The sequence below is a fragment of the Arabidopsis lyrata genome (genome assembly GCF_000004255.2).
Source record: "Arabidopsis lyrata subsp. lyrata unplaced genomic scaffold ARALYscaffold_3, whole genome shotgun sequence".
NCBI classification, from domain to species: domain Eukaryota; kingdom Viridiplantae; phylum Streptophyta; class Magnoliopsida; order Brassicales; family Brassicaceae; genus Arabidopsis; species Arabidopsis lyrata.
The window spans coordinates 11,244,545-11,309,204 of NW_003302553.1; the positions used below are offsets into that span (position 1 = coordinate 11,244,545).

The following is a 64,660-nucleotide window of genomic DNA, read 5'->3' on the forward strand; positions in this document are numbered from 1 at the left end:
GATAGGCCCAGTTCGCTTCCGGTCTAGAACCACATTTGTTGGTTCGGATTTCGTCCAAATTCGGCGAAGCTTGCTCACTGGATACTTCTCCGGAGTCTCCCTGCCTGTGTCTTTGGCAGTTCCTGGTTGTTCTCAACTTAGAACCACGTTTGTTGGTTCGAATTTCAACGGCTCTTCAAGTTGGTGCTTTGTCACCCATGTCTTGACAGCCAATTCTAGGATTGTTATGTCTGCCCTAGTTGCAGATTCAATCTCGTGCAGCATAGCACTTTGTGTGTTTCATGTTGTCCAAGGCGTCTTCTCTCTTATTCTCTCTAGTGTTATCAAGGTTCAAGGACTCCACGATGACGTTTATTGCTTAAGTGATAGGATTGCTTTGATCTATCCTTCTTTCTGCTTTTGTCGTCATTGACTAGTTATTGTGGTGCAAGTCTACACTTGAATTCTTTATCTTTTTCATATAATACTTTGGTTAAATTTTGATAGATTATGTTTGTCATGAAACGTTTGAAAGATTATGAATATTCCATATTCTTTAGATGATGAAATAAGTTTACAAAACATGAAGAACACCAAGAACAAAAGAGAGAGTTTAGTAAACATGTATATCACAATGTTTTAAATCCTGGAAATAAAGAACAAAAGACCTATAAGTACGAGATTACATAAATCAAAGTCACTCATTCGATGGACTCGTCCATGAGACTAGGGATCTTGAAACCTACACCACAAAGATCAAGATTAGACGGTTTGGCTGACTCTCTCACTTCATCAAATAGCTCTGCTGCAAGTTTAACACGTATGGCCATCAATCATAGACCATATCTCATGAAAGTTATCCACTTTCAACTGATTTGTGAGGAATAGATGTACTTTCTTGGCAGCCCATGTGTACTCTAGTTCAGCTAGCTTGATAAACACACCTAGTGATGATTTCTCCAATTCATCCCAGACATCAATACCTAATCCTTCTATGATTTGACCAATCTTGGACAGATAACAATTGTGGTTCATGCTTCTATGTTGCAAAGGTGATTTTCCTTCTGCATATAGACGAGGAGGATATTTGAAGACATTACTCGAAGACGCCATTCCTGAAGATTATCAAAATAATAAATCAGCATATAAGAGGATTAATACAATCACATAACAGAAATACTAAAACTAGGAGGAAACAAGTATACAATCGTCAAAAATTGAGATATAAGTTTCAATAATCATATGTGACTTAAAGTGTATGAAATTAATTCATACTGAGTTCTTGTAATCTGCTCCCTAGTAGCACCGAAATGACAGTTGAGTCTTGTTTTATGAAAATTTATGCAATGCAGCAAAAGAACAATGAGAAATCAACAAAAGTAGCTATTCAATCTGTAAAAAAGGTGAATCACTTATATAAACTACACATTACCAGAAGGTACAGGAAGTAATGCAAGGGCTGTTGAACCCACAAGAGAGATGCCACGAAGAAATAAGAAACGGAAACATTAAACTAACCAATTGCAATTGCAGTTCAATCAAAATATGAAAAAGTTAGGGTCCAATTCAATTCAATTCAATCAAAAACTTTTTTTTTTGAGGAAGAGAAGTCTAAAAGGACCAAGCTATATTAGACAACACATTCTTGTGTGCCAGGAACTCAAATTTGCTCATAATTCTTGTGTGCTAGTTATATCTAATAAACACATTCCAAGTTACACAACTTCAATTGTTACTTAAAAGTCATTTGAATGTCAACAACCCTGAAGTTACTTAATCTCATATATAATCAAAGGAAATAGTGAAAACACTTCAACTAAGAACTGAACAAGTAACAAACAAAAACTTCAGAACATACAAATCACACAAAATCACTAAGACTTCTGTTCGTAACATGCAACACAATCCAATTTCAAAGCTTAAGACTTTATTGAACTCGAGAATCGATAAAAACCATACCTTTAAGCAGCGGAGAATCGGACCTAAGATTTATTTCCCTTGTTGCTTGAACTTGAACCTACAAGAGAGATGCCACGAAGAAATAAGAAACGGATCGTGTTCTCCTAAGAAAATATGAAAAGTTAGGGTTTTAGAGAATCAATCAAAATTGCAATTCACACAAATAATTTCAATAGTGAAAAATTAAACTAACCAATTGTCAATTGAGCATAAAGACGTTGTCGATGGAGGAATAACGGTAAAGGTGATGGCCAATAGCTCTGATTACACCGGAAAATCAAATGAACAGATGATTATAGGACGAGACCTCGCAAAGCAGAAACACAGAGACACAAGCGGCGATGGCAAATGAAGATTAGGGTTTAGGGGAAACGCCGGAGACTTCGGGAAGACCTGGAAGTAGCCGAAGACGCCGGAGAACCAGAGAAATTGGCGGCGGATTCCCCAGAGAAAGAGCACCGTCGTTCGTCTATAGCCGCTCTTCTCTAATCTTCGGAGTTTGCGGCTGTTTTCTTCGAATCAGCGGTGGAACTCAATTTGCAGCGGATTCAAGCCTTCGACGGAGCTCCGATTTCAATTCAAGTCTTCGTCGGAGTGAGTAGCGTTTGCAAAGGCTGAGAAAAAAAAAGAAAGAGAAAATCGTAAATACATATTAGGGTTAGGGAAGTGTTTTTTTGTTTTTTTTTTGTGTTTTGTAATTAAAATTGAAAAGTTTTATCTGATTGTTTGAATTTTTTTTTCTTGAGACTATTACAATTAAATTGGGGTTTTGGTCATTTAACACAAAATTTGTGTTAGTCTAGTAAACTGAAAAATCAGAGTGTTAATCTAGTTATTAATCTCCAAATTTGAGTCAATCTGGGTAATTTTCAGTAAAAAAAAAATAGATTTGATATTTTATTAGTCCCACATTGGAAATTGGTAAAAATTTCTTGGACAATATATAAACTGAGTGTGTGGTAATCCTCCTTCTTTAAACTAGATTTTGGATGTGAGTTAATTAGCTAAAACTACTAAACAAGTTTGAAAAAAGCTAAATTACACTACAAGAAATATGGGCATTCTTAACATACTGAAAACGCTGTTATATCGTTTACATAGCGCTTTCGTAAACACTGTTTTTGCCGGAGCTATCTTAGAGTGATCACGTACAATAGCGCTTTTTTGATATGCTATTGAATGTGTACGTATTATAGCGCATTTATGTTGTTATTATGTGATATATTGTGGCACATGTTTTTCGCTATTTTAATTATTTAGTAGCAATGATTTCTTGTAAGGAAACAATTTATAGTAACATGTAGTTTTAGCTAATATTTAATCTATGGTTACAGAAATTAGTCATAATATTATATTTACCAGTAGCACAATATATTTATAATAATTTTGTTTTATGTAGCTATGGTATTTGGCTAATCTCAATATATGATTTATTTCTTAGATCGCTTCATAACGCTATATATTTTTCTGAAATTTGGTGCTCATAATAATATATGATATGCATTTGCAATACAAACTGAACATTTTTATAGAAATATGTTATCAGACCATTACAACAACTGTCTTACAATAAACCACATAGCAATACCATCTGTTAAATTACCAAGTCTCAAGTCTAAAGACTGAACAATGCAACACAAAAGAAATTAAACTAAAGAACATGATGCTTCTTACACATTATACCAGCACCACTTTGTCAACTGGCCAAGCTATAGTCGAACCTAACGCATCTTCCATACACTCAACCGCAGAAGAAGGCCTCCAAACCGCTGCATCATCCACCTTGACTATATCTACCCAGACGCGGACTCCGTTATTGCCCAGAGGAACAAAGTGAACTTTCAGGTCAGGATCATTTGAAGACCAACGTCCTTCAGCAACAACCCTGTTCAATCCTGTTATATTCATCAACATGCACTTCTGATTTTCCTTGCCAACTACTACTGCAGGCATGCTTTTCTGCTAAGTGAAAACAAAATTAAATATGACATATCTAAGAAGCAAATAAAACCATAACTTATTTAGCACAAAAATATTTAAGAGGGTTATAATTACCTGAGACTTCAGAGTAGGGGACTGTGAGGAGGATTGTGACTGAACCTGTGTTTTCTTAATAGGAGCTGAAGGGGTTGATGCAAATTGTTGAAGAGAAGAGAATGAACCTGCGGGTGTGTCAATGTTTACTCCATAGAAGATAACTCTGTGGACAGGCCAAGCCACAAAAGACTTTAAACAATCATCCAGTGTTGACAGTTGTGGAGTGGGTCTCCAAAGAAATGTTTCAGGTTCTACCACTTCATCAATGAAAATTTTAACAGCTCCTGGTCCAATGGGAAGTCCATTAACCAATGCCTCCCTGTCTTTACTTTGCCAACGACCTTCTGCAACAACTTCTTCATCATTTTTACCCCAGTATAGTAGCTTGCATAGGTTGGTAGAATTTGCACTTGGACTCTGCAGTTAACACATGCAAAGAAAAAATATGATTATGTACACTATCATCTGATATCTATAAACTGATGTACTAAGAACCACTAACCTTAGGTACACTATCATCTGGTAACACATCATCATAGACAACACAATAGTTCTGGGACCATGCAATCACTGTTCCAACTGCTTCTCCAATAGTAAATATCTTCTGTGTGGGTCTCCACAGCCATGCATCTGATTTAATAGCAGTTTCAACCAATACCTTATAAGCTCCAGGTCCTAAAGGTGTGTCGTCGATGAAGTCACCACGGTCAGAAGACAGGATAAGTCCCTCAGCAACTTTGTCATCAGTACCAGACCAATCATGCAACACACACTTAGGTTTAGATCTATTTTTCACACTCTACAAAATGAATTAAATATAAGTCAATAGTTATATACTTATATCCATCATATTTAAGCTATTTGGTAAATTCATGTACCATAAATACTTACTGTTGGAGCAGAGTTTTCACCTATTTCAGGTTCAGTTTGTCTCTGTGAAACACAAACAAAAACCACATATATAATAAGCATACTAAAAACTCAATAAATATTTGTATTACTACTAACACTTAGCTTCAATAATTCTTACCTGGTAATTCATTTTAGCAAGTGCTTCTTGCAAGTCTTGAACCTGTTTCTGTAGTTGGGATTGGTTTTGTTACATATCAGCCATATGCTTGCATATCAGCCATATGCTCTCAGTCTGCCTGGATTATCAGGTCCTAATACCTGAGAAAGTAGATCGTCTTTTGGATTGATGATGTGGATGAGGGATCTCCAGATGCAGCAAGCTCATTTGCCTTCCTATGAGTATATAGCAGATTTATATATGTAAAAACAAGATCAAACATGAATGAAAACAGAAATCATTCCAAAACAACTTCAGAACTTACAATTTTCTCAGCTGCATTAGTATTGACTGTTGTACCATCCTTTTTGGTTCGAGACTTCACCCAAACTTTCAGTCTTGTGACTTCTGATGGTTCTGAGCATTCTTTTTTCTATGTAAGAAGATAAGATAAAATTAAAAGAACATTATACTTCAATACATTGACTCATATTGAAGATATAAAATACTTACCAATTCTTTTGCAAGCCTAACCATTCCTTTACGACTGCAAGTGTGAGGAATTTGATTACGTCTTCTCTCCTTGCATTCATCACTCACAGCCTAAAGATGAAGTTAGTAAAGATAAGATATATCTAAATAATTTTAGTGTTAATGAGCTACCTGAAATTCAGGACTAGTTTTTAGCTTGACAAACTTTCGCCATTCCCCAATAGGAACATTCTTTGGTCGTAGCTTCATCATATCTGCGTTGTTGTTTGCTTTAATCACATTCTGTACCATCCTTGATTTGTAAGATCTCCACAGGCAACCCATATGTTTGATAACAGCAGCCTTTTCATACTCTCCATCAAGTTCAAATCTTGCCTACAAAAGAAGCTAGTTAACAGATCAAACATAAATATTTACATGTTAGAGATGAAGAGTAGGTGATCACCTGAATAGACTTCCACAAAACAGTTTTACGCTCTTCCCCAATCTTCCTTCAGTCTTCAATTATAATAGGAACATGTTCTCTTACTAAAGAACCTATGTATGAGGATAACTTAACTGACCCTGGTCCACAGGGTTCTGCTAGGTCAGTAAAATCAACTCTTATTCTTGAGTTTGGATCCTTGGCGATGTCTTTCATCTTTGTTGGTCCTCTGCGTCTCTTTGGCTGCTGCTGAACTGGAATTGCAGCCTCTTCAGATTGGTGATGTCCTTCTGTTTCTTGTTCTGCATCAGCTGTAGGTACCTCACCATCTTCTTCCACTCCAATATCAGTCTCAGAAGTTGGATGCTTCTCATTATCTGCTAAGACATCACCCTCATCTCCATTATCTTCCTCATGTGATTGTTGAGTCTCAGCTTCCATCATCTCCAAATCTGGTTCAATAATACCCAAATACTCTGGCTCCACATCTTCTAAAGGGGTTTTCCTCTTTCTTGAAACCTTTTTCCTTGGAGCCATCTTAGTTCACCTGAAAAGCTCAAAAGAACACAAATAATGAAAAAAGAATTCATTAGTTGATGAGATTATCATGTAAACACCAATTGAAAATTCCAAATATGAAAAAGAATCAGTTCCCAACAAAACAAAACTCAAGAGAATTCTCTGCAACTAATACTACACAATAAATCCTGTAGATGCTGATCACACATATATCCCTTCACAATCACTCTGGGCATTCTGAGACTCATCATTTAAGTCTTCAGTATTCATATCAATAATCGAAGGTAATGGTCCAACATCTGTATCTTCTTCAGTTTCCTCATTGTATCTTCTAGAAGGACCTTTCATCACAACAAACCAATTAGATGAATCATTTTCCCTAGAATAAAATACTTGCTTTGCTTGAGACGCTAATATGAATGGATCCCTTGCAAAAGATGTCTGACTCTGATTCAAGTTAACTAGTCTGAATCTATCTTCCATCTTCACTCCATTACCTCTAACTGCCCATTGACATCTGAAGATGGGAACATAGAAGACATTGTAATCTACCAGAATAATGTCAGTGACTCTCCCATAGTATGAAACCCAATCAACAACTTGAGAAGTGTCCTTAGCACTAGAACGACACATGGCTGTGGCCTCATAAAACACTCCACTATTCTGACTTAGCCTATCAACAGAGTTTGTGTGAAACCTCAGGCCATTCACTATGTAACCAGTGTAAGACCTTGCAATGCTTCTAGGACCATATGCCAACCACTTTAATGTATCTTCATGCACATCCGAGTCCATAGGTATCTAATATGCAGCAGACAACAAGTTAAACTCTTTATATACGACACCAAAACATAAAAATGTAAGTATATATAAATACTTGCCTGTTTTTTTAACCATTCTGCAAAATTTTGAGTATGCATACTCCACAAAACAGTAGCATCACGTTTGCATCTGGCATTAGTGTCTTGTAGATACTGTAGATGCATGCTAGAATAGAAAACAGGAATACAGTAAGAATGGTTAAAGTAAATAGAAATTAAAGTAAATATAAAGTTGACTGACCAACTTACTCCACATAAGGATCAACCATTGCTGTATTTTGAATTACAGCAAGATGGGCTATCTTCTTCTCCATTTCAGTAAAAGTGAATGAAGTTGCTGCAGATATAGGACGACCCTCTAGGATTGAGCTACTCTCATACTCTGTATTTCTGTCAGCTTTCTCTTCTACATTTGTAGTCTTCCTCAAAAAAGCATTGCAAAACTCCATGCATTCTTCTGCTAGATAAGATTCAGCTATGCACCCCTCTGGTCTTGCTGGATTTCTGACATAATCTTTCAAGACTTTCATGTACCTAACAGAAATAAACACTAAATCTGAGTACCACATGAAACAAATAAACACAAAATATGGAAACCAAATTGAAATTTTTTTTTTAACAGAGAAACCTGACCTCTCAAATGGATACATCCATCTGAAATGGACTGGTCCACCCAATCTGGCTTCTCTACCAAGATGGACACACAAGTGCACCATTATATCAAAAAAGCTAGGAGGAAAGAACCTCTCAAACATACACAGAGTCTCAACAACTTCTTTTTCCAATACAGTAATCTGCTCCATATCAATAACCCTTTGACAGAGAAGGTTAAAAAATGAGCATAAGCGTAGGATAGCAACCCTTGGACCTTTTGGTAGTAAACCTCTAACTGCAACTGGGAGAAGCTGTTGCATCAAGAAATGGTAATCATGTGATTTGAGTCCAATTACTTTGCAATCATCTAATGATATGCAACTAGATATGTTAGAATAATAGCCATCCGGACCTCTGAAGTCATAAAGCCGCTTACAGAAAACTTTCTTCTCTTGCTTTGACAAGGACCAAGGAGCAGGTGGAAGGTAGATTCTTTTACCTCTTTTTGTAGGGTGCAAATCCTTTCTAATGCCTAGTAGTTGGAGATCTTTGCGAGTCTTTAAACCATCCTTTGATTTACCACAGTGCAACAGGGTAGCAATAATGCTTGCACAGACGTTTCTCTCCACATGCATCACATCTAAATTGTGTCTTACTGGCAGGTCCTACAAAATACATTACATAGTAAGTTAATATAAGTTAATCGTAAATATTTATACTTTAAGGGACATTAGAAACATACCTCCCAATAAGGCAACTTGAATAAGATTAACCTTTTCTTCCATCTTGATAATTCCTCCTCATCTGTTTCTACTTCTTCTTCTTCATCTGACTCACTATCAACTTCTTCCTCTTCATCTGACTCTACAGTAGCAGGCCTAGCTCTCTTCTTCCCAGATTCTCTCCTATTACCAAAATCATTTTTGAAATTTTTAAGTAGTACATATATATTATGACCAGTTAATATCCTACCTCTGATTCCATGTTCAGCTTTCCCATCAAACCATGTCTCTTGCCCCTATAACTGTGAGTTGGTGCAAGACCTTTGCGATGACACATATAGACATGTTTCCTATAGTTACTCAACCACATACTATCAGTGTTCTTCCCACATAAAGGAAAACCCATCTTACCTTTTACTTTGCATCCAACAAGATTCCCATAGGCAGGAAAATCACTGATAGTCCAAAGGAGCATTGCTTTAAGTGTGAAAGTACTCTTGCTGAAGGAATCATATGTCAACTCTCCTGTACACCACAAATGGATTAGATCATCTATAAGAGGCTCTAAGTAAATATCAATGTTATTACCAGGTTGCTGTGGGCCAGGAATCAACAAAGTAAGCATAATGTTTTCCTTCTTCATGCACAGATCTGGAGCCATATTATAATTAACTAAGCAGACAGGCCAACAACTATACTTACTGTTCTTCATGTTGAAAGGATTGAATCCATCAGTAGAAAGACCCAGACGGATGTTTCTTTGTTCAGCAGCAAAAGCAGGATATTTGGCATTAACTTGATCCCATGTCACAGAATCCACAGGATGTCGCAGTTTTCCATCATTACTCTTATTATGAAAATGCCACCTTAGGTCCTTGGCAAGTTTCTCGGACCTGAACATTCTCTTCAAGCGTGGGATAATAGAAAAGTACCTTAGAACTTTCTGTGAGACACCTTTCTTTAATCTGACCAGTGTGCTGGTTTATCTTCCATCTTGAAGCCTTGCATTTAGGACATGCGTCAAGCTTCTTGAATTTCTTCCTGAAAAGGCAACAGTCATTAATACAAGCATAAATCTTCTCATATCACATATCAAATGATTTCAGAAACTTCTTCATATCATACATTGATGTATGGAGAACATTGCCTTCTGGTAGCATATTTGAGAAAGTCTCCAGTAGATCATTGAAACTTTTGTCTGACCACCCATTCTTTGTCTTTATTCTATACAGTGAAACAATGGCTGAAAGCTTGCTATGGTTTGCAGAACTAGGATATAAAGGAGTTTCAGCATCTGCTAGCTTTGCAAGGAACTCATATTCTTCCTTGTCCTCAGCCTCACCATCAACATCATCCAATAACTGACCCCTATTAGCCAATTCTTCATCTAAGTAATCAGCAGCTCTGTATATCCCTAAAATCTCTTCATTCCACTGATTACTATTTCTGTCTACAGCATCCCCTGAAATCATTTCTCCATGATGATACCAATCCCTCCTTGTCTTGTAAGCCTCATCCATACCCTTTCTTACTAGATGATCAACTACTACACTGCCTAAATGACGATCTACATTGCGACAGTCAGTACATGGGCATATTATCATATCAGTTCCTCCTAAAGCAGCAGTGACCACATGAACAAAGTTCAAAGCACCAATCTCATAAGCAGGATCAGTTCTTGAGTACATGCCAAAAGAAAGAAAGCAACAAATTCAGATAAACATAACCAGTTAAACAGAAATTTATTTCTGTAAATAAACTTACTTGCATAGATGAACCCATGTCTTGTCCAACATTGTATCTGCTACCCTTATTGAGAACCGTTCATATTGTAATTCAAAACAGCATGATTCAGGCAGCAACACAGTACATGTGCAATACGCAAAAGATTCACATTAACAATACAGTTTTGTTTAACTAATTAATCATAAGACTGAAAAAGCTCTTAACTGTTCAAATCTTCTGAAAGAGAGTGTTGATTTTGCGAAGTCCACACCCAAACCTGAAAAAAATATCTCAAATTACTGACTTTTCATAGAACCCTAAATCGATATATGTTTTTTGGAAATTCAGAAGAACCATAAGTCTTAAATCGAATCAGAATTCAGTATCATCAAGTTAAGACCATCAATCAGAAGAACCCTAAATCGACAAATTAAACTTGAAATCAGAAAAAACCCTAAATCAAAAAAATGATTTTTTGAAATGGCTGTAGAAGCCGAAGAAGTTTGAGCCCTAAGAAGAACCCTAAGAAGGTACAGAAGCGAAATGCAAAATGAAAGTGAACTTGAATCAGAAGAACCCTAAGAAGGTACTGAAGCGGCAAATCAGAAAAAGAAATCAAAGAAAAACGAAACAGACCGATAAGTTTGAAGGAACAGTCGATTAACAGATGAAGCTCGAGGGTGAGAATAAATCCGGTGAAGCTCGACGGTCGTCTTCTCGTCGGAGATCTCGAGGGTGACTGTGTGTTTTGTTTTTTCGACTGTAGCTAATTTGTTTTTTTTTGACTAAGTGTCGAGGGAAAGACAACCCTATGGCGCTATTAATTTTACTAATTAGTCAATTTTCATTAAGTGTTGGCGGAATAGAGTGATTTTAGATTCCCGCATGTGTAATTTTAGAATTAGCGTTTATAGAATGCTATTATATAGTCTCTAATCCGGAACAATAACTACTATAGCATTTACGAAATTTGCGCTATGAATTTCTGCTATCAATACCCATATTTCTTGTAGTGAAAACCATATCATTTTTATTTTTTTTTGAATTTTTAATTTTGAATTTTTTTGTGTGTGTATGAAAGTCCATTTAATCCAAGAAAACAGAGCAGCTTTAATATTAACTGTAAGTTTATTAATTTGGTTGAGGTTGTTTGAATCAACTGAAAATCGAAATAGTCGTAAAACAAATTGTGAGATTAGAAAAATATGTGTCGTGTCATGTATGTGACCCAACTATAATAACTGGGTAACCCGAAGACAAATAGGGGTTATGGGCTAATAGTGTAGGCGGATAAAAAGGCCCAGACCATAGAACTCAACTAACTATATATTATTTAAAGGACCATAATTTTTTCCCTTAAAAGAAATTATCATAGCGAAACCATAATATCCGATCATGACGCCGATTCTGAGATTGGTCGTTGTGCAGTGTTACCGCAGCCGCGTTGGGAGATCCACTTTCCCTTTTACAGCTCGTGATTTCCGTACATCGCGGCTTGGTAAAGAAGGTAATAAATTATTTGCTAGGAATTAGAGAATGAGAGATTTGAGACGTTCGTAGACGCTAGAAACATTAGTTTTCATGTTTTTTTAGGAGTGAAAGTTGTCATCCCGACGGAAGTGAATGATAATCTATTTGTGTTCTTAAGGCATGCGTTGGTGTGATTTTCTGGTTGCGCTGCTTAGGTAATGTTGAGATCATCCGTATATTATTACTTTGAGACTATTCATTTCTTTTTGGAGAGATAGAAACCAAAGAAGAAAAAAAAAATTGATTCGTGATTGCTTGCTTTTTTGTTTTTTTGTTTTGTTTTTGTCATACCTTAGAATGCCACAAAATTGAGAAAGCCAAGAAGTCCAAGGATGGAAAGAGGTTCGGATGAATATAAAACTCCGGAAACAAAGTGAACATTTATGATATGAATTGTTTCTTTAAAAATATAAGGAAAAATCATTGCCAGCTACACGAATTATACGCCAACACATCACCACATATGCAGACTAATTTAATGTCTCGCTAACTACACGAACTATTGGTATTATATACGGACATCCCCGAACTATCATCGGTTATGTGTGCAACACTATAACCATCATTTTCAGATAATATAAATGTCTTGTTAACTACACAAAATATTTCTTGTTTTTGTCAACTACACGAAGTATTTTCCATCAATTTTTTTTTAAAAGTAATTAAAAAATAAAAAATAACTAAAAAGTAAATATTACATTATTATAAATTATATATATATATATATATTATAACTTTTAATGCATTATACTTTTAAGTTAAATTAATTTAAATAATTTAATATTTATGATATGAAATTGTTAAAAATTTAAAATAGTCACTTAGTTAAATTATACATCACTATAAGTTAAATAAAACTATATAATATATCAATGTAAATTATATATACCACAACCATCATTTCCTGATAATATAAATGTATTGTTAACTATACGAAATATTTCCATCATTTTTTTAAAACTAAATTACAAAATGAAAAAATAACTAAAAGTAAATAATACACTATTGTTAATTATATATATGCATTATAACTTTTAAAGTTTAAATTCTACATATGCAGTATCCCTTAAAATTTTAAGTTAAATTAATTAACTAATTTTTAATGCACACATAAGTTTTATATGAAATTAATTTAACTAAATTTTTAAAAGTGTCACTTAATTAAATTATACATGTTCATTATAGGTTTAAGTTAATTAACAAATTTTTAATGAACACATATATTTTTTATGGAACTAGTTTAGTCTTTATTACATTAAAATTTTAAAGTTAGAATAGTTATAATGTACATATATAATTTACATTGATATATTATAGTTTTATTTAACTTATTAGTTTTAAAAAAAATTTGATGAAAATACTTCGTGTAGTTGACAAAAAAAAGAAATACTTCGTGTAGTTAACAAGACATTTATATTATTTGGAAATGATGGTTATGGTGTTGCACACATAACCGATGATAGTTCGGGGATGTCCGTATGTAATACCAATAGTTCGTGTAGTTAGCGAAACATTAAAATAGTCTGCATGTGTGGTGATGTGTTGGCATATAGTTCGTGTAGCTGGCAATGATTTTTCCAAAATATAACTAATCTAGAATCTAAATCTCTGTTTTTTTTGTTCTCTGAGTGCAAGGTGATGAATAAATTCAGTGGGAAAGTTTGTGTTCTATAGTTTTTAATTGTTCTATCTAAGGTGGTCATGATGTTGCATTTTAATTTATAGTTTATTTGTTCATTGGAAGTGTGATCTATTCATAGATTGTTAGTGTTTAGTTTCATAGATGGAGAAGCCCATTGATATTATCTGCTCCTAGATTACTTGTTGCTCTATTGCTTAGTTAATAACATAAAATCTAGAGTTCTCATGTGTGTGTTCAATGTTATATAATATATGGATGTATAAGTAAGTAAGTATACTTCTTGATGATAAATTTGAGGCACGCTGGGAAGCCTAAGCGAGGCATATGCTTAAGGTGATGCACTGATGCTTATCAAAGCAGGATTTCTCTTTTACTTTGGTTATTAAATACTTTGGTTTTTTTTTTTTCTTTTTTTTTTAATGCAGATCTTCATACAAATATGAATTATTTTAATAAAATTTATTAAAACTTACTATAGTATATAAAAATATATAATTTTTGGATTCGCAACTGATCCCATATATGATATATCAATTAAAAATTTGTTACAGTCAAAATGATAAACTTATTTCCAAAATATTGTAAATCATAATATATAAGACATACTTCGAATTATACATCTTACCAAAAGTATATATAAGTCTTATTTCAAAACTAATAAATTTATAACTCCAAGGGAAATACAAGAAAATTTTATACATTAACTTACATCTTTGAATACTAACATAGACTAGATATATACATGCATTCAGTGGTTAGTCACCTTCTCTCTTAAATATATTGACATTTACTTATATCTATAAACTAGAATTTAACCCGCGGTACACCGCGTGGCTATATTTTTTTAAAAAATATAATGTTATTTTTTAAAGTTTAACTGAAGATATATCATATTAATTTGTATTTTTAAATGTAGATATCTATCTATGTATTATCTAGTGTATGATTACTATTGTTTAGGTTTCAATTTTTAAAGTATAGATACGAAAACATACATTTTTTTTAAGTAACGATGTATGGTGGATTTTAAAATTTTGAATATTTGACTCCGAAGTATACCGTGGGTCGGTTTTTTAATAACTAAAAATTTTAAGTTGTATTTGTTTTGTTAATATTGTTTCTTTTGTTTTGTGTTTAAGATTGTATAATTGTATTTTGATTGTTAATTTTAGGATTTCATCCTTAATATACCGTTATTAATATCGACCCAAACCCGTCATTCCATATAAACCCGTCTATATTATCCCATTAGCTAAATTATTAGTGTTATAAAATCCAAGAAAATAAATTATTATTGTAATAAAATCCAATAATTTTAGGATCTCACCCGTGGTATACCGTTCTTTGAATGATTTTAAATTTATATTACTAATATATATTTTAAATTTATCATATAAAATATATGATTTCAGGTTTTTGTGTTTTTATTTTATTTAAATAAAGCAACGGCTTAAATGATGACATATATAGTTTTTTTCTTGTATGTGTATATAATTTTTCTATGTGAATATTTTGATTATTATAAATTAGTATTTTTATTACTATGCAAAATGTTAATATAAATATTTGCTATAAAAGTTTTTTGAAGATATATGGAAAGATTGTGTAGAGATTTTTAAAAACAAATTAGGCAAGATATTGTTTGGTTCATATCTTTTATTTAAATTTTGTAAAAGTAAATAATAAATGACAATGGCATTCTTTGTAAATACATTCCAACTCCAGGATTTATTTGTTAAAAGTCATCCAAAAATGTATATATAGATAGGGCACTTATAAGTTCTATCTAACCACTCCTACATAATTTACCTAACCATAGTTTTCACTAATAAATCTCATTTTATATTGTTGTTTATGATCTCTTCTATTCTTATTCTTCTTGTGTTTGCATTAGATTTGTCAAATGCTCTAGCAGAAGCACCAACTTTGGGCGGCGACGGCTTGTTACCTTTAGCCGAAAAATATGTTGTAATCCGCAACAAAGTAAAAAATAGACAAATCTTGAATGTACATTGCAGATCTAGTGAGGATGATTTTGGGATGATCCATATTCCATGGAATGATACATGGGATTTCAGATTTCATGTTAACTTTTGGAAAATTACGAAATTTCGTTGTCATTTTACTTGGTATAAAAGCGGATCTCATAATTTTAATATTTGTAAAGTATCAAGAGATGATAGTCCATTAGGACATTTCCAGTTTGTAAATAATGTATATGGTAAGTAGGAAAATATGGTAAAAACCATATTTGTCGTATTGTTCGTGAAAAGGGATATTTGCCGTTCTGTTTTAAATGGGAAGATGGTCCTTAAGAGAAGAAAAAAAAAGTTATTGTTATCTATATATTTTATCAAATAAATGTAACCATGAGAATGATTGAATAAATATAATACTGTTATAAAATAATGGAAAAATAACATATATATTATATATATATATACATCTATATATATATATAGATATATATATATATATATATATATATATATATATATATATATCTTTTTAAAAAGAAAAGAGACACATAATGAGATAGAGGGAGAGTGGACGTGAGTTAGAGGAAAAGTAACTACTCTCTTATTAATTTCACTTCTCTACACTTATACATCTTCCTGTCTCCGTTTACATGTATTAATAGATAGATAACTTGAGACCCAAGCAACTAATACAATATTAGAAAGAGGTGAATAATTATCCATTTTGGATAATCATATATTTTGGATAAGTATTTAGTTTGTTAACAGAGAAGTAATGTGATGGATAATCACCACATTTGTAACAAACTCTCTTGAATATCTATTACCATTAGCGTATTGCGTACTGCTTCATTAAAAACTTTATCTTAGAAAAACCGTATAAGATAAAAATCATGATAAGGAAAAGAGTGCAGTGATGCAATCTCCTCTTGGAATAGACGAATCTTATCTCTGCATAGTTTTCGTAAATGATGTTTCTCAATCATTCTCTTCGTTTCTTCTGATCTACGTCAATATATGACAAAGATTTTGGAAGAAGGACAGAACTTCACTTTAATTTCTATCTTTGGCGTGATATTTGTTGCTTCATTAAAAACTTTGTCATGGAAAAGCCCAGTAGGATAAAAACCATGATAAAGGAAAGGAGTGTAGCCACACTTATCATCATATGTCTTTCCTGGAAGCGCCTTTGTAAGTAAATCTGCTACATTGTTTCTTGAGCGAATATACTGGAAATCAACTCCTGATTCTTCTTGGGGTCTTGAATGTAGCAGAGGAATCTTGGGGAACATGTCTTGTCATATCACTCTTGACATAATGTTTTTTGAAATGTGTGACACATGCAACATTGTCTTCAAACAATGTTATTGATCCTTTAGTGGTGACTATATTGCTTGCTTCTTGTATATGATAGAGCGTTAATATGAGATATACAAATTCTCTATATGCCTTAAGAAGCACGGCATGACTTGAACAAGCAAGAAGTCAAGAATAAAAATCTGCTACTCGAAACGCCACGAAGTTGTTGTTCTGCGATATATCTTTATATAAATCTGATATAGATTTTCCATCTACAAAACCGATATAGATATTGCACTAACATATAACATTTTTGATGTTCCAGATATTTTCGACCACAAAATTTTCCATAACTCTTCGTTTATTTATTTTCTTAGAAAGAAGATAGATTATGGATTAATAGACTAGTTGATCCAAAACCCACAACCAATAGATGTTTTGTTTCGTTAGAAGTCATATTGGTCCGCTATTTATTTGCAACGGAGAGTTAAGTATAATTATCTATATTTTTTGTCGGTACAGTTTAAGTTTTCGAGTCGAGGAATAATCGATGTTGGTCCGGGACTATCACATATTTTATTACAAGTTAGAACATTTGTTGATAAATTATTGGATCTTTTCTTGGGGATGATGTTATGCTTATGTATCATATATTGAGATTAAGCTTTTTCTCTATGTTCTTCTTTTGTTTTTTTCTTTTGCTGTTTAGTAGATATTTTAAAACTTACAAAACACACAAAAAGTTTTTGGTGGGTAAATAATCAATAGCAAGTCCTAAAATGGAAAATCTATAATATAATAACATCACATTATCCTTATTGTTCATCGATTAAGCTAAATCCAAAATCAGTTTCCCACTTATCCGAATTAAAAATTGGTGGACGACTTCTACCAAAAAGTTATAAATCTAAACATGTCGAAAAAGAATAAAAACTTAAAAAGATAGAAATGACAAATGGTTTTAAAATTTTAAGAAGTGTACGCAATTTATCATATATTTTTACTTAGAACTGTTTTGTGAGAAACCATATTTTTGCATTAATATTTTTAAGAATATATTATTATAATGAGACTAGATTTTAACCCGCGGTGTACCGCGGGATGATTTAATTTTTAAGTTAGTATAAAAATATTTTGTAAATTGTATCTCCTTATAACATATTTATTTATATTATAGTTTATAATTGTTATTAAGTAACGGTATACCACGAGTCCACGAGACAATTATTAATAAACTGAGGATTTAACCCGTATTAAACTGCCATATAAATCCTTTCCAAAATATAACCTGTTCCGTAATTTCTTAACCCGTCCCGTGATTTGTTTTTATTTTAAAATTAATTGATTATTTATTATAAAAGTTTACAAATCATATCACCCTCTAAGACCACGGGACATTATACGACGGGATAATTTTTGGTTTTATACAATCTTTTCTAAATGAGACTGATTTAATATATCTAATATTTGTGGTATTAAAAAAAAGGATTTAATCCGTATTGAAGCGGCGGATTAATGATATTTTAATATTTTTATTATTGTTGATTCAAAAACTCGTCCCGCCAAACCCTTCCCGCCAAACCCGTCTGGCCAAAAAACTCATTTATTTTATTAATGTTCTTATTTATGATATGATTCTGAATCATTGTCTAAATATTTAATCGATGTTGAACGTTGAACACACATTTTCGTCAATTGGATAATATATGTCTGTTTTTAAAATTTCGAATCACAGTATATGAAGAAAAAAATTGATTTTTTTTTACTTTATGTATTATATGATAATTCAAAATAGTTAAAAACAAATCAAACAAAGATGATATATAAGAGAATCATAATTATAAATCTTAATCAAATCTTCTAAATATCTAAATTATTAAATATGGAATATCCGGTGTATAAGTTGGGTTAAATATAATCCGACCCAACAAATTTTTTGTGAAGGAATTTTAAAAACGGGTCGGGTATCCGATATATCCGGAAGCATTTTTACCCACCCGTCACCAAAGTGTTGCAAAAATACTAGTATAGATGCGTGCTAGATCTATAACCTTGTAAGATAGATATCTGTAGCGAGAAATGAGAGCATAGACAAAAAGGAAAAAAGAGATTTGTTAACGTGGTTCGGATAAGTTATATATCTGGAACCAAGTTCATAATCATTCACTAGAATAAGAATGTAAAAATAATATTTGCCAATGATATCTATCACACACTTGTGCCTACCATGATCTTATCTAGATGAATCAAAGAAACCACCATTGATTTTTTTTCGACGACTGTGGTTTCCCAACACAAAAACCACTAACAAATCTATCTATTTGTCTAGTGGGACAACACTACACACAACATCACAACATGTGTGCTTCTCTCAATTTTAGATATTGATGCTCTAGGTGTGTAACCTTTTTTTTAACCATCTCTTTCTTTTATACCTCTTGGATTTCTCCAAAACTCTAGATTCCACAAGCTCTTACTTTTATCTTTTGGGTAATAGCTTGTGCTCTATTGTCAACTTGACTCAAGCCTCTGTTCTATCGCACAGCTACACTGCACCACGATACATACATGTCAACTTGAAGCATGCTTTAACTCTTACGCGGCTATGTCTCTGTACTAACATAGCCGCTCCATTGATTGATGCAATCTGAGCCTTTACTACCTCTGCTGCGTTACACATCGTCTTTTTGTTTTCTGCTCTGTTACCTTACGTTTACTCAGCTGATACTCTGTTTTTCTTGAAGACTTGTTCTTATGAGTTAGAAGCATGATATGGTTGAGCTCTCACTTCTTGGATCAATAAGACTCCAAAGGTTCCACTTTTTCCACGTGACTTCACATACGTTTGTCTTGGCTATCTCAGAATCCCTGACTCATAAATCACTGCATCTTTGTTTGTACATGTGGTTGTATCAGACTGGTTCATTGCATCTATGGCTATACATGAGGTTGTATCAGATTTGTTCACTACTTCTTGATCATCTCTCTTGAGTCTAATAACCAGTAACAACACTAATATAACTTCAATCTCTCCTTTTATTACAGAGTTGTAGAGCTCAAGAATACTTTAACCTTGCACCTGCTGATTTAAGCTTTCATGATATAACATAATTTTTGGCAGCTTTATTGTCTTTGTGAGGATTCCGTCATTGTCTACTTGTCTCATTTGACTCATGAAGTTGATATATTACATTTTGTTGTCAGTCTTATAATTCTGTCAACACGATATTTCTTCAATTTCTCTCTTATTGACTAACTTATCGGACTTACAAACGTTGACGATTTGCAACCTCTACATACTTATGGTTTCTTGTGGCGTATGTGAGAAATAAATCAATACGACATATTATTAAATAAATAAATAAATATTAATGAATATAACATGTAAACATAACATTGGATTTAATTTTTCTTTAATCAAAAAAAGATTTATTTTTGACAATATTCTCTTTTAACATCCGTCTTGTCCTTTATCAGAAAACATATGTTTTCTCCTAATAATATAAAAATGAAATAGATTTAGTTAGTTATATCGATCAGTTCTATCGACACCTATAGACCTGTTGTAGGAAATATTTGTAGCTCCTCCCAAAAAAAAACAATTATTTGTTGTACAATGATTTTCTTAGTCAGATTCCAATGATCCAATTATGGATATATTATTATTGAAAATTATGCGGATGACTGAACAACCTTTCACTGATACTTCTGTTACTGCACTGTACTAAAATTCCATTACAAACAAAACTAATGGCACATGGTTTATGGATTTTATAGTCACTTAGTAACCAAAGGTTATCATTCATCGCTCTCGTGACAAGTTCTATTGGCTGCACATTATATAATTTATATGCTTATTCTACATAAATAGTTAAACTTTAGATGAAAATGGACCACTTAAACCTTAATGCTAATATTTACAAATTCACAACTAAACTAGTGGAATTAAAACATCAATGCTTTGCTTTTGGATCACGTGGTGGGACATTGAGTTTTGGCTCGCTTCTAATTGACTATTAACCAATAATTCCAAACTTGTTACAGAGTCCTTGGCGTGTCAAATGTAACTATATAACCAAAGTATATATAAATAAATCCATTTGGATGTAATATATAAAAAAAAGTTACCTTTGAAATGAAACATATGAGAGTGATAGTATACCTATACTTCAAGCTTTTTTTCACGTTAGGATAAACCTAAAACGGTAAGAGATTTGTTATATACACATCTTATGTATAACTAGAGAATCATACCATAAATAATAATTAGGATAAAGAAGAAGTAATAACTCCTTTCTTATACCCAAAACTATCAACACACTAACGGATTAACCAATTAAAACTTAAACCTAAAGAGAGGAGATAGCATAATTATGAATATACACTCCTAAGTCAGAAAACTTGTTCCTTTAACTGATTCTCGCTCACGAACGTTCCATGGAAACCGTAAGGTACCCTCTCCGGCAGGCGCACCGCCGCGACTTGCTTCATATCCTTCGCGTCGACCACCACAAACTCCGACTCGTCTTTCTCTTCGTCTCTCACAAACCCCATCACATAACCTTTGTCTTCTTCTCCTTCTCCCTCCGGTACAAAGTACGGTTCCCCACCGAACCGGCCTGGTCCGTAATTAAACTGTGAAACGGTGCCGTTTTCTATATCTACCTTCGCAATGCCACTGCATTTGGGCCAGGGATCGGCTATTGCTATGTAAACGAACCGGTTTTTTAGGCCCACGAAACTCGGGTTTATATGACCAGCTTCTAAATTCATCCCGGTTACGATAACCTTCCGGTTCGATTCTTTTGTTCGCATGTTTAACCGGATTTCGCTTAATTCAATCCGGGTCGGTTCTCCTGATTCACTAAAGATCGTATCGGGCGGGCTCATACACGACCCGATTACGACGATAACCAGATCTCCATCTTCGGTTCGCTCTTCCCACGCATTCCATAAATGGAAACAGAAACAATCCGGTACATCAACCCAATTTATACCGGACCCGGTCGGATCCTGCTTCGACAAAACTCCAAATCTCGACATTTTCTCTTTAACGTAGATAACCGGTGACCCGCCCCGAATCATTTCGGATAATTTGAATACCATTTGTTGATCCGGTATAACGACGAAATTCTCGGTTATCGCGAAATCATGAATCATCGTTGGTTCAGGGAGCGTGATCTCCACGTCACGTGTCTTTTTCCCGCACGTGTCGAATTTAAGATACCTGAGATGAGGTTTCTTCAAAACGTTGTAGCTCAGAGTATGGAGATCTCCTGTGGTAGCGTCCACCTTAGGATGCGCTATCACTGAACAGTCAATCTGATCATCGAATCCGAACCGTCCGATCGTCTCAAGATCTCCTTGACCGTCGATCTTCACTTGGTAAGGAAGATCATCTTCTGACATGGCCAATAACCTCCCGTTAAAGTAAACCACGCCGGCGTTAGCTACGCCCATGCCACGTGTCCCGTCAACGAGACCGATCCCAGCTCGAGCCGAGAAGAGAGCGAGCCGAGCTAGACCGGAATGGCCGTGAAGCTCGCCGATTGGTTTAGGAAAAACCGATCGTCCAAGCTCGGTTTCTTGAATAAGCCGGTTTGTTTTAGTGTACCGGCAGCTGTAACTAACCTGGTTATCAGAACCGATACTAACGGCGTGAATCATTCCGTCACCGTCAAATAAATGATGTCCGGCTAACGGCGGAAACTTAGGGTTAGCACCGTTACGGATGTAAACTCCTTTTAGACAAGAAGGAATCTGACCAAGGATTTCTAAACCGGTCTGAACCGGACATTCATGAACCGGAGCGAAGTTACCGGACAGTTGTATCGCCGGATCAGTCGGTTTAGGAAGCGGGCGATTCTGCTCCATAGGTGTAACGATAGAGGACTCAATCTTGTCAAGCATCGTAGCCGCTAGCTTCTGAAGAGGGTTTAAGTTCGGGTACGTTGGTTTGAGCTTAACCGGCGACGTAACCGGAGAAATGAGATCAGGAAGTGTTGGTATCTTGAAAGGGTTAATGAGAATTCGTCGAGAAATATTTGCATTTTTGGTTTGTGGAAGCAAATGAGAATGAGGAGAAGTCTTCGTCGGAAGAAGATCAGAACGAAAAGAGTGTTGCATGGTGGTGACTTGTGAGCGACCTATGCATAAAACATGAACATAAAGGACTAAAGAAGTTTTCTAACGTTTTATAAGTTTTTGGTGTTTGCCCTCAACAAGAGGGTAAAAGCTAGCGGTTGATTTATAGATTATCGAAAAATGTAACGGGGTCTTGACATTTGTCAAATTACCATATTTAATAGCAAATCTACAATATATGGTCTCTACTTTAATGTGGAGTATTTTGTAGATTTTTTCTTTTTAATTCAACGATTCTGATTGTTTTACTGTTATTTATTTTTTGTTTTAACGGTAGAGATTTTTTGTTTGAAAGTGAGCCTCAAAAAGGGGTGGAATCTTTCAAAACTAGTAAAATACGTATAGGATATTATTTTAATATTTTTTGCATTTTACAGTTTATTTTATTAGATACATATATAGCAGAAAATCCAGATTATAAGGTATGTTATAATGTGGAGATTTTTGTAGATTTTCTCTTTTAATTCAACGGTTTGATTGGTTCACAAAAATTCATGTTTTGTTTCAACGGTGGAAAATTTGTGTTTGAGAGTGAACTCTAAGGTATAAAATCTCTCAAAAGTAGTAATTAAAATTAGAAAAACTGTAATATTTGTTTGATTACCATATTATAGGGTCTGCTATAATGTGAAGGTTTTTTTTTTTTTTATGAAGTCAAACTTTTGAAAATTTTCTGTTTGAAAGTGAATCCAAAGAAAGTGTCAATATTTGATGAACTATAATTATTTTTTCCATTTTATAATTTAATTTATTAGACACATAATGTGTGTTTTATTGCCAATGACACATGTGTTTAATATACATATACTCCATATTAGTAAAAAAAAATTATTAGCTACAAAATTAGATACGCATGTTTAATACTCCCTCTGTTTCACCAAAAATGTCATTTTGACACATTTCACACAAATTAAGAAAACATTGAATTATACATATATACCCCTATTTAATAAGTGATTAATGATTTAAATTCAATAAAAAATAGCTTTAAGTTAAGGGTAAATCAGAAAATTTTGTGTAAAAGTCACATTAAAAATGTAGAATGACACTCTTGGTGAAACAAAAATCAAACTCTAAAATAACATTTTTTATGAAACAGAGTATAAAAATTAATGAAAACTATTCATTACAGGGTCTCCATGGCAACATAGCATATAATTTTGTAGTTTATCTATAATAGCAAACCTAGGTTATAGGGTCTGCTGATGTAAATATATATAGTTAATTTGGAGACAATGTTCTTTTCTTTTTCTTGTTTTCTGATGATATTCGGAGACAATGTTTGGGCATATATTGGCTATGAAATTTAGATACATATGATGATATGAAAAAGGAACAGTGATCATGTGCATAGTGAATGAGAATAGTTTTTTTTTTCCTTTGTTCTCTTTTGGTAACTGTTGGTAAATGAGATTTTGTCAAAGATAAAGAAGGAAGATTATGTGGAAAGACTTTTTTATATTCGTACTATAACTGGTATGACTTGGTAGGTGTGTGTGTTTTAACTCTACTGTAAAATTCATGTGGTGTGTGATAAAACTTTCACGTTATTACTAGTAAGGATAATACATCTAAATTTTGGACTCAAAAGCTGCTAATCAATTATTGTGATTAAATGTGTCATGAATAATGTGAAATTGCTAGTGGAATACACTGGGGAGATGGTAGTGGACCGTTTGTTAGGATCGCTTAGGGGCCAAGTTTCTTGAGCTAGCCGGATTGGATTGGTTATCAGACACCGCTCAATCAGAAAAATTTGGTATGATTTAATTTGATTCACAGTTTTGTTTTGTTTTACAGCATTAAATAATGACAAAATGCAACATTGCGGATATTGGAAGTCGAAGGTGGTGGTATCCTAAACAAATTTTGGAGCAAGCCAATTACTCTAATGCTAGTGGCCATTCTAAACTCTTATCTTTGATCTTTCTCTTTTACATATTTGTCATGAATCTGGCTCTCGGAATAAGGAAATATTTCCAATCAATACAATGCTATTTTAAAACCACAACTATAAAATTTATAGATATTTTCATTTTATTATATTCGTATTAAGTATTGATATAATTTTCATTTTTGTTCACTAATTCAAATAGGTTTTTGGATCATTCGAGGTGTAATTTTTTTTTTTGAACATCTGATTTTATATAAATGGGCAAGATTACAACTGGTTATACAAAAAGAATCACTCTCAACCTGCAAGTGATACAACCGAACCACTAAAAGCTACCATAAGACCGTTTCAACGAAAGAAAGATCTATACAAAAGAATGAGCTTTACCAAAAAGCTAACCAGCAATCAGCACCAGAAAATCAAACAAAGGAAAATCTACAAAAACACCAAAAAGCCAAGAGGAATAACCTGCTGCAACATAACTATGCAGTCTTAAATCATTCGAGGTGTAATTAGATGATAAAGAAACTGTCCATTTAATACAATACTATTTGTAAACCACATTTATTGATTTTATAGATATTTTCATGTTTATGTATTCGTATTAATTAAGTATTGAGATGGGTTTTATTTTTTTCTACCTATTTCAGTTGTTTTTTTTTGGGTCATCCGATGTATATAAATAATTAGATAATGTAAGAGACATCTATTAATAAAGAACTGAGTTGAGAAGAGTCGGGCCTATCTCTGGATAGCGAAGGTGTACAATGATACACTTAAAAAATCTTGAGATGACATGAAAGTGTGATTTTCCAACATTTAAGTCATAAACTTGACAAATTAAGCAATTGTATGAAAAACAAAAATCGCAAAATAAGCATAGCAGATATATTTTAGAATGAGTAGAGAATTTATCCACGGTCTAATATGGATTATGAGAGCTGAGAAGAGAAAGATAAAACAGATTCCGTGAGACGAAAGGATGCTTCAAATATAAAATGAATGAAGAATGAACGAGTATTTCAAAAGAACTAGTGATGTTCGACTTAATTTTTTTTTGGGTTTTATTAAAATTTCTATTCAACGTAAAATACCATTTCTAACATTTGATTTGTGAGGTAGTATTCTGTCACTAGAAATTTGTTTCGTTGTGTTGGCTTTCTTTTGATCTCTTCGATTTGTTGTTTTTTCTTTAGATCTTTAGGAGCTTGAAATCTTGCATGCGTCGCTGATGTTTGGTATCGGATTTTTCCTTAGTTTTATGTCTCAGTTTTGGCTTTCAATCCAGTCCGGGTATTAGTCAATTTATTAGTTTTGGTTTTATGTTTAGTTTCCTTTTTCTAGGGCTAAAATTCCGGAGAAATCATGTTATTCTAGTTTTATCTTTCGGATTGTCTGTTTAATCGATATGTGTGTTTTTCGTTATATAAATATAAATAAATTTCTGAAACAAAAAAAAAAAGTAAAATACTAATTCTATTGCTAATAGATAAGCCATAAATTGTAAATCCACTATAATTTTTTATAAAACTGGAGAAAGATAAGCCAAAATCCAAGGTAGCTAGGTGAGTGATCAATACCAACACCAACTTTGCTACTAAACCGCCTTATCTTTGTCTTTGTTGAGTCCAGGTTCAATATATATAGGGTCATCAAACTTCATATGATGCAACCTAAAAGCCCATTTGCAACAAATTCACATACTACGAGTCCACGACCAAATAGTTAATGAAACCAAACAAAATCACTGTCATAGAGTTTATAACATCTTGAGAGTAGAGACAAAGATGGCGACAAATTAATCCTCTACTTAGATATGATGATATCATCTTTTTCGGATTTTATAACGTTGTATCACGAGACTTTGATATGCACTTCACGTGGTACGATGAGACGTGTATAGCCTCTTCGACCGCTTAACTAGTGACAAACACTTGGGCTTATGAGATTCATGAAAATTTAAAATATATATTTAAACACCACCGATTTCACGTGTCGATCTTGTAGTCTCTTTGGGAAACAATACGTACGTGAGATTAATGGTCGATCACACTTCTTCATGTGTTTATAAAGAATATAAACGAGACGAATTATCTAACTCCAATACAAAAAAGAACAAATTTATGTAATCAACGTGGATAAAATTTTACTCACTCACTTTCCCAATAAGATAGAGAACTGGAGTTTAGGTAAGCATTTTAACTGAACCGAATCGAACCGATCCAAACTAAACCCAAGATTCAAACTATTTGGGTATGTTTTTTCTCATCCCAAATGAATTGGTTCAGTTCGGTTTAAAACCGTACCAAACCAATAATCTAATGTGTTAATTAGATTAATGATATTATAAATAACTAAATATGTAATTGTTTATTTAAATTATTCTTTTCATGGTAAATTATTCAATTTAAATTTACAACTTGAATTTGTTGCTTAATTATTTTAACTATTATTAAGTTCAATGTTCAAAGTTGAAACGACAATAAACTAAAGAATTTTGTTTTGTTATATTAATTGAGTTTTTTAAACTAAACTAAAACGAATCGAACTAAAACCAAACCGAACCGAACATAAATTGACCCAAACACAAACTAAACTAGACTAACTTCGGTTGATGGTTAGAATTTTACAAAACCTAAATAAACCGAATCGAACTAAACCCAAACCGAATCCGGTCCGAAGTTGAACCGAAATGCCCATCCCTAACTGGAGTTTTGCGGGTTATCTTACAGATTTGCTTTAGTGCATTTATTAAAAAAGATTGAAATAATAAATTTGTCAAATATGAATACGTAATTACTCACAAATCAGTTAACTATTTACTTTATAACCGTTAATATCAATATTTAGTAGATTTAACGAATTGTCGATGTAATATTGAAGATTATTGTTGGTAGTGCTACTTAGTATTAACATGTGGAGGAGCTAGTTCCCTTTGAACTTTTTCAAATTCAATCTCTTTTCTAAATCTCACAGTACAAATTACTCCATCTGGACTACTAAATTTTGTGAAAACATATGATTTATAACATGTTCCCTCATGTAGCAACAGAGAGTTTTTTTCTTCTCTTCAAAACATATACTTTTAATCCAAAAAAGATAAAATGAAAGTTTTTCGGTATTTGAAGTTTTGATGGTGTTTTGAGATCCTTCCGGATAATCTTTTCACTTTCAATCAGTTGAAGAATAGCTTCAACATCTCGTTTATGTTAAGAAAACTCTTCAATAATGATATGCTATTTTCTTAACCAGTTAGACCTAGTTTTGTGTATGTACTAAGACTAGGAGTATATCTGTGTAAAACCCATATATTTGCTTTTTTAGGTTTAGTTTATCAAAGACGTTCCCCTCCTAAATATTCTCTTAATTAATAAATTCACGATATAAAACCCATTTTTTTTTCTAGTTTTGGACTTTGCCTAACATCGAAGTACCAATTAGACCTAGTTTTGTCTATGTGTTAAGAGTATAATTTTTTTATCAAATGGACTCAAATTATTTAATTCCTGTTATAATACATCATATTGGACTTATAACCGGGCCCAATAAGCCCATCAGGGTTATTCATTATGTACTCTAAAATCCTAGATTTATATGCCTATATATATGTATCATTATTCATGGAATGGAATAAGATAACAATAAGTTTCACAACAATTTCATTTATATTGACTAATGATTTTTTTTATAAATCCAAAACAATAACTAGAGCCCATTTTTTTAAAGCTTTGGGCTTTTTCTAATATTGAAGCATTTACCGATCAGTTAGATCTAATCTGTGTATGTGCTAGAAGTCCATTTGTACAAAAATCTACACACTTGTTTTATAAAAATTTTTTATCAAATGGGTTCAGATTATTTAATTCTTGTTGTGAAACTTATTGTTATCTTATTCCATTCCATGAATAATGATACATATATATAGGCATATAAACCTAGGGTTTTAGAGTACATAATGAATAACCCTGATGGGCTTATTGGACCCGGTTATAAGTCCAATATGATGTATTATAACACTCCCCCTTGGACGGAGTAACCGGACCTGATGGTCAATCGGGATCTCGATAATACGCTGGGGAATGTTGCCTCATTAAAACCTTACCAGGAAAACCCAGTGGGAAAAACCATGGTGAAGGAAAAAGAGTACAACACGCATTACTCCCCCTGATTAGAGCATCACCGTAGATCTCTAAGTCTACGCATTCCTATTTGTTGGATGAGCTTCCGGAGTGTTGAAGCGGGCAATGATTTGGTGAAAAGGTCGGCGGAGTTATCGCATGATCGGACCTGTTGAACGCTGATCGTACCATCCTTCTGCCAATCCGAGGTTGAGAAGAATTTCGGTAGGATGTGCTTCGTCCGATCTCCTTTGATATAACCTTCCTTGAGTTGAGCAATGCAAGCCGCGTTGTCTTCAAACATAACCGTGGGCTCCTTATCTTCTTTCATACCACAATCTGATCGGATGTGCTGAGTCATGGATCGTAGCCAAACACATTCTCTGCTGGCTTCGTGAATGGCCAAAAGTTCTGCATGGTTTGATGAAGTGGTAGTGATCGTCTGCTTTATCGATCTCCAAGAGATAGCTGTTCCTCCATGAGTGAACACATAACCAGTTTGAGACTTGGCATTGTGCGGATCTGATTGATAACCTGCATCAGCAAAACCAACTAGTCCATCCTTGTTGTGGTTAGTGTAAAACAGTCCTAAGTCTTTAGTACCTTGAAGGTATCTTAGGAGGTGTTTGATACCATTCCAGTGCCTCTGAGTTGGACATGAGCTGAAGCGAGCTAGGAGGTTCACGGCAAAACAAATGTCTGGTCTAGTGTGACTAGCCAAGTACATTAACGCTCCTACAGCACTGAGGTATGGCTTTTCTCGACCGAGAATTTCTTCATCGTCCTTCTTGGGACCAAATGGATCACTGTCCAATCCTAGGCTCCGGACAACCATTGGGCTGTTCAATGGGTGGGCCTGGTCCATATTGAATCGCTTGAGTACTTTTTCAATGTAAGCCGCTTGATGCACAAGGATTCCTCCTTTAACGTACTCAAGTTGTAAACCCAAACAGAATTTAGTTTTACCTAGGTCTTTCATTTCGAATTCTGCTTTCAAGCAGTCGACTGTTTGGGAGATTTCACCAGATGTTCCGAGGATGTTTAGGTCATCCACGTAAACTGCTATGATTACAAATCCTTTGTTTGAGTATTTCTTGATGAAAATGCATGGACTGATGGGATCGTTTTTGTAGCCTTCTCTGATGAGATATTCGCTTAACCGGTTATACCACATACGTCCACTTTGTTTCAGTCCATACAAGGATTTGTTCAGCCTGATGCAGTATTGATCTCGAGATGCATGCTTATCTTTAAGCTCTATGCCATCTGGTAATCTCATGTATATTTCATTGTCGAGGGGCCCATAGAGATATGCGGTGACAACATCCATTAACCGCAAATCTAGATTTTCTCTTATGGCCAGACTTATGAGGAATCGAAAAGTAGTTGCATCCACCACCGGAGAATAAGTCTCCTCATAATCGATTCCGGGTCTCTGTGAGAATCCTTGTGCTACAAGCCGTGCTTTATAACGAACGACTTCACCGAGTTCGTTTCTTTTACGCACAAAGACCCATTTATGGCCCACTGGTTTGACATTGAATGGTGTCCGGATGATCGGACCAAACACATTCCTGAGTTTGAGACTCTTTAACTCCACGTTTATGGCTTCTTTCCATTTTAGCCAGTCTGTTCTATGAGTGCACTCTGTGATAGACGTGGGTTCTAGATCCTCTTGCGTGTTCGCAATATCAAGTGCTACTTTGTATGCAAAGAGTGCATTTAAGTCGACTTCTTTTCTGTTCCATTGGGTTCCAGACATGTTGTAATTGATAGAGATCTCATCGTTATCGATCTCGTCAGAACCTAGAGATTCGGCGTCCCGAACCTCCTCTGGTGGTTCATTAGAGTGAGTCTCAGCGCGCGCTATGTCTGTTATATTGGGAATCCCGGTTTCAACTATTGCACCTTTCTTTGATTTCCGTGGATTCTTGTCTTTGGAACCTAGAGGTCTGCCACGTTTATTTCGTGATGCAGACTCTGTAGCAACTTGAACTTGTCCCGTTGGAACAGTGATTCGTACTGGTGCATTACAAGCTGGTATGTACGATTTGGTTACTTTGTTCGGGTCAGCAAAGGAATCTGGCAATTGATTAGCTAGCTTTTGATAGTGTATAATCTTTTGGATCTCCGAATCACATTCTAGAGTCCGAGGATCTTGCCAATTTAAGGATGTTTGATTCCATGATAGCTCTTTGACCAGCTTGTGTTTCTCTCCACCCAATGTTGGATATAGCGATTCATCAAATTGGCAATCCGCATATCTGGCCTTAAATAGGTCTCCAGTGGTCGGCTCAAGATATTTGATGATGGTGGGAGAATCAAAACCAACATATATTCCCATCCTCCTTTGAGGTCCCATTTTGGTTCTATGTGGTGGAGCAATGGGTACATAGACTGAGCACCCAAATGTTTTGAGATGGGAGATGTCTGGCTCATGACCCTGTAATAATTGGGATGGGGAATATCTATGCTCACTAGATGGTCGGATGCGTATTAGTTCAGCAGCATGTAATACTGCATGTCCCCAAGCTGAGACCGGGAGTTTCGACCTCATGAGTAATGGTCGAGCAATCCATTGGATTCGTTTAATGAATGATTCAGCAAGTCCATTCTGAGTATGGACATGTGCCACAGGATGTTCAACGGTCACCCCCATGGCCATACAGTAATCATTAAACGCTTGGGAAGTGAATTCACCAGCATTATCAAGACGTATAGTCTTTAGTGGGAAGTCTGGAAAGTGGGCTCGTAATCTGATGATTTGAGCCAACAACCTAGCAAAAGCTTGGTTCCGAGAAGACAACAGGCATACATACGACCAACGGGTCGAAGCATCTATTAGTACCATGAAGTACCGGAATGTCCCAGAAGGTGGGTGAATGGGACCACAGATATCTCCTTGGATTCTTTCCAGAAAATGCAATGTCTCTTTGGACACTTTTACTGGTGAAGGCCGAGTGATCAACATCCCTTGGGAGCAAGCTGTGCACATGAGGTGCTGAGGGAAGACTCGGTTTTCTCGAAGGGTGTGTCCTTGAGAACTTTGGATTAATTTCCGCATCATGGTTGTACCGGGATGACCAAGCCGGTCGTGCCAAATAGTGTAGTCTTGGAACCGGGCTTTGAGAGCATTATTAGCCTCAATCATACTGACCTTGGCATAGTAAAGGCCAGTAGATAAAGCGGGTATAGTCTCGAGGACTTGTTATGGCCAAGTGTGATCTTAGTGATCAGTAGGGATTCTTTATTCCCTTCACCCTGGGTTTCTATGTGGAAACCATTAAGTCTGATATCTTTAAAACTTAAAAGGTTTCTTTTTGAGTTGGGTGAGTATAATGCATCTGGAATGTCCAGATGTGTGCCGTTTGATAACAACACATGTTCAGATGATAGAATCAATCGAGGAGATCTGAGATCTCGTAGTCCATGGGATCGGTCGGCTCGATGGTGGTGTCGTTAGCATCAACTTGCTGGGCCATGTTAGCTTCAGCAGGTGCTTTCCCATGTTTCTGATAAAAATCGCAATGAAACTTGGGAATACGACAGTTCTTTGTCCAGTGATTGAACATTCCGCAACTGGTGCAGGCAGACTGATTGGTTGGGTGGGCAGGGCGGTTTGGTTTAGAGATACCACGGCCCTTACCGGAACCATAACCGAGGTTATGTCGGTTGCCATGTCCGTTTCCGCGTCCACGCTTTCCACGTCCATTCCCACGTCCATTCCCATGTCCATGGCCACGATCTGAGGATCTGTCTCGCTGGACATTGTAGGATTCTTTGCGGGAATCTGGTACTGGAGCCGATCCCGGGGGCCTCTGGGCACTGTTCCTCATTAACAGGTCATTGTTTTTCTCGGCCAAGAGCAAACAGGATAACAAATCTTCGTACAATGTATGTTTCATTGCACGATATTGTTGCTGAAGCACAATATTTTGGGTATGGAAGGTGGATAATGTTTTCTCGAGGAGATCATTATCAGACACCTCTTCACCACATAGTTTCATGATTGAAACTATCCGAAAGAGTTCGGAGTTGTAGTCATCCACAGATTTGTAATCTTGGAACCGGAGTTCCTTCCAGTCAAACTTGGCTTGTGGCAAGAGCACCGTTTTCTGGTGATCATACCGTTTTTTTCAGGGCCACCCAAAGTTCGAGTGGGTTCTCAAGAGTGAGATATTGTTGTTTGAGGCTCGCGGCCAAATGATGGCGGATATGAAATATCGCCTGGGACCGGTCTTTATCAGAGGCTTTGTTATCCGCTTGGATACACGCACCCAGTCCCTTTGAGTTGAGGAAAATCCTGGTGTCCAGGGCCCATTCGAGATAGTTTTCACCGGAGACCTTGAGGGCCTCGAACTCGACTTTCTGAATGTTTGACATCTTTCACCTTATGGGATTGTATGGACTAGAACCGGGAGCTAAAGACCTCGGTAACTCACGCTGCTGCAACGAACCGCAAACAGTACCACGATGAACAGTAACGCGATGAACAGTGTCGCGATGAACAGTGTCGCGATGAATCAGTGCCGCGATGAACAGTGCCGCGATGAACAGTGTCGGCGATGAACAGTGTCGGCGATGAACAGTGTCGGCGATGAACAGTGTCGGCGATGAACAGTACCGCGATTTTTAGGATTAGGGTTGTTAAGAGCAAACTCGTGCTGATAACGTGTTGTGAAACTTATTGTTATCTTATTCCATTCCATGAATAATGATACATATATATAGGCATATAAACCTAGGGTTTTAGAGTATATAATGAATAACCCTGATGGGTTTATTGGGTCCGGTTATAAGTCCAATATGATGTATTATAACAATTCTTTTATATTGATTAGATTTTTTTTTCAAAAATCCGTGATAATAATTAAAGCCCATTTGGGTCTTGCCTAACATTGATGCATGCTTGATCAATTATAAACCGATTAATCATTTAAATTCTTAACGTACTATATAATTAGGTTATATTTTTCTAAACCTAACACGTAAATAAATTATTTGATAGATAACACTTAAATAGTATAATCCTGGTTTGTCCAATGGTCCAGAATTATAGAGATATTTGCATTCTCTTGTGGAGCTTCATAGTCTTATTTAGTCAATACAATATTTTGAATATCATAATAAATATTGTGTTCACTTTGTGACAGATTTAATGGACTTGGTCAATATGTGATCAAGCTAAGAGAAATAGGCGAATTTTGCTCCCAAGTTGGTAAAGTTACTTAAAGGTGTTGAAAAATCTCTTGTACAAACTTTATGTTGGCGTAGTGAACACGCGATATTTATGTACTCGTGATGGACATTTAGTTTTTTCTTTTGCTTTCTTTAAAATGTATCTATGTACTATAGTGGCTGATTGCTGAATCAACTAATTTGTTAACAAATTGTAGAATTTATATGGATTTTTTTACTATAAAGGTGAGTTTCTCGTTAATATCAATGTTTAGCATTAGACGAATTGTCGATGGAGTAGTAGAGACTGTAGATAGTGATCTTATTAGTGGTGAGCTACTTCTTAACATGTGATGATCTACTTCCTTGAAACTTCTCCAAATTCAATCTCTTTTTAACATGACCCTAAATCTTACAATACTAATTACTCCATCTCGACTACTGCATTTTGTGCAAATATATGCTACATAACATGTTTCCCCATGGAGTAACAAAGAGTTGTTTTTTCTTCAAAATACATACTTTAATTTTAGTCCAAAAAAGGTAACATGAAAGATTTTTTCGTATTTGGATTTTTCTTGGTGTTTTGAGACCACTTTCGATAATCTTTTCTCTTTCAATCAGTTAAAGAATAGCTTCAACATCTTGTTTCTTTTCGAAGATTCTTCAATAACGATATGTGAATTTACTGACCAGCTAGACCTAGTTTTGTGTATGTGTTAGGAGTGCATTTGTATTTTTTTTTTTTTAAATTTATCTAATGGGCTCAAATTATTTAATTTATTTAGTACTATTGACTAATGATTCTTTTCATAAATCCATGACAATAACTAGAGCCCATTATTTTTCTAACTTTGGGCTTCGCCTAACATTGAGGCATTTACCGTTTAGTTAGATCTAGTTTTTTATATGTGCTAGGTGTCCAATTTGTATAAAGCTCATACCTTTTTTTCTAATTTATCAAATGAGCTAGATCAAATTATTTAAACTTTGTTTATTGACTAAAGATTTTTTTTCATAACTGTACGACAATAACTAAAACCCATTCTTTTTCTAGCTTTGGGCATTGCCTAACAATGATGCAGTCCTGATCAATTGTGAACCGATTAGTCATTTAAATTCTTTTATGTGCTATACAACTAGGTTAAATTTTATAACCCTATTAACACGCAAATATATGATTTGAATGGATAACACTTACATAGTATACTGAATCCTGGTTAGTCCAATGGTCCAAAAATATGGAGTTATTTTCACTATCTTGTGGTACTTCATAGTAGAATTTAGTCAATACAATGTTTTGAACATCATAATAGAAATTATGTTTACTTTGTGATAGACTTGGTTAATAGAAATAGACTTGAGAAAGCATATTTAGACATCAACAACTTGAAAGTCTTGGGAGGAAGAGCTTTTGTGAATAAGTCAGTCAACTGAGTGTCTGTGGTGACATGAAAGAGTTTCAAGAAACCTGCTCTCAGGCGATCACGAACAATGTGACAATCAATTTCTATATGTTTCGTTCTTTCGTGAAAATACTGAATTTGAGGCAATGTGAATTGTTGCAGTACTGTCACAATAGAGATTAGCAGGACCTGAAACTTTGATGTGAAAATCTTTCAGTAACTGAGCAAGCCAGATAAGTTCACAACTTGTGTCTGCTAAGGCCCTGTATTCTGCTTCAGCACTGCTCCGAGAGGCAATTTGTTGTTTCCTGGATTTCCAAGAGATTAATGAATCTCCAAGAAAAACACAATAGCCTATTTTATTAGAATATGGGCTTCCAACTCAAAACCAATTGGCAATGAGTGGAGTGACCCATATATCTTATATACTAGTCAAGATCCCTTGTCCTTTCCAATGTGGGATAATATTATTCCTAATACGCCCCCTCGAGATGATGGCTCTAGCCATTGATCTCGGTATGCTCGGGCATGGATTGGCGGGCCAACTATTGGGCCAGGCCGATGGTGGATTGGATTAGACATGTATGGATCGGGCTCTGATACCATATTAGAATATGGGCTTCGAACTCAAACCAATTGGCAATGAGTGGAGTGGCCCATATATCTTATATACTAGTCAAGATCCCTTGTCCTTTCCAATGTGGGATAATATTATCCCTAATATATTGTTGAGCGTCTGGTACCTTGACAAGTGCCCCAATTAGAATCTGAAAAGGCCTGCAGCCGCAGCTCAGAATGAGCAAAGTAGAACAAGCCACGTCCTGGGTCACCTTTCAAGTACTTGACAATACGATGAGTAGCTTCAAAATGTAGAGTTCATGGTTGTGCCAAAAACTGACTCAATTTATGAACAGCACAAGTAATATCTGCTCTTGTGATTGTCAAATATAATAACTTTCCAATGAGGGCTCTATAGACTATAACATCATGTAAGAGATCCCCACTCTCTGTTGTCAGCTGAATGGTAGAATCCATTGGTGTAGCCACTGGTTTGTTGCCAAGTAACCCAACATGTTCCAACAAATCCAGAGTATATTTACGCTGAGACACAGAGATGCCAGTCTTGTTTCTCGCAATTTCAAGACCAAGAAAATACTTTACTAGACCAAGATCTTTCAGCTTAAAAGCTACATCCAAGAGTGATTTTAAATTTGAAACAGCATCATCACTGTTGCTAGCAGTTAAAATGTCATCAACATACAAAGCAATGAAAGTGTTGTTGACATGATTGACAAACAGTGTATGTTCGGATTCAGATTGAATGAACCCATCTTTCAGCAACACATCAGAGAACTTTTTATTTCACTATCTTGAGGCCTGCTTAAAACCATATAAAGATTTGTGTAATATCCACACAGCATTAGGGGGCAAATTCTCACCTGGAGGAGATGTGTAGCCTGGAGGTAAGTCCATATAGATTTCTTCCTCTAAGTCACCATGAAAAAGGCATTAGTGACATCTAACTGTGTTAAAGACCAACCATGTTTAGCAGCCAAATCCAAGAGTAACTTGACAGTGACAAGCTTAGCAACTGGGAAGTAAGTGTCAACATAGTCTACACCCTCTTGTTGTCATGTATCCCTTAGCCACTAAACGAGCCTTGTACCTGTCCACTGTCCCATCAGCATTATGTTTGGTTTTATAGACACAACGACATCCAATAGGCTGTTTACCCAGTGGCAAAGAAACTACTGAGAAAGTACCAGTATCAACACAAGTCTGTAGTTCCTCATTCATTGGACCATGCCACTTCTCAGATTTAACAACTTCCAGGAAATTCTTTGGTTCAGATTCTGAGGAGATATTCAGAATAAATTGTTGGTAGTGATCATTCAGCTTGGAGTAATCCAACACAGAGGACAGTGGATGTTGCAACAAACATATGTTGTTGCACCAGAATCAATAATCCATGCATTAAAAGTAAGGCAGGATTCCGGAAGAGTTGTGCAAAAGAGGTTACCTGCAGAGGTAGAAGCATAGTTGACACCAGCAGTTTCAGTGATGCTTGGCATTTGACATGTAGCTTTAGTATTGAGCTGAGAAGCTAACTGCTCAAGCTGTTCTAGGAGACAACTGAGCCAAAGCAGTGGATACCTGATGAAAGTGATCTTGTACTGCAGGAGAAGTAGTGAGAACAACACTGCCCACTACATTTTCTTTTGATCTTCTCTGATTCTACATTCTTGGATTATTGTTAACTTGTTGACCATATTGTTGCTATGGAAACTGAGCAGGAGGTCTAGACTGAAACTGTTTAGGAGCAAAATTAGACTGAGAAGCACCTTGTTGAGGAGTAAAACATTGCGGATTCCCATAAGACTAAGAAGAAATCTTGTATCCTGGAGGATATCCGTGTAACTTGTAGCATCTGGTAACAATATGACCTTGTAAACCACAGTATGTACAAACAGGATGTTGACGAGGCTTATATCCACCTGACACTGCTCCAATAACTTCATTATTACCTGAGTAATTATCAGTAGCTTGATTGAAAGAATAACATGATTCATAGGAAGGAGTCTGAATATTTGAGGAACTCATCTGAAAAACAACTGAACCGGATTGAGGAGTTTGCTTTATCTCCTGTTGATGCTCATTTTGAATCACCATATGCAATGCCTTTTCAAGATCAGGCAGCAGATCCATCATAACAATCGATTCCCTGATATTCTCATAAGAATCATTGAGACCAAAGAGAAACTTAATCACAAAGTTTCTTTCAAACAAATCCATCCATTTCTTATCCAAATCACAAGCACAACCACCACACTGACACATTGGAAAATCCTGTGCACTCTTTACTTCTTCCCATATTGTGACCAATTTTGTGTAAAACGTATTAACATCCAACGATCCTTGACGAAGACCAGCAAATTTCTGCTCAATCCTATACAATCTAGGAACATTATTCTCCTTATATCGTTGCAATAACTTTTGCCAAATACCATTTGCAGTTTTCACATAGAGAACACTGACCAATTGTTTTACAACGGAATTCATCAACCAAGATCTCACCACATCATTAACACGAGACCACGCTGCAGCGTCACGATGACCATCATCTGGCTGCGGAAGACTGCCAGCTTATTTCGTCCATTTAACGCCATGATCATCGATTGATGCCAGGAACGAAAATCGCCATCTCCGGTGAGACGATCGAAGACCAACAAGAGACCAGAATGATCATTGCCGGTGAGATAGTATGGGTTATCATACGGATCACGAGTAGCATTCACAACCGCCATAGATCCAGAGAGAAAACGGAGATCGCGAACAAAAGATAAAGAAAAAGAGCAAACGAAACTCAAAAAAGATGAAACAAAGATCAATCCGAGACAAACAGAGGTCGGATCAAAGAAAAAGAAGCTCAAAAGACGAAGATCGAAGCTCAGATCATGGAGATCGAAGAAAAAATGAATGAGAAATCTGTTGCGGAAGGAGAGAATGAAAAATCTGTTGCGGAAGGAGAGAAGCTCTGATACCATATTAGATTAGTAAAGTAAGAGAAAAAAGTGAAAAGGATAATTTCTCATTAATTCTATAAAATGTGTATACAATTAGTTTTTTTTTTTTTTTGTGCGCACCACAATTTGTATTTATACTCTATTTACAAGTGTATAATTATATATTCTAATACTTGTAACAAAGTAGCCCATTTATTAGCTAAATTTGGTTGTCTTCATTGTAATTTCTATTATGATAATATTTATCCTCCTTTTTGTATATGTGAACAATTGTATTAGGACTTTCCTAATTCCTGATTAATATATCTCACTTTCAATGAAAAAAAAAAAAAATAGTTTGTGATTTTTAATGAAATATTCCTTTTCCTACTTTTTTAATTTCTCATTATAATGTTTTCAGTATATTTTCCATAATTTTCTTTTAGTACTCATCATTTCTTCAGTTAGATCATATTTATCCTATTTTATATAAAAACTTTTTAAAGGATACTTACATATATTAAATATTGACATAAATTTTCAATGTCAAATGTGTCATTTTTGGCTTTGTTTGCTTCCCTCCCACTAAACACATTGCATCTTCACGACTGATTCTTCTTCTTTCCTTTCTCTCATCTGATTTTCTTTTCATATTTGATTCAATCGCTGTAATTATTTATTCATTTTCTTGGACTCGTAAATCTCGAGATTGATTTTTTTTTTTCTTCCTACCCACTTAAATCCCTCGTGTGTTTTTTTTGTTTCATGCTCCCACATGCGTCTCTGATCTGGATTTAGATCACAAGAATCTCTCTTTCAACTTCTCTCCTATGACAAAACAACAACACACAAGAAAAGAAGAACATTAAAGTGAATGCTGCAAAACAAAGCTTGAGAAGATTGAGTAAGACGTCATTCATTATCTTTCTTGCAGAGAAAGTTAGAAGTTGAAAAAACACAAAGGTGAGAACTTTCTTAGATCTTTCGATTTCTTGATTTAGACCCACTTTTCGAATTTTTTCATTCCCTTGATTTTAACTTCCCAAAATCCTAATTAGGGTTTAACTCTGTTTCTCCAGTGGTTTGACTTGTACTCAAATCGAAATTTATTTAGGTTGAGATTTTGATCCATTTACTTGATCTGAAGATTCTGATTTTGGATCTCAAATGGAGAACGTTGATGTTTCCAAGTACAGACACAGCTCTGTGCACAGAGCTGTCGCTTCTAAAGACTATGCTGGTCTCAAGGCAATTCTGTTTTCTCTTCCAAAGCCTAAAGATCCTTGTGAGATTCAAACAGAAGCAGCTTCATTAGCCGAGGAAGCAAAATCCGATGACATTTCGGCTGTGATTGATCGAAGAGACGTCCCAAGCCGCGACACGCCACTACATTTAGCTGTGAAGCTCTGTGATTCAACATCAGTAGAAATGCTGATGGTTGCTGGAGCTGATTGGACTTTGCAGAACGAGGACGGTTGGAACGCGTTGCAAGAAGCTGTTTGCAGTAGACAAGAGGCGATAGCGATGATTATAGTCCGGCATTATCAGCCTCTTGCTTGGGCTAAATGGTGTAGGAGACTACCTCGTTTGATAGCTACAATGAGTAAGATGAAAGATTTTTACTTGGAGATGAGTTTTCATTTTGAGAGCTCTGTTGTGCCTTTTGTATCTAAGGTTGCGCCGTCTGATACTTACAAGGTTTGGAAAGTGGGATCGAATTTGAGAGCGGATATGACTATGGCTGGTTTTGATGGTTTCAAGATTCAACGGTCTGATCAGAGTATTTTGTTTCTTGGTGATGGGTCAGAGGATGGTGAAGTTGCTCGTGGATCGCTTTATATGGTGAATCATAAGGATAAAGAAGTGGTGAATGCTTTGGATGGTGCTTGTGGAGTTCCATCAGAAGAAGAAGTTAGGAAAGAAGTGGCTGCAATGTGTAAGAGCAATATCTTTAGACCCGGGATTGATGTGACACAAGCGGTTCTATCTCCGCAGACTAATTGGAGGAGACAGGAGAAGAGTGAGATGGTTGGTCCTTGGAAAGCTAAAGTCTATGAGATGAACAATGTTGTTGTTAGTATTAAGTCTAGAAAGGTTCCTGGTTCATCGGCTGTAGAAGGAGGCGATGATGATCTCTGCGATGTTCTAACAGATGAAGAGCAAAAGCAACTAGAGGCTGCTCTTAAGCTGGATTTACCAGACTTCCCAAATGTCAATGGTGAGAATGGTTTCATTGATGATGATCATCATCAGCAAGATCATATAGAGGTCGTAGATTTTAGTCAAGCCAACAAGAAATCGGAAAAGAAAGGGTGGTTAGGAGGTTGGAGATCAAAGAAAGAGACTAAACAAGAGAAGCAAATTCAATACGCGCCTCCGAGAAGCTCTCTTTGTGTGAATGAGAAAGTAAGTAATCTATTGGGAGAGTCTAATCAGATAAAACCAGGAAGACACTCAGTAGATAATGAGCATTATAGGAAACCAAAAGCATTGGTATCTGATAAGACTCGCCACGAAAGCGAATACAAGAAAGGGTTACGTCCTGTTCTTTGGTTATCTCCAAACTTCCCATTACAAACAGAAGAGCTTCTTCCTTTACTTGACATACTTGCAAACAAAGTTAAGGCGATTCGTCGTCTCAGAGAACTTCTCACCACAAAACTTCCTTCTGGAACATTTCCGGTCAAGGTATGTCGCCGTTTAATGTTAAAATCTAATCTTGATGTTCTTGAAGATGAGTTTTTTATAGAGATTGTTTGTACATGTAGGTTGCTATTCCAGTGGTACCTACAATAAAAGTGCTTGTTACATTCACAAAGTTTGAAGAAATTGAGCCTTTGGATGAGTTTAAGACGCCTCTGTCGAGCCCGACTACTTCTGGCTATGAGAGTCCAGCTGCTGCAACAACTGAGTTCAGCAACTCATCGTCCTCGTGGTTTCGTCGGTCTAGATCAAACAAAGATGGTGCGAGTAGTAAGTCCAAAACATTACAAGACCCATTTGCTATCCCCACTGGTTATACGTGGGTCACTCTTGAATCAAAGAAAAGGAAACAAGAGAAACAGAAACCCAAAAAGGGTGGTAAAAAAGCAGAACAAGATAGCTAATCACTTCCAACTCTTGAGAACATAATACTAATCTACGCAGGTCTTCTTCATGAGATTGGTCGTGATTCGTGAAAAGACATTGAAGAAAGGGTTGTGCTTTTTGTATTGAAGTGATTTACTACAATTTTCAAAGAGAAAGGCATAGAAATTCTGATTCTTTGGCATCATTCTTTTGTAACATACATAGCTCAGACATTTGCAAATGATTCTGTTTTTCCTTTTTACTTTTAAGTGTGATGTAAAAACATTTGTTCTGCTTCTTTTGTATCTGTTTTCTTCTTCTTCTTCTTCTTGGAATATGCAACACCTGATGATTATGGTTTCTTTTATACCTCTCCTCTCTAGTAAGTAAATTTGGCAAAGTGTGTTGATGACCTGAGAAAAACAGCTTTTATACGAAACCGGACCGCTTTCTCAAGAGATATATATATAGTACCGGGTTATTTTATAAGCAGACCCGAATTAGAATCGGAATGTTTTATAAGCCGACCCGAATTACGGTTCGACCGGTATTCTGAATCCTCGTCTCGGTTCAAACAAACGGCGTCGTTTTATTTCGTTGCAAATACTCTCGCCTGAGAAGAAAGAGACCTTCTCTGTCACTTAGAGGCTTTTGTTCGTCGTCGTCGTCTGTTTCGTTTTGGGTTCCATTCAAGTATCTAACGCCGGCGGCAGAGAACACACAATTTTCTGTCTCAACCATGAACAGGTTCAGTATTCGCCTTTCTTAATCCTCCATTTCCCTTAATTATGCCCTCAGTTTTTCTAATTTGAATCTCTGTCTTGTAATCAATTTGTACAATTTGAGTTGTTTTCTTTATCTTTTGCTTATAAATTGATGATGGGTTGCTTTTTAATTTCGTTTTTCCAACTACAACTGTTAAAGCCTCAACCTTTTTTTTGTCGGTGATCATCATGTCAAGTTTTCGGCAATCTCTTAACCTGTTGTTAGAATGTTGAATTTAGATTTACTTATTTATTAGGATCCAGCTTACTTGGATAATAGAGAAGATTATTATATCATGATGCTATGTCTAATGTAATTTTTCTCTAGGACAGGGTGCTTGCAAGGAATCTTAGTAAAAATGTCTGTGGGACAAGGGTTTTGCGGAGGACTTGTTCAACTGTTGTGACACATGAAGTTTCTAGTTCTGGTTCTAATGTAAGTTCCCTTCTTATGCCCTTGTGAGTTCGCTTATCTTGTCTTGGAAGAATCAGGAAAGATACTTGGGACTTTTTAACATGTTGTTGTTATAGTGTAGTATCTAAAATTCTGCTCAGTGCTCACTGTGTTCATATAGTTTGGTTTATCATGTTTTATACTAGTTTTGTAGTTACATTTATTAAATGATTTAGGAGAGTAATGCAATAAGGAATTCTACTGACGATGGTCCACAACATGACATTGCTATTGTTGGTGGTGGAATGGTTGGAATCGCTTTAGCTGCTTCTTTGGGTAAGCAGTTGTTGCCAGTCTTGATGTTTCTTGATTAGCCAGTAATTTATGTTCTGCCAACTAAATAAATAATTGTTCATTTGATGGTATGGTTGTTATTCTTTCAGCAAGCAAGCCATTGACAAAGCACTTGAATGTTGCTATTATTGACAATAATCCTCTTTTGGGGAGAAAAAATATCATAGAGAAAGGGCATCCACCTGATCCCAGAGTCAGTACAGTCACACCTGCAACATTATCCTTCCTCAAAGGTACTTAGTGGATTTTCTCGTTTCTTCCCACAGTTTCTGCTCATAAATCTTTCAAAATGGTGTGAACTTTCTAGAATTGGCTAACAGAAGAGTTCCCAAATGGTAGCATAAGTTTAACTTCGTATACTGATTTTACCACTTAGAACCCATATTTGAGCTCAGTCTTTGTCCTGATCCAGTCCATGGATGTCCTGTTTAGGTATTCATTTGGAATCATGTATTTTGTTTGAATTATGCAGATATTGGTGCCTGGAAATACATTGAGGAACAGCGACATGCGTATTTTGATAAGATGCAGGTAATGATTGTTAAATTTATACATTCCTTCCGAAGCTTTTATATGATGGCGTCTGCAATCTTTTAATTTCTTCAAAGAAAAACTCTTTAAGGAATTGGTTTTCTCTGTCAAATGTTTGTGGTTATAATATTGGTGGAACATGTTATACCGCCGGTTGCCTCTTTACATGTTAGTATAAAGTATCCCTTCCTTTGTTTGATCTACTCTATGAAAGATCCGTATATACTGACAATGATATGCTACACGGAAAAACAAAGTCATTTGTCATGTTTCGTGTTTAGGTATGGGACTATACAGGACTTGGATATACAAGATACAATGCTAATGATGTACATCAAGATGTTTTGGGGTAAGCATATTGCTATATACATCTGCATCCTTGATGATGTTAATAGCTGTGTACTCATTCTTGACATGATCCAGGTGTGTAGTGGAGAATAAAGTTCTTCAGAGTTCTCAGCTATCTTGTGTACAGGTATTTTGCTTTCTTGGGTCCGTCCAAGTTTATTTATCAACTTAATGCAATCTATCAGGTTTTTCTTGGAAGGATATGTTATTTGAGCCAATGCTTATAACTCGCCTCTCCACCTTTTGCATGTTCACTACAGTACTTTTACTCGTTCAAAACCTCAAGCTACCTTTTAATTTGATTTTTCAACAAATGAAGAATAGCTAAAAACTCAACCTTCCAGAAAGCTTATCTATTATCCTTATTACTGGACTGGTCTTCATCTGAACACTCTTATAAATTCTACACTACAGCCAATTAATATCCTTCTTCAACTTCTTAACCAGATAATCCGACTTCATATAGTTATTAGTTTGGCATGTTTTCTGTTTTCTCTAATGGGAGGGCCTGATATATGCAGGAATCAGATCTCCAGAAGACTGTTTACCCCGCAAGGTTAAACGCGATGGATATGCTACCTAGCTCTTCGTTGACAGGTCTAGGTGAAGTACCATCCTCAACAGACTTGTTCATGCGAGGACGCCTTGCTAAGCTGGAGCTAAGCGATGGAAATCACGTCTATGCAAAACTGGTGGTAGGTGTTCTGTGAGACCCCGTCCCGGACGTCTCGGCGTCCGGCGACCATGGTCACACGTTCGTGCCTCTTCCCGGCCAAACCTCCATATTTTTCGCGATTTAACATAGAATTGCCTTTACGAGGCTTACTTCTGTAATCGCTTTCTTAGTACCCAGCGGAAGTCTTTCTACCCTTGGTTTAATTCCAACCAACCCTTGTACCGGTTTGATCATCTTTGTCCCTTAGACTTTAGATCGATCATTGACTCGGCCAAGTCATGCAATTTGTTTGCTAACCATTCTAAGTCTAACGATTGCATATTCTTTGTATCCCTAATCCAACGGCCAATTCCCAAACGTCTATCTTAACTAATAAGTTAGATGCGTTTACATACCTTGGCCTACATGCGGATTTGATTCCTCTTCGATCCGTCTATTGATCCTTCTCTTAGCCCTCTCGTAGCCTTATTCCATTCGTACAACGATTCTTAACCAATCGTGTATTGATGGACCAATCTCTATCGTTACTTAGCCATTCATCCAACCAACCCCACTGGTCTAAGTCCCTACGATAGAGATTGGGGATCGTATGTTTTTCTTGGTTCACGGTGGCCGAACCAAGCTCTTGGCTCATTGGTCCATCCGTCCTCCAAACGTACGCCCCTTCGGTTTCATGGTGGACGATCAAGCCCTCGGCTTATCGAACCATCCATGTTTCCGATCCGGTCGTTTATCACTACGACCGCCCACGGTCTACTAACCGTTTACCCGTCCGGTCCATGGTGGTCATAACGCCTTCGGCTTACCGTTCCATCCATGCGATCCGAACAATATCATTATCACACCCAAGGGTCCGTGGATTCACCCATCGGATTATCGTAGGCTAGCCCATGAAATCATTCGTCCGTTGGCCATTGGTTTGCTCGCGGGTCCAACATCCGTTTTGTCCATCGGTTCTCACCGTGGACTTTCCCGTTGGTTATCCGTCGAGTCACCATTGGTCTTACCGATTTCCGATCGGTTCCACCAAGGCTGCGACGTTTGATTCATAAAGGCGGCCGCAATATTAGATCCTTACATGGTGAGCCACGTCACTTACCCATTCTCGGTGCTTTCTCCCTTTCTCGGGAGATTGCATCCATGGGCGACCCTTGGGTGTGTTCGGTTGCACTTATCCTCGTGCTTCTTCGAACACCTTTCCCTTATACGCCTTCCCAATTAACTTCCCGTTAACCATATCATCTATCGGACTATCTTTGGATTCGTCAATACTTCCATATTGACAATCTTAGATTTGCCGATCCATTTCCTTTTCGTGTCCTTCCCTCGACGATATGATTCATAGAACGGACGATCCATCGACCCCATAATCGAGCTATCGACCCGAACCATCAATCAAGTCGTCGAACCCTTCGGCGGTTCCCATCGAATCCTCGATCATGTAATCCGCCATGTTCCCTCGACAAGATCTCCGATACGTACCATCGGTCATCCCGCCGATCGGTACGATCGATCAATCCGCCGATCTAAGCCTTGATCCGTTTATCCGATCGTACACCTATCCGGTCATACGTCGATCCGACTTGTTGACACGACGATTGATCCGCCTATCCCGGTCGGTCGATCCGTCTGTGCGATGGTCTATCCGGATCCGTCTTCTTCTCCGATCCGATCCATCCGTATGACGATCGGTTTGTCTAATCCGGTCCGTCTCTAAGACGATCGGTCCATCCCATTTATCCCTCAATACATTCTATCGAACCGTTGGATCGGGAGGTAGCATGCGCATCAGTTCGGTCGAGGCTCCGAGAATCCATTCCGATTCCGGAGATACTCGCCGAGCCGCACCCCCTTTCCGACCAACACTTCGTAGAGTGTTTTGGGACTTGTTTTGGATTGTTGTGATGGTAATTATGAATGCCTTGGGCGTCCTCCCTTATATAGGGGGCGAATGGGTGTGTTTCCGAAACATCACATCCGTTCGTTGCACCCTTCCGAAAGGTTGCATCTTTCCGATCGTAACCGTTCGGCCTTATCCACCCTTTGGCCAACGGTAACCATTCGTCGGTAACCGCTCGACCTTACACCTCTTCATCCCGAGCTACCACAGTCCACCAGCTCGAGTGTCAGCTGACCGGACCACCCAGCTAGGTCAGTACTCGATCAGTTCACCGAGCTCGGTTGAGCTGTCGATCAGCTCGCCTAGCTGAGCTAGCTAGTCCTTCAGCTGGTTTAGCTCACCTAGCTGAGCTAGCTAGTTCATCCAGCTGGTTTAGCTCACCTAGCTGGTTTAGCTCGAACGTTCTTCCACGTTCTTTCCGGCTAAGTCTTTCGGTCCGTTTTCTCGGCCTTGACTACGCCATTGCCAATCTTTCCGTGATCATTTCCCCATGATTACTAGATTATCCCGAAACCGTCTAAGTCATCTACACTTTTCATGACTTAAACATTTCTTTCGTTTCTTAGGTTAACTTATTCATTAGTCTTTCTCGACCATGATCTAGTTCTCCCTAAAACAAACCGGTCCCCCTTTAGGATCGCGGGACGCGGGTGTTACAAGTCTACCCCCCTTAAAATGAATTCGTCCTCGAATTCGGCGGGTGTTAGAGTTTCGTTACTCCTTAACGTTTCCCCATCTTTAGTCTTCCCAAGACTTTAGATTCCATACTTGACCAAATATCTATTTCCGAGTTTTATCAAGTTTCCCGATCTTGGTCCTCTCTCGGACTTGATCCATTTTCCCGATCTTGGTCCTTTCTCGGACTTGATCTATTTTCCCAATCTTGGTCCAATTACCGGACTCAATCTATTTTCCCGATCTTGTTCCATTTCCCGAACGCGATCAAATGTTTCCCATCCTAGTCCAATCCCGACTAGAACAAATTTTCGACCTTGGTCCAAATCAGACTCGGTCAATATTTCCCAACCTTGGTCCTATACGGACTCGGTTAATTTTCCCGACCTTGGTCCCCACCGGACTCGGTCACTTTTCCCGACCTTAGTCCCTTACCGGACTCGGTCAATAATTTCCGACCTTGGTCCTTTCCAGACTTGGTTAATAATTCCCGACCTTGGCCCTTTACCGGACTCGGTCAATAATTTCCGACCTTGGTCCTTTACCGGACTCGGTCAATAATTCCCGACCTTGGTCCTTTCCGGACTTGGTCAATAATTCCCGACCTTGGCCCTTTACCGGACTCGGTCAATACCCCTTGATCTTTTTAACGAATAGATCAAGTCTTTCCCGATCTTCGTCAAATTCCGACGAGACCTAATTTCTATTGATCTTGGCCATTCTCCGAATAGATCAATACCTATTTCCCCGTTATGTTAAGTCATTTGACTATAAGGGTCATATCTTGGTGCCCGATCATGCCTTGGGTAATCTTTCCTCAAGCACATCGATCTCATTCACCTCAACTTCCTTATCCGCCAAACACTTAGCATAACATTTTCAACTTCTATAATCAGCCCCCTTTTTCCGAATAATTATTCACTTGCTACACATGTAGTTCTTGCCCCTTGGGTAATCATCTTGGCTTAACCAATTCATCTTGGCAAACTCTCTTGGTTTCCAAGCATGTAATCGCGTTCATGCCTCAATTCCCTTCCGGCTCACCAACACTAATGTTCAAGTTAATAATTTGGTTTTCCGATGACTCAATCATTTAAGTTACACCTTTAGTAGTCATTTACCATGACATTTTCCCGAGCACTTATCCATCCTAGGATCAAGCATGCTCTGATACCAACTTGTAGCGTTCCGTCCCAGACGTCTCGTCGTCCGGCGACCATTGACGCACGTTCGCGCCACTTCCCGGCCGAACCTCCATATTTTTCACGATTTAACATAGAATTGCCTTTACGAGGCTTAATTCTATAATCCTTATCTCTTAACACAGCGGAAGTCTTTATACCCTTGGTCTAATTCCAACCATCCCTTGTACCGGTTTGATCGTCTCTGTCCCTTAGACTTTAGATCAATCATTAACTCGGCCAAGACATGCCATTTGTTCGCTAACCATTCTAAGTCTAACGATTGCATATTCTTTGTATCCCTAATCCAACGGCCAATTCCCAAACGTCTATCTTAACTAATAAGTTAGATGCGTTTACATACCTTGGCCTACATGCGGATTTGATTCCTCTTCGATCCGTCTATTGATCCTTCTCTTAGCCCTCTCGTCGCCTTATTCCATTCGTACAACGATTCTTAACCAATCGTGTATTGATGGACCAATCTCTATCGTTACTTAGCCATACATCCAACCAACCCCACTGGTCTAAGTCCCACGAAAGAGATTGGGGATCGTACGTTTCTCTTGGTTCATGGTGGCCGAATCAAGCTCTTGGCTCATTGGTCCATCCGTCCTCCAAACGTACGCCCCTTCGGTTTCATGGTGGACGATCAAGCCCTCGGCTTAACGAACCATCCATGTTTCCGATCCGGTCGTTTATCACTACGACCGCCCACGGTCTACTAACCGTTTACCCGTCCGGTCCATGGTGGTCATAACGCCTTCGGCTTACCGTTCCATCCATGCGATCCGAACAATATCATTATCACACCCAAGGGTCCGTGGATTCACCCATCGGATTATCGTAGGCTAGCCCATGAAATCATTCGTCCGTTGGCCATTGGTTTGCTCGCGGGTCCAACATCCGTTTTGTCCATCGGTTCTCACCGTGGACTTTCCCGTTGGTTATCCGTCGAGTCACCATTGGTCTTACCGATTTCCGATCGGTTCCACCAAGGCTGCGACGTTTGATTCATAAAGGCGGCCGCAACATTTGATCCGTACATGGAGAACCACGTGCCTTACCCATTCTCGGTGCTTTCTCCCTTTCTCGGGAGATTACATCCTTGGGCGACCCTTGGGTGTGTTCGGTTGCACTTATCCTCGTGCTTCTTCGAACACCTTTCCCTTATACGCCTTCCCGATTAACTTCCCGTTAACCATATCATCTATCGGACTATCTTTGGATTCGTCAATACTTTCATATCGACAATCTTAGATTTGCCGATCCATTTCCTTTTCGTGTCCTTCCCTCGACGATATGATTCATAGAACGGACGATCCATCGACCCCATAATCGAGCTATCGACCCGAACCATCAATCAAGTCATCAAACCCTTCGGCGGTTCCCATCGAATCCTCGATCATGTAATCCGCTATGTTCCCTCGACAAGATCTCCGATACATACCATCGGTCATCCCGCCGATCGGTACGATCAATCAATCCGCCGATCTAAACCTTTATCCGTTTATCCGATCGTACACCTATCCGGTCATACGTCGATCCGACTTGTTGACACGACGATCGATCCGCCTCTCCCGGTCGATCGATCCATCTGTGCGACGGTCTATCCGAATCCGTCTTCTTCTCCGATCTGATCCTTCCGTCCAACGATCGGTCTGTCCGATCCGATCCGTCCGACGATCGGTCTGTCCGATCTGATCCGTCCGACGATCGGTCTGTCCGATCCGATCCGTCTCTAAGACGATCGGTCCATCCCATCCATCCCTCAATACATTCTATCGAACCGTTGGATCGGGAGGTAGCATGCGCATCAGTTCGGTCGAGGCTCCAAGAATCCATTCCGATTCCGGAGATACTCGCCGAGCCGCACCCCCTTTCCGACCAACACTTCGTAGAGTGTTTTGGGACTTGTTTTGGATTGTTGTGATGGTAATTATGAATGCCTTGGGCGTCCTCCCTTATATAGGGGGCGAATGGGTGTGTTTCCGAAACATCACATCCGTTCGTTGCACCCTTCCGAAAGGTTGCATCTTTCCGATCGTAACCGTTCGGCCTTATCCACCCTTTGGCCAACGGTAACCATTCGTCGGTAACCGCTCGACCTTACACCTCTTCATCCCGAGCTACCACAGTCCACCAGCTCGAGTGTCAGCTGACCGGACCACCCAGCTAGGTCAGTACTCGATCAGTTCACCGAGCTCGGTTGAGCTGTCGATCAGCTCGCCTAGCTGAGCTAGCTAGTCCTTCAGCTGGTTTAGCTCACCTAGCTGAGCTAGCTAGTTCATCCAGCTGGTTTAGCTCACCTAGCTGGTTTAGCTCGAACGTTCTTCCACGTTCTTTCCGGCTAAGTCTTTCGGTCCGTTTTCTCGGCCTTGACTACGCCATTGCCAATCTTTCCGTGATCATTTCCCCATGATTACTAGATTATCCCGAAACCGTCTAAGTCATCTACACTTTTCATGACTTAAACATTTCTTTCGTTTCTTAGGTTAACTTATTCATTAGTCTTTCTCGACCATGATCTAGTTCTCCCTAAAACAAACCGGTCCCCCTTTAGGATCGCGGGACGCGGGTGTTACAAGTAGTCTACCCCCCTTAAAATGAATTCGTCCTCGAATTCGGCGGGTGTTAGAGTTTCGTTACTCCTTAACGTTTCCCCATCTTTAGTCTTCCCAAGACTTTAGATTCCATACTTGACCAAATATCTATTTCCGAGTTTGATCAAGTTTCCCGATCTTGGTCCTCTCTCGGACTTGATCCATTTTCCCGATCTTGGTCCTTTCTCGGACTTGATCTATTTTCCCAATCTTGGTCCAATTACCGGACTCAATCTATTTTCCCGATCTTGTTCCATTTCCCGAACGCGATCAAATGTTTCCCATCCTAGTCCAATCCCGACTAGAACAAATTTTCGACCTTGGTCCAAATCAGACTCGGTCAATATTTCCCAACCTTGATCCTATACGGACTCGGTTAATTTTCCCGACCTTGGTCCCCACCGGACTCGGTCACTTTTCCCGACCTTAGTCCCTTACCGGACTCGTTCAATAATTCCCGACCTTGGTCCTTTCCGGACTTGGTCAATAATTCCCGACCTTGGCCCTTTACCGGACTCGGTCAATACCCCTTGATCTTTTCAACGAATAGATCAAGTCTTTCCCGATCTTCGTCAAATTCCGACGAGATCTAATTTCTATTGATCTTGGCCATTCTCCGAATAGATCAATACCTATTTCCCCGTTATGTTAAGTCGTTTGACTATAAGGATCATATCTTGGTGCCCGATCATGCCTTGGGTAATCTTTCCTCAAGCACATCGATCTCATTCACCTCAACTTCCTTATCCGCCAAACACTTAGCATAACATTTTCAACTTCTATAATCAGCCCCCTTTTTCCGAATAATTATTCACTTGCTACACGTGTAGTTCTTGCCCCTTGGGTAATCATCTTGGCTTAACCAATTCATCTTGGGATCCGTCTATTGATCCTTCTCTTAGCCCTCTCGTCGCCTTATTCCATTCGTACAACGATTCTTAACCAATCGTGTATTGATGGACCAATCTCTATCGTTACTTAGCCATACATCCAACCAACCCCACTGGTCTAAGTCCCACGAAAGAGATTGGGGATCGTACGTTTCTCTTGGTTCATGGTGGCCGAATCAAGCTCTTGGCTCATTGGTCCATCCGTCCTCCAAACGTACGCCCCTTCGGTTTCATGGTGGACGATCAAGCCCTCGGCTTAACGAACCATCCATGTTTCCGATCCGGTCGTTTATCACTACGACCGCCGACGGTTTATTAACCATTTACCCGTCCGGTCCATGGTGGTCGGTAAAGCCTTCAACTTATCGATCCATCCATGTGATCCAAACAATATCATTATCACACCCAAGGGTCCGTGGATTCATCCATCGGATTATCGTAGGCTAGCCCATGAAATCATTCGTCCATTGGCCTTTGGTTTGCTCGCGGGTCCAACATCCGTTTTGTCCACCGATTCTCACCGTGGACTTTCCCGTTGGTTATCCGTCGAGTCACCATTGGTGTTACCGATTCCCAATCGGTTTCACCATTGGCCATGGCGATTGATACATGAAGGCGGCCGCGATATTAGATCCTTACATGGTGAACCACATCACCTACCCATTCTCGGTGCTTACTCCCTTTACCGGTGAGATTGCATCCATGGGCGACCCTTGGGTGTGTTCGGTTGCACTTATCCCCGTGCTTCTTCGAACACCTTTCCCTTATACGCCTTCCCGATTAACTTCCCGTTAACCATATCATCTATCGGTCTATCGTTAGATCCGTCGATACTTCCATATTGACAATCTTAGATTTGCCGATCCATTTCCTTTTTGTGTCCTTCCCTCGACGATATGACTTATAGAACGGACGATCCATCGACCCCATAATCGAGCTATCGATCCCAACCATCAATCAAGTCGTCGAACCCTCCAGCGGTTCTCATCGAATCCTCGATCGAGTAATCCACCATGTTCCCTCGACCAGATCTCCGATACGTATTGTCGGTCATCCCGCCGATCTATACGACCGATCAATCCGCCGATCTAAGCCTTGGTCCGTTTATTCGATCGTAAACAGATCCGGTTATACGTTAACCCGACCTGTTGACACGACGATCGATCCGCCTATCCCGGTCGGTCGATCCGTCTGTGCGACGGTCTATCCGAATCCGTCTTCTTCTCCGATCTGATCCTTCCGTCCAACGATCGGTCTGTCCGATCCGATCCGTACGACGATCGGTCTATCCGATCTGATCCGTCCGACGATCGGTCTGTCCGCCGATCCGTCTCTAAGATGATCGGTCTATCCCATCCATCCCTCAATACATTCTATCGAACCGTTGGATCGGGAGGTAGCATGCGCATCAGTTCGGTCGAGGCTCCGAGAATCTATTCCGATTCCGGAGATACTCGCCGAGCCGCACCCCCTTTCCGACCAACACTTCGTAGAGTGTTTTGGGACCCCTTTTGGGTTGTGATGGTGATTGTGAAGTGTGTGAGAATGATTGTGAGGCCCTTGGACGTCCTCCCTTATATAGGGGCCGAATGGGTGTGTTTCCGAAACATCACATCCATTCGTTGCACCCTTTCGAAAGGTTGCGTCTTTCCGATCGTAACCGTTCGGCCTTATCCACCCTTTGGCCAACGGTAACCGTTCGTCGGTAACCGCTCGACCTTACACCTCTTCATCCCGAGCTACCACAGTCCACCAGCTCGAGTGTCAGCTGACCGGACCACCCAGCTGGGTTAGTACTCGATCAGTTCACCGAGCTCGGTTGAGCTGTCGGTCAGCTCACCTAGCTGAGCTAGCTAGTCATGCAGCTGGTTTAGCTCACCTAGCTGAGCTAGCTAGTTCATCCAGCTTGTCCAGCTCACCTAGCTGGTTTAGCTCGAACGTTCTTTCGCGTTCTTTCCGGCTAAGTCTTTTGGTCCGTTTTCTTGGCCTTGACTACGCCATTCCCAATCTTTCCGTGATCATTTCTCCATGATCACTAGATTATCCCGGTGTCGTCTATGTCATCTACCCTTTTCATGACTTAAACGTTTCATTCCTTCCTTGGGTTAACTTATTCATTGGTCTTTCTCGACCATGATCTAGTTTTTCCTAAAACAAACCGGCCCCCTTTAGGATCGCGGGACGCGGGTGTTACATGTTCGTTCTCGGTTTGTTTGATTTGAGTGGAACCACTTCTGAATCTCATCAATTTTAGGATGTCTAACTATTTTTGTGCAGGTAGGCGCCGATGGGTCTAAGTCGCGAGTGAGGGAGTTAGCAGGGATCAAAACGACTGGATGGAACTACTCACAAAACGCTATAATTTGTACTGTTGAGCATACTGTTGAAAACTACACAGCATGGCAACGGTTTTTACCCAATGGCCCAATCGCACTTCTTCCCATTGGTGACAAGTTTAGCAACATAGTATGGACTATGGACCCAAAAGAGGCATCAGATCGAAAATTGATGAACGAGGATGACTTCATCAAAGCTGTAAACGACGCTCTGGATTCTGGATATGGTCCAAATCCAGAGACTACAAGTTCACCGGATAGTCTCTCTTGGCTTACAGGAGATTCGACCATATCTGCCAAAGAGAGGTTTGAAACTCCTCCCAAGGTTGTGAAGCTTTCTTCAGAAAGAATGATGTTCCCTTTGTCTTTAAGGCACGCAAAAGACTATGTGTCAAAGCGTGTGGCTCTTGTTGGTGACTCAGCTCATACTGTTCACCCGTTGGCTGGTCAAGGAGTGAATCTAGGATTTGCAGATGCATGTGCTCTCTCCAAAGCTATATCAGAAGGCATTGCTCTTGGTACCGATATAGGCGAGGTATATGCTCGGATTCTAAGTCTTAAACCACATGTTTATTTTCTCCATTCCTCTGTATTGATTGCCTGAATCTTTTAATTGTAGTCGAATCTGCTCAAGCGATATGAAGCAGACAGAAAACCTGCAAATATAGCAATGATGGCGGTTTTAGACGGAATCCAGAAGATGTACTCGGTGAATTTCGGCCCGCTGAATGCTCTAAGAGCGGCTGCATTCCACGGGGCTCACTACATTTCGCCGCTTAAAAAGCGAATCATATCTTATGCTTCAGGAGATCAATCTTTGCCGCTGTTTTCTTGAAGAACACTAGGGATTGATTGCTTCGGTATCATCTCTTCTTTTGCCTTGTAGAAATTTAATGGTGACTGAAAACTGCTATCGGAGCCCATATTTTAAATAAGCCTGTTATGTAATGTAACCATTGTATTTAGAATTTTATGTTTTAGTCAATAAAATACTAAAATCTTACATTTTCTGATATCAAGACAATAAATTTGAATACTGTGCTTTAAATTTTGATGTCCAACACGGCCACATTAGGAAGGCAAAGTCATTGTTCCATTGCAATTGTGTAATTATTACATCAAGTATAGGTGTTAATGCAACTTAATCAGCTATATATTTCTTTTGTAGTAACTTTAAAATGCAACTTCTATGCACAATTGGACAAAGCTCAACCCAATATTCACAAAAACGCATCCCGGACTATTCTCGCCATTACTCTTGACCCAAGCCGACTCATAATCTCAGGCAGTACTGTGGCAGAGATTCCAGGCAACACGGGAAGCAGTTCCCGAACCACTTGAGATACATCTACAACCTGTTCTATGATGATGACCACATGTAAGGTACTCACAGAGATTGATTGCTCAAATTATGAGAGGTTTTGAATCTAACCTGATCAGGATTATTCGACATGGAGCTTCTTGCGGTAAGGAACTCGATTACTTTCTGAACATTGTTCAAGATGACCTTGTCTTCTTCCGTCACGGATGGAAGAAGTGCTGCAGGCTTGAAGGGTCCCAATGTTGGTGGTAACATACCGAAGACTGGTGTCGCGTTTCTGAATCCGAAGATCGCCATTGCTTGCACCAGCTGTTCTCTTGTGATTGCATCGATGCCTTTAACTATCTGTGTTGAGTAATCACAAAAATTTCAGAACTCAAAGGTGTCATGAATAAGCATGTTTATGAATCATTATGTGATGACTATGAGCTTGTCTACATAGTTATTGTCCAGATGTATCATTCATTGTGCAATAGTTCAGAGTATTTACGTGACAAGACGGAAAAGGGTGGTTAGATTTTGATTAGTACCTCATCCAATAGAAACTCACGGAAGAAGTTCCCTTTCTCCGAAAGCAGAAAGGACAAAGCGACTCTCGTTTGAACTGGCTGGTCCGGTTGAGATGCACTAGCTGGAAACATAGGAACCAAACTGCTTGTCTTACTTTGCATAAGAGCCAGCTCCGCCATGCCTCCATTCATATCTTCCCCTCCTCCACTTTTCGCTGCTGTAATGAAAGTCTCAAAGGCTTGCATCACATCTATGAATCTTTCAGCATCAAAAACGCCAGTCTTCCCATATATTGTGTAGCGTAAAGCCTCTCTCAGGCGAGGTGATTCATCCGTAAGTAGCCGCTAAATTTTGAGGTAACCATATGAAGACGTTAGTTAACCATCAGTATTTTGTAAGATAAAACAATGAATGAGTGGACTGGATAACACTAATAGACTTCATATAGAATACCTGAGCGATATAAGGATAAGCCTCGTCCACAATAGCAAATTCAGGATTCCCCACTAGAGCTATACCTTCTAGCACACCAATTGCCCTAATTATTAGGGCGAAATAAGGGGGAATTCTAAAAGGATAGTCAAAAGTTATCTGTGCCAAATCTGCTGCCAACTCTTGAAAGTTGATGTTTTTTGCTCCGCCACCTTCGAGCGCCTGATCAAAAACCTTGGCCAGGACAGGTAATATAGGTGCTAGATTGACCCCATCAGGGATGAAACCGAGTTTAACAAAATCTTTTACTATGGCATCATAATCTCGATGAATTAAGTGTGCAATGGCTTCAATCATTCCGTACTTCTGATCATCGGTCAATTTGGTAACAAGACCTGTACGCGAACAGATAAATATAAGATGTTAACAAAGTTTTCTCATATCACATCGAAAGAAACTGTGATACTCAAAGATAAATTTTCACTAAATGTAATAATTGGCACTACAATCATTACCAAAATCGAGGATGGCTAGTTTCCCGTCTGGGGTACGAATCATATTTCCAGGATGGGGGTCAGCATGGAAAAAACCAGTATCAAGCAACTGAAGCACAAAACAGTAACAGTGTTAACAAATATATATATACACACACATCATCTTGTTTTTAAAACAGGAGAGAAAGTGTGCGAGCAGAATGACTAGAAAACAGGACAGAGAAAGTCGATACAGACTACTGCTGGTCAACACATTAAATCAATCAAGGGAGTGAGTAAACCTGAGGCACACTACAATGGTACAGGTCCCTGCCTCAAAATCACATTATACTCACTATATAACTGAGAAACTTTGGTTAGGAACATTGACTAGCCATGCTATATAGGAACAACCTAAGAATTATATGTACCATCACTTACATTGGTAAAGAGTTAACTATCTCAGAAAAATTTAGCATATGCATGCCTAGATCTATGTCATTTAGCATGATTGCAGAATAAGCTGAACAAAGCGGACGATTTAATGAAAGTAAGTAAGCTAGGACCACATTTATTATGCTCCGTAACAAGTATGCAGGAAGAGTTACCTGCTTTAGGTAACAAATAACACCAACATTCACAAGTTCGCCGACATCACTCTCAATACTTTGTGACAGTTTCTCCCCATCAATCCATGAGGTTGTAAGAACCTTCCTTGACGTGTACTTTTGGTAGGTTTTAGGTACAATAACCTGAAACAATAATTGTATGATTACGAACCATTCCACGGATGTAAATCCACATAGGTACTTGTTAAATACAAATTTTATGATCGGAATAGACAACAAACTGAAATGTCCATTAGAAAAGTTATGAAGCCTACTTGTGGAAGATCTTTCTTCATCATTTCTGCAAAATATGTTCCATTTTCTCCCTCGTTAACATAATCCAGCTCCTCAAAAAAGCGAGCAGCCCATTCATCAACAAGTCCAACAACATCTACTGACACCTAGACAAAAATTCCCAAGAGAAAAAGAAGATCGAAAGTCATTGAGGTGAAAGAGAACAATTACAGAAGAGCATAAGCTGAGCTGTTGACAAAACCTTGCCTGAGGGAACTTCCGCAGAAATAGACCTAAATTCCGTATTACAAACAAGTCAACAGTCACAGTCTCAAGAACGAAAGGCCTCTGTACTTTTACTGCCACTAGATCCCCATTTTCCTTTAGTCTTCCCTTGTACACTTGTCCCAGGGATGCTGAAAAACCAGGATAACAATAAATCATTTGACATATAAATCTATGGAAATGATAAGGTGAGCATATTAATAGCATGGTCGAGATTTACCAGCTGCGATTGGGGAAGGGGAAAGCTCGGAATAAATGTCGTGCCATGGCTTCCCAAGCTCCTCCTCAATTAAAGCCATTGCTACATCATCAGGATATGAAGGGACCTTCATATGAACAAGAAATTAAACAGAAAACAGCCACATTCAGCTCTGCTAAGGCAGAAAAGTCTTACGGTAGAAAGAAAGATTATATGGCAATAAATCAAGGGAATGGCAACTTGAATTATACCTTATCACACAGCTTCTGTAGCTCTGTCATTGCAGCGGGAGACAAGATATCTGGTCGAATACTCAAAGCTTGCCCAAGTTTAATGTACGCCGGACCCAAGGAAGTAACAATTTCCCTCAATTCAATTGCCCTAGCAACCTCATTCTGAGAATGATGACAGAAAAAAATGAGACTCAAACTGCAAATGAAATAATTGTAAGCTTAAAAAAAAAGAGTTGAAACGTGAGAAAAAAAAATCTTTATACCAAAATTGAACAAAGTACTGCAACTAAATACTGGATGGTTTTCAAACATCTAAATCTATCGATGTAATGCATCAGGGACTAAATAAAGTTATATGTTGATCACATATAGACTTTGCAAAAATACACATCATGGGCTCCATGTTTGGAACGAGGAAGAAAGCACTTGAAAATTTTCTAGTGTTCATTCACAGAATCCTACCTAAAGGAGTTTACATACATAACCTGAATCTTCAAGCTACGAGTACCTATCTTTTCCACTCTTAGCTTCCATCTCTGATAAAAGCAGTAAACAGAATATTTACCTCTTTGACTTTCTTGTTTATTACATCCCCAGCAATACGCGAGAGAAACCCTCCTGCGACCGAAAGCAACTGGATAACTCGAGAAGCAACAGCACGAGGCCGTTTCCCCCAATAGGCAGAAATGGTCTCCGGATCATATACCAAAGGTAAGAACTCACTGCTTTCACCAGTCTACAAAGACCAAATTAAACATTACAATGCTAAAGACAATACAAAAATCGAGCTGAATTGCCAAAGAGTATTACCTCAACAAGCCTTAGCTGAATATTATCATCGGCAAAAACCGAATCCTTCAAATTTTGGCCACGAAGTCCTCTCATTAACACAGATAACTGTTCATCTTCTTCCATTTGAGCTCGTACTCTTTTAATCTCTTTAGATACATCGTTAATTCTCTGTAACATTGCCATAAACCAAAAATTTGAGGTTATAAATTCTACAATCCAATCTAAATTTTCTATGAAATTGCTCAATTCAACCATAACAAAATCGGAAGAAGTAGAAGTAGAATCGTACTGTGGAAACATTGTTGTTGACTCCTTTTGACACAGACGATGGAGAAGAAGAAGATCCGTTGACGGTGGTGGACTTGGATGGACTAGTCTGTGTAGGTTTAGGATCAGTAGCGACAGCTAGAATCCGGCGAGAGCGTTTACTACGGTGAGGAATACCGGAGACGAAGGAGCGGCGGGAGGAAACGGAGAATCGAATTGGCTCCGGTCCGCAATAGACGAGTCGTGGCACTGCTGCTTCCATCGATCGGTAGAGAGATTTGAGGAGATTGTGGTTGTGGTTGATGAAGCAGTGGCTCTTCTACGGCTCTAAGTGGAAGGAAGCGGAGTGTTTGGTATTTCACCGGAAGGTAACGGCAATGGAGGGACCACGTGGCACGACGAAGTTCATATGATGATTTATTTGTTTCCATATTCTTTATTGATTCTGAGATTGTGACATCATTTGTTCGAAAAAAAAGAAATAGAAATGGGAGAATGTAAATTGGGGTGAGAGTGATTCGAAATCTCGACCTCAGGATTACTCGGATATGAGACCTCCGCGTTGGCCAACTGCGCCACCACCCTTTTTGTGCCTTAAGAGCATCTCCAATGCCCAACTCTATAATTTATAGAGTAATCCATTGTCTCTCTCCTCTATTTTAGAGAAAACTCTATTTGAGAGACATACATTTGAGCAAAATTTCCTCTAAAATAGAGGAAATTATAGAGTTGGGCATTGGAGATGGTCTAAGTCGGCAACGACTTTTGATTTTTTTGTACTTTTTCTTTTCGCTACGTCGGCGCCTCCGTGGCTTTGTCGGCTTATATTTCTTTTTATCTTTCCTAGATTGCTTTCGATGTTCACAATAGGCGTGGATATAATACCCAAACCCAAAGAACCGAACCGAATCCGATCCAAAAAATCCAACTCAAATCCGATTCCGAAGTTTTAAAATATCCGAACGGGTTCTAAACTTCATAACCCGAAAACCCGAATCCGAACCCGATCCCGAACAAATATCCGAACGTACCCGAAATATAAGTACATAGTTATAATATAGTAGTAATATTTATACTTGTAATAACTTATGTGTCTAAATTATTCGGATGTTAAGATATTTTCGGGTGTTTTAGCTACTTTTGGCTAGATTCGCGTAAAAAATACTCGTGTTTTATAGATTTTTGAGTATTTTTCAATACTTTGAATAGAATCGGATACAAATTTTTTAATAGTTAGATACTTTGGTTAAACCCGAAGTTTTAAAATACCTGAACGGGTATTAGTTTTCTAAACCCGAAAATTCGATCCGAACCCGATCTGAATATTCGAATGTCCAGGCCTAGTTCACATATTTTTATTTTTTATTTTTTTTTGTGGTCGATGTTCACATATTAACATATGAAAATCACAACTATCTTTTTTTTTTTAAACTAGAGTTAATCCAAATTTTAACCACTTGACTAATCTTTTAAAAATAAATATAACCATCAAATATTTCTATTAAATCTGAAATATGATATCATTTCGACCGATTTTCACATTTGAAAGAATCGATCTCTGATTTAAATCTACAAAACAATTCTTTTTAAAATTTGACAAGATAAAAACAGTATAGCTTATTTTATTTTGTGTGGAACCTCAATGCTAAGATATGAACCTATATCTACACATTTAAATATTAAATTGTTTGACATTTAGTTATTTAAAATTTCTTTTGTTTTTTAATACTACATAGAGTTTGCCATTTGAGTATGATACATTTTCTTATAAGTAAAACACTATTAAAATGAAGTCGATGTCGCTGTTATAGTGTTTTCTTATGTATTTCAATAACTAATTGTCTTAATCTTACCAACAGAATCAAATGTAGTATCAAATTTTTTTTTTAAAACAAAACTATAGCCATAGGTTCAGGAAAAAGACATTTGCCCAAAAAAAAAAAGTTCAGGAAAAAGATAACTGATCTTCCAACTCTTAATTAGTTTCTTATATCAATTTAAATTAACAATTGAATTTTTTTAAAGTTTAGACATGAGCTTGTCTATACATTTAGATAGAGTAACATATTTGGCATTTAAAACTATTTAATTTTTTTTATAATGCTTTTTTTACTACTGAAAATGGCATTTGAGTAGGACATAAATTGTTTAATTATACTAAAATACTTTATCATAGTTTTGTTTTTGATCTAATTCAACAACTAATTGTCCTAAGAAAGTGACACATTTTTTTAAAGAAAAATTGTAAAACCGTACAAATACGTTCTCGAAAAAGACAAGTGTACAATTAATCTGGATAATCTCTTTTTATTAGTTTCCATATACTAGTTGTTAATATGTTTAGAAATTACAATAGATGATAATTAATCAAAAAATTCAATAATAAACCCGACAAGTGATTTCCAAATCAAACCCTATTATCCAGATGTGGTCGGTAAAAGATTCCCCATATTAATAATGTAAGTGGTCTTTAAACATGTTCCTGATTAGATTAAAAAAGGGTTAAACTACACTTTTGACATAAACTAGGTGATTGTCCGCGCGCATGCGCGGGAAGAATGCTGTATAAATGGTAAAATCATGTGAAATAAGGGATTGTTTAGGTGTTACTTGGTAGTGTAAGAAAAATATGGTAAATTGTTTAGGATTTAGTGTGATAAAATTATGGAAAATGATGAAATTTAAAAAATTCAATAATATTATAAATGCTAAAAAATAATAATAAATCATCTTTTAAAATCATTCACCAACAAAATAAGAAATCAACGAACATCATCACTCCATGACATTCTCCTTCCGTGTGATGATCGGTACTTGGTCATTTTCAGGATTCCTGACATCCGATTAAGAACACCATAAACAGTGAATGTCCAGTCGCCAACTTTAGAGTTTTGATTGTAAACGGGAAAAAAAAATACTTACCAACAAAGCATCTCGTCGGTAATACTGAGATCCGGATTCAACATAATCCTCGTACTTCCGGTAACATTGGTACATCTCCACCTATGTTCTTGTGATAGCTCTAATTTCACAAACTTGATAATACATATCACTGTGTTACGTGAACGTTGCTTCCATAAGTCATAGAACTCGACTGCAAGGTCACCCGTTAAACGACACTCTAGATGGATACACCTAATTTTAAGATTTGAAGAAGTCATAAGACATTATATTCTGGTTTAAATCTTTAAAAGAATAGTGACTTACTCAGTATCACGTAAACCAAAGTACAGCTCAAAATATCCTCCTTGAGAATGTTCCACGGAAGGAACAAAAACCAACTCTCTCACGTTGACAATTTTGCCAACAACATCTATGAAACACACACATGAATAATACAGTCAGAACATGAACCGCAAATAAACTCCAAAAGCAAAAATAAATTTATAAATTAGGCTTACCAACGCAAATATTCGGATTAACAATACCACTCAATATACTCACAAACTCAGTTAGATTGAAATAGGTTCTACTGGAGCACATATTAATACTTTGCACTAAAGTGTCCGAACGAAACACAATCTTGAATCTATGCGGTACTGGTCTCAATATGCTGTTAACCCGTGATACATCAAAATTTTTAATGCTCACCCACTCATCGATTATCAATCTTGAAAGATAATTATCAATTAATTCATCACGAACAACGGCTTGGATCTGTGTGAACTGCAAATAAAACGTTAAAGACAAAACCAATTCAATTTAATATCGAAAACATGTATAGCAGGTAAGTTATCAAAAAACTAACATGCTCGTCACCCAAAATCATATTGAGCTCTCTACCCGTGCCACGCGAAACAGACCAACAATTCAAAATCTTCACCGAGACAGACCACTCACCCATGTTAGGGTTAAGAGACGCAATACGAAAATAACCACCATCACATGAATCAGATGTAAAAGGAATCATTGTAGAACCCATAACAAAAGATTACGCGGCTAAATATTCCAATGAGGTATAAATACGGGATACATATATGTAGACCTAACGATTATTTGGAAAGAACATAAAAATGGAAAATATATATTAAAAACTAAATCAGAAAATTAACAAAAACGAATATTGATTAAACGATATAGAATTTATCCATAAGATTAATAAATTAAGTTTTAAAAAAAGAAACTAAATCTCAACAGTTAAACTGAAATATATACTAACGTAACTTAAGGGTAAAAAATATCACTCTATTATCAACACCATAATAATAATATATACAAATGGTGTAAGTTATTAGGGACGCAAATAAAGTTCCATTTTACCTAACGACGGAAACCAAAACCACACGATGCATTTTGAGAAACAACTTTTTTGAATGAGTAATACAAAAAAACTATAACCAATGACAAGCTATGTATCATGTATGTCACCTCAACAGAGTTTTTAACTAATATCATATAACATCTTTCAGACTAAATTACAAAAACTCACTAAAGCGAAATATATATAGAACTATAACGCATATCCAGAAACTATATTATATAAATAAAATTGTAACTATTAAAAATGTCAATTTAGTATTTATCACAATCGATGCATATCATAACAGTATCCCTAATTTTAGAGATTTTGTTTATTATTACACGCGATTTTTAACTAATGCAATCCAAGCT

General features: G+C 37.5%; 4 protein-coding genes and 1 pseudogene across 5 annotated transcripts; 3 read left to right on the forward strand and 2 right to left on the reverse strand.

Annotated features, from left to right (window-relative positions):
* Window positions 1–11,676: 11,676 nt before the first annotated feature.
* On the forward strand, window positions 11,677–15,768 carry LOC9319541 (annotated as a pseudogene).
* A 5,122-nt stretch (window positions 15,769–20,890) lies between these two features.
* Window positions 20,891–22,927, reverse strand: LOC9319543 (9-cis-epoxycarotenoid dioxygenase NCED6, chloroplastic). The gene has a single exon (XM_002885564.2). It carries the CDS (start codon window positions 22,855–22,857, stop codon window positions 21,124–21,126), a length of 1,734 nt encoding a protein of 577 aa, XP_002885610.1. The 5' UTR covers window positions 22,858–22,927; the 3' UTR covers window positions 20,891–21,123.
* Window positions 22,928–39,669: 16,742 nt separating this feature from the next.
* On the forward strand, window positions 39,670–42,396 carry LOC9321677 (ankyrin repeat domain-containing protein 13C-A). 2 transcript variants are annotated; one of them, XM_021030340.1, is made up of 3 exons: window positions 39,670–39,937; window positions 40,089–41,662; window positions 41,743–42,396. In XM_021030340.1, exons 2-3 carry the CDS (start codon window positions 40,142–40,144, stop codon window positions 42,079–42,081), a joined length of 1,860 nt encoding a protein of 619 aa, XP_020885999.1. In that variant the 5' UTR covers window positions 39,670–39,937; window positions 40,089–40,141; the 3' UTR covers window positions 42,082–42,396. The 2 variants fall into 2 exon arrangements, with proteins under 2 accessions (XP_020885999.1, XP_020885998.1); XM_021030339.1 differs by having other exon boundaries at window positions 39,670–41,662.
* A 276-nt stretch (window positions 42,397–42,672) lies between these two features.
* Window positions 42,673–55,714, forward strand: LOC9319544 (ubiquinone biosynthesis monooxygenase COQ6, mitochondrial). Its single transcript, XM_002883431.2, has 10 exons — window positions 42,673–42,790; window positions 43,141–43,243; window positions 43,438–43,537; window positions 43,645–43,788; window positions 44,028–44,086; window positions 44,368–44,435; window positions 44,510–44,561; window positions 44,956–45,129; window positions 54,637–55,230; window positions 55,315–55,714. The coding sequence occupies exons 1-10, from the start codon at window positions 42,783–42,785 to the stop codon at window positions 55,528–55,530; spliced, it is 1,518 nt and encodes a 505-aa protein (XP_002883477.1). The 5' UTR covers window positions 42,673–42,782; the 3' UTR covers window positions 55,531–55,714.
* A 52-nt stretch (window positions 55,715–55,766) lies between these two features.
* On the reverse strand, window positions 55,767–60,514 carry LOC9319545 (uncharacterized protein sll0005). Its single transcript, XM_021030338.1, has 13 exons — window positions 60,072–60,514; window positions 59,801–59,950; window positions 59,556–59,726; window positions 59,009–59,152; window positions 58,779–58,884; window positions 58,541–58,689; window positions 58,315–58,440; window positions 58,040–58,183; window positions 57,474–57,561; window positions 56,980–57,353; window positions 56,547–56,870; window positions 56,128–56,361; window positions 55,767–56,050 (listed from the first exon to the last, which is right to left on the reverse strand). The coding sequence occupies exons 1-13, from the start codon at window positions 60,309–60,311 to the stop codon at window positions 55,916–55,918; spliced, it is 2,385 nt and encodes a 794-aa protein (XP_020885997.1). The 5' UTR covers window positions 60,312–60,514; the 3' UTR covers window positions 55,767–55,915.
* Between the last annotated feature and the right edge of the window lie 4,146 nt (window positions 60,515–64,660).

Bases quoted from the DNA above. Each gene is read 5' to 3' on its own strand.
- LOC9321677 (XM_021030339.1), top strand. From the start codon at position 40,142: ATGGAGAACGTTGATGTTTCCAAGTACAGACACAGCTCTGTGCACAGA. The intron at 41,663-41,742 runs GTATGTCGCCGT...TTGTACATGTAG, and splicing joins CTGGAACATTTCCGGTCAAG to GTTGCTATTCCAGTGGTACC.
- LOC9319545 (XM_021030338.1), bottom strand. From the start codon at position 60,311: ATGGAAGCAGCAGTGCCACGACTCGTCTATTGCGGACCGGAGCCAATT. The intron at 59,727-59,800 runs GTAATACTCTTT...TGGTCTTTGTAG, and splicing joins TTCAGCTAAGGCTTGTTGAG to ACTGGTGAAAGCAGTGAGTT. The intron at 56,362-56,546 runs GTACTAATCAAA...TACTCAACACAG, and splicing joins GTGAGTTTCTATTGGATGAG to ATAGTTAAAGGCATCGATGC.
- LOC9319543 (XM_002885564.2), bottom strand. From the start codon at position 22,857: ATGCAACACTCTTTTCGTTCTGATCTTCTTCCGACGAAGACTTCTCCT.
- LOC9319544 (XM_002883431.2), top strand. The intron at 43,538-43,644 runs GTAAGCAGTTGT...TTATTCTTTCAG, and splicing joins CGCTTTAGCTGCTTCTTTGG to CAAGCAAGCCATTGACAAAG. The intron at 55,231-55,314 runs GTATATGCTCGG...TTTTAATTGTAG, and splicing joins TTGGTACCGATATAGGCGAG to TCGAATCTGCTCAAGCGATA.